The sequence below is a fragment of the Equus quagga genome, chromosome 13 (genome assembly GCF_021613505.1).
Source record: "Equus quagga isolate Etosha38 chromosome 13, UCLA_HA_Equagga_1.0, whole genome shotgun sequence".
NCBI lineage: Eukaryota > Metazoa > Chordata > Mammalia > Perissodactyla > Equidae > Equus > Equus quagga.
Genome location: NC_060279.1, coordinates 34,907,286 through 34,979,374, shown reverse-complemented (window position 1 = coordinate 34,979,374; position 72,089 = coordinate 34,907,286). Strand labels below are relative to the sequence as shown.

At 36.6% G+C, this 72,089-nt stretch overlaps 4 protein-coding genes and 1 pseudogene across 4 annotated transcripts; all 5 read right to left on the bottom strand.

Annotated features, from left to right (window-relative positions):
* Positions 1 to 2,508: 2,508 nt before the first annotated feature.
* Positions 2,509 to 9,821, bottom strand: LOC124250170 (olfactory receptor 6Y1). The gene is made up of 2 exons (XM_046682011.1): positions 9,771 to 9,821; positions 2,509 to 3,492 (listed from the first exon to the last, which is right to left on the bottom strand). The coding sequence occupies exons 1-2, from the start codon at positions 9,819 to 9,821 to the stop codon at positions 2,509 to 2,511; spliced, it is 1,035 nt and encodes a 344-aa protein (XP_046537967.1).
* Positions 9,822 to 17,818: 7,997 nt separating this feature from the next.
* LOC124251577 (olfactory receptor 6P1) lies at positions 17,819 to 18,772 on the bottom strand. The gene has a single exon (XM_046684468.1). It carries the CDS (start codon positions 18,770 to 18,772, stop codon positions 17,819 to 17,821), a length of 954 nt encoding a protein of 317 aa, XP_046540424.1.
* A 15,718-nt stretch (positions 18,773 to 34,490) lies between these two features.
* LOC124249576 (olfactory receptor 10X1-like) lies at positions 34,491 to 35,465 on the bottom strand. The gene has a single exon (XM_046680641.1). It carries the CDS (start codon positions 35,463 to 35,465, stop codon positions 34,491 to 34,493), a length of 975 nt encoding a protein of 324 aa, XP_046536597.1.
* A 17,134-nt stretch (positions 35,466 to 52,599) lies between these two features.
* Positions 52,600 to 53,151, bottom strand: LOC124250169 (olfactory receptor 6P1-like; annotated as a pseudogene).
* Positions 53,152 to 61,469: 8,318 nt separating this feature from the next.
* LOC124249582 (olfactory receptor 10X1-like) lies at positions 61,470 to 62,444 on the bottom strand. The gene has a single exon (XM_046680649.1). It carries the CDS (start codon positions 62,442 to 62,444, stop codon positions 61,470 to 61,472), a length of 975 nt encoding a protein of 324 aa, XP_046536605.1.
* Positions 62,445 to 72,089: the final 9,645 nt, after the last annotated feature.

Sequence of the window (72,089 nt, the reverse complement as noted above, 5' to 3'; positions counted from 1 at the left end):
TCTCCTTCAAAGAATGAAATAGTAAAGAGAAAATTAACATAAAACCAATAAAATCAAAAGCAATTTTATTGAAAAAATCAATAAAGTTGATAAATCTTTAGTGAAATTGAAGAATGTGAAAGAGAGAAGACAGATTATCAATATTAGGCAATAAAGAGGAACTATCTTTACATATAGTGTAGACATTTAAGGAAATATTATGAACAATTTTATGCTAATAAATTTGACAAATTAAAGGAGCATATTATTTGAATGGCATACTTTCAAAGCTCACTCAAGAATAAATCAATAACTTCAATATTCCTATATCTATTAAAAACATAGACTTTGTAGTTAAAAAATTTTTACAAATGAATCTCGTAGTCTAGATTAGTTCACTGGTGAATTTTACGAAACGTTTAAGGAGAAAATAATATTAAGTCTACATACTGTTTCTGATGAACTGAATATTTGTGTCCCCTCAAAATTCATATGTTGAAGCTTCAACCTCCAATGTGACTGTATTTGGAGATACGGCCTTTATTGCAAGTAATTGAGGTTAAATGTAGCTGTGCTCTCTCTCCTCACCATGAGAGAACACGGGGAGAAGTTGCCTATCTACAAGCCAGGAAGAGAGTGCTCACCAGGAACTAAATTGGTTGAGACCTTGATCTGGTACTTCTAGCCTCCAAAACTAGGAGAAAACAAATTGCTCTTCAAAAGATTCTTTTAAGAAAGTGAAATGCAAGCCACTAAGTGGGAGAACATATTAACAAAATTTATATCTGACAAATAATTGCATCTGAGTATAAGAAGAATTCTTAAAGCTCAATAAATAAGATTAAGGCAAAAAAACATAACTTAAAAATTGGGTAAAATGTTTGATTAGATACTTCCACAAAGAAATTTTACAAATTGCAAATAAATAAATGGAGAGATGCTTATCATTAGGGCAATGCAAATTAAAACCAATGAGATGCCTTTATATACTCTCTAAAATGACCACATCAAAATTCTAACATTTCCTAACCATTGACAAAGTTGTAAGTCAATTGGAATTCTCATACATTGCTTGTAAGGATGTAAAATGGTTCAGCTACTTTGGAAAATTTGGCAACTTTTTCACAAACTTAAGCAAAATTTTCTCATACTACCCAGTAAGGATGCCATAACAACCCTCATCTCCTGAAAAGAAATTTAAGTCTATATTAACAGCAAAACTTATCTTAAACATTCATAGAAGCTTTATTAATAATAGCTCCAAACTAGAAACATCCTAAATGTCCATCAACTGGTGAACAGAAAAACAAATTGCATTCTAGCCATACAATAGAATAGCACTCAGCAATCCCCTGTAACTGATACATGTAACAATATGGAAGAATCTTAAAGGCATTATGGTAAGTGAAAATAGCCTGGCACAAAAGACCACGTATTTTCTGATACCATTTACATCAATTTCTAGAAAAGGCAAGCTAAAGTGACAAAAAGTATATCAGTTGCCAGTGGCCAGGTCTAGGGGTTTGGGTAAGATTTAAGAAAAACGCATACAAGGAAACTTTTTGGAATGATGGGCATGTTCTTTATAGTGATTGCTGTCATTCTACAGCTATATACTTTTCCAAAATTCATCAAACAGTGCACTTAAAAAGGTGAAATTTATTGAATGGAATTATACTTTACAAAGCTGATTTTTAAAAAGATAACTGTAATATACGGAGTGAACAGTAGTGGGTAATAAAATCTATGGTAAAGGAATACAGAAAAGCTTTACTTTTACTGCTTAAAATTTTGAAAAATACAATAACATGCTTTCTAAATTTTTACTTGGGTTTTCACAAATCTTGGGCCACTCATTGGCTTTGAGCTTTTTTACCTACAAATGTGTCAATTAAGATGAAGTGGTGACTATATTTAAATGAACACACATCAATGTCTCTGGAAAAAGAGGGATGAGAGAAAGCGAGGAGGGAGGGAGAGAGAAAGAGAGAGAGAGAACAAAAAGACTGAGAGAAGGGAGGGAAAAAGATAGGTGACAATGACAAGGTAGAACAAAAACAGTCAGATGGGACAGAGGGAGGGGTGCACTGGGAGGGCCAAAAAGTAAAAAATTCACAATTTCCATCATCTTCTGTGTTCAAACACATTTATTCAATTATCCTTTGAACAAATATTTTTATTAAGCACCTAGTATGTGTCAGACACAGTTGAATGTACAGATGATACATTAGTAAACTACGCAGACAAAAATCTCTCCACTTGTGGAGTTTGTATTTTAGTGCGAGAAAAAGAATTTGTCTTCATTTCAAATAATTTTTGGAAAATGTTTAAAACTTGTCTGCTGATCTAGAGGTAGACGCTACTTCTTTGGGGTATGGTTCTCTAGCCATGTTTGTGTATGCGCACACACCACACACACACACACAGCATCATTAAAATACTGGAGATAGATAACCAAAAGCAAGAATATGGGTAGAACAATGTAGTTATCATCTCCTGATTCTGGCCTGATGGGACTCTATAAGTTTCTTAATTACTCAAAGCTGCATCTTCCCTGGGTCCACTTCCTGTGCAAAGTATGGTCTTCTTGAGAGCTGCCTTTACTTCACGATTCCTCAGACAGTAGATGATGGGGTTGAGGAGTGGGACCATGACAGTGTAGAGCACAGATACCACTTTGTTGGAATTGTAGGCATACATAAGCTTAGGGCGGACATAGGTGAAAAGAGTTGTGGAATAGAAGAGAATTACAACTGTCAGGTGAGAGGCACAGGTGGAAAACGCCTTTTGGCGGCCCTGAGCAGAAGGGATCCTGAGGATGGTCATGAGAATAGTGACATAAGATGCCACCACTACACAAAAGGGGACAGCAATGACAATGAGGGCCAGGAAGAAGTCCACTAGCTCAGCCTGTGAAGAATCTTCACAGGAGACATTGAGGAGTGGAGAAATATCACAAAAGTAGTGATTAATGTGAGGTGTGCCACAGTAGTGGAGTTGAGCTATGAAAATCATCTTAATCATGGCAGTCACGAGCCCACAGAACCAGCATCCCCCAGCCAGTGTACCGCAAAGCTGGTTGGTCATGATAACCGTGTAGCGTAGTGGATTACAAATGGCTACATAGCGGTCAAAGGCCATAACAGCAAGGAGGATGTATTCAGTGCAGACAAAGGTCACAAAGAAGTAAAGTTGAGTCATGCAGCTGTTGAAGGAAATGGTTTTGTCATGGCTGAGGAAGTCTATTAGCATCTTGGGGCTGATGACTGTGACATACCACATTTCCAGGAAAGAGAGGTTGCTCAGAAAGAAGTACATGGGCTTATGCAACTGTCCATCACTGCGAATTGCTAGGATGATAAGAAAGTTCTCTAGCAGTGTCAGCAGGTAGGTTACCAGAAAAACAAAGAAGAGGAGCAGCTGGAAGGCTGGTCGTGTTGGAAATCCCAGAAGAATGAAATGTTTTGTCGCTGTCTGGTTGTCTATCTTCAGAATCTTAGTGATCGGAGCTGGCTGTGGGCACAGACAAAATCAATTCCTTCCACATCCCAAGTACTAGCTTATGGTTATTGACACTGAAAACACCCCGCATCAGCAAACTCATCACAATAGACACTCTCCTGCCTTAATATCTTTGCTTCCTTCTAAGTTATGATTAGAATCAAAACTTTTGAGCAAAAATGTACTTTAAGGAGCTTGTATTTTAATTTTTTAAAATTAAACCAAGAGAGAGAACTTATCCAAGATCACGCAGAAGTGAAATTGGAACCTTCTGATTCCCAGTTCTATGCTTTTCCAATATATCACTGTTGGGCATAAAAGGATGACCTTTATACCACCCTTTCACTATAGGCAATACATTCCCATCTACTTCATGTGGAAAAGAAGCCGGATACTCAGTTGCCCTTCCCAAGTATAATTTGTGTGACTCTGGAGAAGTTGCACGATCACGCTTATCTGTAAAATGAAGAGATTTCTCCTATTTTTTGACCTATTTAACAAGGTTATAGAGCTTGAACGAAGCAATATTTGAGTAGACACACAAGATTCATAGCAAATTTAATATAACTATTCATTAGCTTCTCAGAGAACAAAATCAAATGGGTAATTTAAAGGATAAACATTTTCTTTTATCTAATCCATTGTATAGAGTGCTTGATTAGGAGTTTGCAAAAAGTACATTCAAATTCCACTTTTGTCCAACTCTAGCTAAGTGAACATACTGCATAAGCTTTCAGAATATTAGTTCTTTTATTTCTAAGGTGGATGTAGTATAATTACATCACATTTTGTCAGCAGCTAATGAACTTTAGAGTTTAAGTTCCTATGGATAATTGCTGATACCCTTCCAGGACACACTACTAATACCCCCAATGTCCTGTCAAAAAAAATCAACAAAGATCTAAATGGTGGAAAAAACAGCCATTGTTAATGAGAAAGGGGGAGGCGACCTTTCCAAGGGTATTAGATTAAAGAACCCATAACTTGTTTGTAAGTAATACTAGAAAAAATGGAGAACGAAGATGCCTTCTGCAGTTGGTGACCTTTCTACATTCCTGTCCAGTAATTCAGCAAAATGTATGGCCTCCTTCTAGGTTGGGCTGAGAATCATTGCAAAGCCTACTGGACACTAAACACTGTACCATTTTTAATCCTTCTCTGTGTCCTACTGCTTGATTTCTCTCTTCTGCTCTTCTCCAGAGCCAGTCACTCTTATTTTCTGTTTATCATCAACCTTGTTTTGTGGCATAAATATGTGAGACAATTGGAAAGGCTATTTTTTTTTTCCTGAGGAAATGGTCATGGGGTGAAAGAGCTGGAACACAGCTGCCTGTCCCACCCATTTCCCTCTTTCTACCTAGATGTTGGCTTTAGGATCCTAAAGAAAGGCAGAATAGTCAACTCTTAATTATCCACATTTAGAAAGGAAAACAGATACAGATAACCAAAAAAGGAAAACAATTTATCATAGTTTAAATTCAACAAACGATTGTATTCTTGTTGGACTTCAGCCCCTTAACAAACACACACACACACACTCAACACAAAATTTGGCCTTGCTCACCACAATCTAGGATTTACTAGGCAGTGGGACAGTGGAGCTTATAAACAAGGCAGGGTCTATGAATCCTCCCCAGGTTTCCTTCAACATGCTTTCTTTTAATCCCTTAGTCTGAGAGCCTAACCAACTTGAAACCTATTTATGAATAGTTTATGCCTATTCTCCATTCTTCCTTTTTCTCACCATATCTCCATCCTTTTAAATGGACAGGTGGAATTAACATATTTCTAGCTACTGAGGGGCAGTATGGGAGGCATGTTCTTGTTCACAGTAATAGGATACCAGTCTTCAGAGGTGTGTCTTTGGGCTTATTTCCTGGATGCATCATTTTATTCCAAAATGTATAGGCAGGACATTATACCTGAAAGTCTTTTTTCCTTGTAACCCTTTCCAGTGGCCCCTAGAAGAATTCTAGCCTAACTAAATTGTTCTAAGAATGACTCTAGTAAATAAGAGAATGCAATATATTTTCAGAACTTTAGCAATAGATATAGTTATTCTCAGAGTAGATGTCTTAGAATTAAAGCTGGAAATAAAAACAGCATATATAATTTTAAGACTAAGGATTAGTAAATAAAGTGGGGGACCTTGTCACAGAAGCTATGCATTCTCTTATTCTTCCTCTACTTTCAACAGAAATATAAAAGTCCAGATACAGTACCACAAGATGATTGAGTACAAGATAAAGATAAAAAGAAATAAAGGGAAGGGGCTGGCCCCGTGGCCGAGTGGTTAAGTTCGCGTGATCCGCTGCAGGCGGCCCAGTGTTTCGTTGGTTCGAATCCTGGGCGCAGACATGGCACTGCTCATCAAACCACGCTGAGGCAGCGTCCCACATGCCACAACTAGAAGGACCAGCAACGAAGAATGTACAACTATGTACCGGGGGGCTTTGGGGAGAAAAAGGAAAAAATAAAATCTTAAAAAAAAAAAAAAAAGAAAGGGAAAAGAAAGGAGTATATGGTTTTATATCAAGAACATCTGAGTGAGCAGTTTTATCATCTAAACATGGAACTTAGTTTTGAGATTTCTAGTAGTCAAATAAAAGAGGAAAACAATTGGAAGTACATTTTATCCTCAAAAGTCTCCATATTTATATACATGTATATACATATTATATATGTAATATATATATACATAATGTGTATATATTATAGACATAATTGTTATATTTTGATAAATGGGAAATTAATGCACAAGGAGGTTGTATGCTTTGCCAAAAGTGACATGCAATGTAAAAGTAATAAGGGATCTAGGTTCCAAATCTCCAGGGCTAGATTATCTTAATCACATCCAGCAGCTTCCAAATCTGTTTATACAGTCCATATGGCAGTCATATGAAGAAGAGAGCAAGGCTCTCATAGTTAACAACCTTTCCTCCAACAGATGTTCTACAGCAAATGGATCCCTGAGGAGGATGTGCTGAATATATGGCAACATTTTCACAGCCAGATGATGCCTCACATTTGCATATCACTTTATAATATCTGAAAGCACATTATTTCATTTAATCCTTATAATCATGGAGTTAGCTAGGACAAATGTCATAGTGCCTGCTTTACCCAGAGATATTAAATATCTAGCTCAAGGTCACACAATTAATTGTTTAATGACAGAATTGAAAAAAAAATACCCAAATTTCTTTTTCCTCCCCACTACTTTTTCTGTATGAGTTGGCAGAGGATGCTCTTTGAGTTGGGTAATTTTTTTTTCTTCTTCTGAGCATTAAATCGCACCTTTGAAAACAGTTTTAAAAGCACTCTGTCTGAGGAATGAAAGCTTAAGGAGTGAAGAATCAAATTGCCAGGATGAGAACCAAGAGCCAGATATGTATTTCAGTACTCTGGATATCAAAAACATTATTTTCAGCAGCTTTAAACCATCTCTCTGTTCCTTGTAGCCAACTTGCAGCTCTCCATTGTGGACTTACTTCATAGAATAATAGTATTTTAAACCAGTGAGATTTTAGTTCAATTTTTTATTTTCAGGTAAGGGAAGTGAACCCAAGAGTGCTTAAGAGATTTTCCCAATGTCAAACAACTATATAGTGGCAGGGTAGCAATTTATTGATAACGTTTCAGTCCTTGGCAAGCTTTAATACCTGGCTATGTTACAAACTCCATTAAATTTAATTTCTTCTATGGACTAATAATGTAAGTGCAAGAAGGAAAAATCGTCTTAAATTTTAGCTTGATTTGAACAGAATTCTAAAAGTTAGTATGAGACTTCCAAGCATGTTTTTTAAAAAGGCTATGTTACAAGCTTTCACAATTAATAGTCTATTGTATTATCTACACACACACACACACACACACACTACTAAAGAAGTAGAAGGGGTACATTCAGCTCTAGAACCACAGGATTTTAGCGCTGCAAGGAACCTGAAAGGCCATACAATTTAACTCCTTGCCAATTTTGTGAATATCCAATAGATATATCCAAGTATTCACCTAACTTCTGCTTGATCCTCTTCAGGAGCAGAAAATTATGTCTACAAATATAGCCATACTTAAAAATAAGAAATCTCTGACTGGGAGATGCAGGGCTTTCTCCTATGGAACGTAACCTCGCCGCATTCATGGGTTCTGGTTCTGTTTTCTGGAGATGCAAAGAATAAGTCTTACTACTTTCTCAAAGGATAGCCTTTCACTCTCTGAAAAGAGCTGTCAGGTCCATTCACTCTCCAATCTCCACCACCAATCTATCACCCCTGCCTCATATCCTCATGTCTTTCCTTCTTTAGACTGAACCATGCTATGTTTCTCTCTCATATATGTGTATGTGTATTCATGAGTGTGTGTGTGTAACCAAGTTGTTAGTTCTCCTGAAGTTTGTGGTCATCCTTATTGGATAATCTCAGTTTAATTGGAGCATTTAATGGTAAGCAATGTCAGAAGGCTGTGGAAAATAGACTTGGGATTTAAGCCTTAATTTTATTCTGAAAAACAGGAAACAGGAATAGCTTCATCCCTTTGTGCCTTCCAACAAAGAGGAGCAGGGAGCTCTGCTTGTGATTTCCCAGGGAGAGAGAGACAAAGGAGAAAACTTATGTGGTCAAAGCACTCCCAATAATGGAGGCATTTTAAAAATTGTCATGCCAGGTCTGTGAAGATTGGTCTGGCCAAACCGAATTCCCAGAAATCTCCAAAGTGAGACACAGAGACTAGAAATGCAACAGGATAATCATTTATGCTCAATCTACCAACTCCTGCAGGGAGATTAGAAAAAGATGTAAGTAGGTCAGAAGTGTACTTATCAGTCTTGGACCCTCAATGGCAAGACATTTTCTAAAAAGGATAAACACATTTTTTACTCCTTTAAATCAGTTTTAAAAAGATATAATTCGGGGCCGGCCCTGTGGCCAAGTGGTTAAGTTCGCGCGCTATGCTGCTGGTGGCCCAGTGTTTCGTTGGTTCGAATCCTGGGCGGGGACATGGCACTGCTCATCAAATCACGCTGAGGCAGCATCCCACATGCCACAACTAGAAGGACCCACAAAGAAAAGTATACAACTATGTACTGGGGGGCTTTGGGGAGAAAAAGGAAAAAAATGAAAAATAAAATCTTTAAAAAAAATAAAAAGATATAATTTAGTCCATCTCCCTCTTCCCAGTACCTCTTAGAAATAAATATGTTTCAGGGCTATATGCATTGCAGTTCCCAAGTTTACAGCAGTGCAGAATAATTAACTGTCATGTAGTGACCCTCTTTTCAGCTCTCAATTTCTTCTACAAGCTGGTTTTGAAGACGTTAGGGGAAAAAATCCATATTTCATATCACTGGTCCCCTATACCTTTTATAACTCTCTAAAATCATGGCTTATGTTTCAAAATAATTTTTTTTTCATCTAAGTAGTTTTAGGAAAGTGGTTTAATTTCTCTGAGTCTCATTTTGAACATGATTAATCTTTGCAGTTTATCTAAGGATTTCAAATTGAGGATAAATGTGACCACATGATGCATTTTTTGAATAAACAGCATAAAGGGAAAGGAATCTTACTTTCCTCCCCTTATAGTACTATGAAGAGAAGTGAAATTTTCTTTGGTCTTCTAGGGAGTTATAAGTCATCAAAACTGCAGCCATCATCACCTTGGCCACCCCCTGCCCTTACTTAACATAAAAACACAAATGCATACTCAGGTACCTACCTTCCACCACCACTCCTTACATACACATATTCATTTGTGTACTCTCACTCATTAATTCTAGTTTCTCTGCCACTTTCTGTTTTGCTGTCTGTTAAGTCATAGTACATCTGGACTCTGCACTGTACAAGGCTTAGAGCTGAGCTGATGCATTAAATTGAGGAATCTTCAGGAAAGTAGACCACTGGGCAATTTTGGAGACCCAAGCCTATTTCTTCTACAGTGAGTGCTTATAAGAAAGTCTTAAAATGACACAATAATCTATATTACACATATCTCTGAATCTCTAACATTTTTCATATGGCTTAATATGCATGGGTGCTAAAGAAATATTTGTTGAACTGAAATTAATCTCTATATGTATTAAATTCACTCCCCCACTATGCACTGCTGCTATACTACTCACCAAAGGCTCAAAGAAGACAAATTACTTTTAAAAATCAATAAAATGAAAACTCTGGAGAATCGATGATTTAAATAAAAATGATTTTCAATTACCCCCTCCTTAACTTCATAATAATAAATAATTAAAAGCTGGCCAAATTCTCCTTTTGAAAATATCTGAGAGTACTTTTTCAACTCACCATTTTCTCAGTGATACAAATTGTAACTGTTTTCCAAGTCTCGTCAGGCATGGCCAGCTTACGCTGAGAAAAGGAAAGAAATCGTATAGACTAGAAGGAGGAAGGGAATTCCCTAAGCCTAGAGAGTTCTTGGGAAAGTATGGTTGTGTCTCTGCTCACCTTGAAGAAGGCACAGAATGGAGCTATTTGTGCTTTTGCCTACCTTAAAGCTACTGGAGGAGCATAAGCCAACTCCTTCACACCCACAGGGGACCTCTCAACAGACACAGCCCTCAGGAAAGTATTTGGCCTTTTCAGGGCTCAAGGGGATGCTGGAGGAATTCTAAGAGAGGAGCTAGCAAGCTATGTGAAATCTCAAGGCACAAGAGAGATCTTAGAGTGATTTGAAACACAATGCTCTCCTTCCCACCAGACTCTGGAGAAGAGGAAGATGAGGGAAAAGTGTGTGTATTTGTGTGTGCGTGTGTATCCTCTTCTCTTTCTGGAGAATGGTCATTCTTATTTGGAGACCCAAGTATATGAGCACACACAGAGGTACAAACTTCAAACACACTCAGATATAGTGCACACAAAGTAACAACTCTATATACCAGCATGACTCTCATGCATAAGTAACTCAGTAGATATATAAAAAAAAAACACATTCAGACAACACTTGTATTTTCAAAAACGAATAAGAATATATGTATATTTACTTTTATTACCAGTAAAAGGTACACATTTAGAAGAATATAAAAGTATTTGGAGAAGGTAGGAAGTAGTCAGACTGTATAGAAAGTATACTGTCATGGAAAGTGGACAATTATCTCTTTGGATGTATAAGCCACACATGGGTTACAATACTTGCACACACAGGGATGGTTAGCCTGAGAACCACAGGGCATAAAATGAGCAGGATTTCTTGGGATATCATATGCCTTAAAAGGTAAGGATGTTGACCAGTGTAGGACCCTGTACTTTTCTGGAATTGGGAAAGATGAGGAATAGTCAAGATAAAATAGCCTTCCCAAGTATATAATTAAGTTCTGTGCCAAAATAACAGAATTCCCTTAAGGAAGAATAGGAAAATTCTCTGAATTACAAGGATCCTAGTTAATATTTCTAGGAATAATTGCAATTTAGTCTTCATTATTTTCCAATTCAATAAAAAAAATACAAAAGCAAATTTCTTCGACAAAAAACTGAGAAAATACTTCATTTTCAGGGAGTATTCTAGCTCATTTGTGGTTCTTTGGTGATATTCTGTGTTCCCAATCTCTAGGAGCTTGATTATTCATTTATTCAATAAATATTTACTGCTGAGTATCTTCTAAGAGTCAGGAACTATTTTGGTCATGGGTCAGTTTCAAATAGTTTTACTGTAACAGTTTTACGCAGTCCTTAGGCATTTGCTGGTATACTTCAAGAACCAGAAGCTCCTCTCTCATCAAAACTTCAGTCAATAAGAGAGGGTTAATAGCATTCCCCTGATTTAGACGAAGAAAACGTGATATAGAAAATTAAAAATTCCTGTGAAATGCAACAGAAAGAGGACATGGTTTTCAATTAAGAAAAACATGACTTTGATTTGCACCTCACTCTCACTAGAATGCCTGTCATCAAGAAGACAGGAGACAACAGGTTCTGGTGAGGATGTGATGAAAAAGGAAACCTTGCACACTGCTGGTGGGGATGTAAATTAGTCCAACCACTATGAAAAACACTATGGTGATGTCTCAAAAAATTAAAAATAGAACTGCCATATGATCCAGCTATTACACTTTTGGGTATTTATCCAAAGAGCACAAAAACATTAATTCAAAAAAATATTTGAACCTCTATGTTCATAGCAGCATTCACAATAGCCAAGACTTGGATGCAACCTATGTGCCCAACAGTGGAAGAATGGATAAAGAGGATGTGGTGTATATAAATAGATATACAATGGAATACTACTCAGCCATTAAAAAAGACAACATCTTGTCATTTGCTACAATATGAGTAGACCTTCAGGATATTAGGCCAGGCGAAATGTCAGACAGAGAAAGACAATAACAATATGACTTCACTCATATGTGGAGGAAAAGCAAACAAACAAACATAGGTACAGAGAACAGATTGGTTTATCAGAGGGGAAGAAAGTAGGGGGAGGGCAAATGGAGTAAAGGGACACGTATGTGCAGTGACAGATGGCAACTAGATTGTTGGTGATGAACACAATGCAGTTGATACAGAAGTCATAATATAATGATGTATACCTGAAGTTTATATAATGTTATAAACCAATGTGACCTCAAGAATAAAAAATAAAAGATTACAAAAAAGTGTGGTATAAATACACAGTGGAGTATTATTCAGTCATAAGAAAGAAGGACATCCTTCCATTTGTAACAACATGGGTGTAACTTGAGCACATTATGCTAAATGAGATAAGTCAGACAAAGACAAGTACTGTATGACATCATTTATATGTGGAATCTAAAAAAAAACTAAAAGCCACATTCGTAAAAAACAGTAAAATGGTGGTTACTAGGGAATGGGGGTGGTGAGCAAAGATAAGGGTGCAAACTTACAACAAGTAGTAAATAAGCCATGGTGAACTAATGCACAGTATAATGAGTATTATATTATAATTATATAATGTCATAAATATAGCTACAAAGACAATCATATTGCAATATATAAATTAATCAAAGTAACATGTGCCTTTTAAATTTAGCAATGTTACATGTCAAATATATCCAATAATAAAAAAAGAAAAACATAGGTTTTCATTGCTCTTTGTTAGCTCTGTGATGTAACCAAATTCTCAAGCCTCTCCAAATATCACGTTCTTCATCTTTAAAGATGAAACTAATGTTAAATCAAAAGTTAGTATTAAGTAGTTCAGAATATGGACTATGAAGCTAAAGTGCTTAGGTTTGAAACTTGGCTTTGCAATGTTCTAGTTATATGACCTTCGAAAAGTTAATCTATGTCTTAGTTTTTGTTTTATTTATTTATTTTTTTGGTAAAAGTGAGATAATGACAGTATGGATCTTACAATTATAGTGATCATTATATGGGTTAATATATGTAAGGTGCATAGAACAGTGCCTGCCACATGATAAATGGCAGATAAATTCGTCCTATTATTTGTATTTGTATCATGCCTTGCAAACTGAAAGCGTTCAAAAAATTACCCAATTTAATTTCCAATTTCCTTTGTAGTATGCTTGCATGTGAACATAAGAACTTTTGAAATTTCCTAAATATTTGAAAGAAATAATGAAGCAGTTTCTAATTAAAAGACTCCTGAGTTCATTAGCATCTCTAGAGATTGTCTCATATTTCCAGTCTTCAAACTAGAAATAGAATCCACTCTATGCTACTTCTTAAATAAAAATTCTGTTCATTAAATTGACAAAACTTGGTGGAGGATAGAAAGACAGTCTCTTTAAAAATCAGTTAAAAAATTCCTATACTGAGAGTTCTCAAGGTCAGAGACGCTGTCCATCTCAATGTTTTCTAGTATCGTGTCTGGTACTTAGTGGACACCTAAAACTCTGTTGGGTGAGGGAATGAATGAATTGAACAGAGTCTCATTTTATTTATATAACATCATAAATATATAACTTCAATGCCAAGAAAGACAAGATGCCGGAGAAGGACCCGGTTGATTACACACCATCATGGGGAGTTTTATGGTTTAAACTACAATTACCCTCTTTGAATTTTTTTAAAAAAATTATCTTGCTAGCTACCATTGTGAATTTAGAAGTGATAAAAACAACATATAGTATTTTCTTGTTATAACTGTTTATAATCATTTCTTGGTACAAAAAATTGTGGTTAGAACTCTGAGTGCTCAAAGCAAAAAGGGAATTCTAAGTTCACTCTTTATTATGTCCTGTCACAGAAGGAAAAAACAGTTAATTAGAGATAACATTGAAAATACAGATAGAGACTACAGCTTGTGAGAAAAAGCACAGAGTTTATATACTGTACTATGTCTGCCTTTGAAGAAATATTTAGGATGAATATGCAGTTAGCTTTGGAAGGGAGAAATAGAGTAATTTTTAAATGAATAAGTTAAAATTTACTGGAGAAACATAATGTTCCTCAAATTTTATAATTATTTCTGAAAGTTATGTATTTCCTATTTCCTCTTCTAAGTCACAAAAATTTTGAGGCACCTAACCACATTTTGTGCTTTCTATGCAGTGTTTCATGAGTAAAAATTACATAATTTGTTTTCTTTTTAAATGCAAGAGCATTCTTAGTCAATTGTGATGAACAGTGCCGCCATTTTGGGGATTAATTTCATTTAAAGAATAATAATTAAATTGATTACATGCCATTTCCTTGATCTCTTCCTGTTATCCATTCCTGGTGAAAAGTTGGCTGCAATGAATACACATTTATAACCTAAAAAATAAGTAAAATAAAAAAAAGTAAAATAGAGTATGGCAAAATAAAATAAAACTGACTTGGTAGTAGCTGTTGGAATAGCAGATATAGCATCTGGGAAATAAACAGCCTTTCTCTGGCTAACCTGTGAATTATAAGTTTAAAGAGATAAGTGAATATCACACTTGATGGAATGACATAATATAAGATTTGGGGCGAGGAGTCATGATCTTTCTCTGGAAACATAGAAAAATGTATTCCATTTAAAAATTTTTTTCAAAATCTAAAATGAAAAGTTATTTGAAAAATTCAAGGCAAAATTTAAATAAATACATAGCATCAGTTATATTAGGCTGAAAATGAAAGAAAGCACAAATTACAGTGACTTGAACAAATGGGAGTTAATTTTTCATCATTTAGTTAAAAAACATACATGTAGATATTTCCTGGTGTTGGTTTAGCTTCTCAACCATACTATCAAAGACTCGTGGTTTTCCTATATTTCTGCATCTCCAGCCTCAATATGCTGACCTTTCTTCCTTATGTTTGTTATCTCATAGATAGCTGGTGGAACTCAAGGCATCATATCCAAGTTCAACAAAAGGGAAGGAGAAGCACTAGTTACTAGCTACATTTTTCTCTTAAAATGAAAGCTTCTCCAGTAGAATTCCACTTACATTCTAATGGACAAAAAATGAGAAATATGACCACTCCTAGCTGCAAGAAAACCTGATAAATCAGACACATGGCAAAGAGATGCAGATTCATTGCCTGGGTTGGGCATGATTTCACCTTGAAAAAAATTTGGGTTATCATAGCAAAGAAGAATGAACTCTCTACAGCAATTACACACTGTGGGAATCTCTCACACTGGAGGAAAAACAAATCGGGAGGGCTGTCATATGCCCCTGGGAAAGAATGAGACATAAGAGTCACACAATTAGAATTTGTACCAACTGAAATTTTGTAGCTCTTCCTCTTTTAATATTTAAGCAAATATCTAGAAAATGAGGATCAAGCATGAAATCTAAGGCCAGAATGGCTAAGAAGAGAGTAATGTACTATGTTTAATATTCTACCAAAGAGTTATGATATGTTCTACCCATTTTTAACAAGGAGTGTGAACCTCACTGACTCAACTCAATGGCACATTGGAATAATTTAGGTCAGATAATTGGACATGCTAAATTTTCTAGCCAACTTATTACCTTCATATAGTTACACAAAGTTACTTGGAGCTTTGCTTTCCACAGATGTCCTAGAGAACACAGTCAATCTTCCAATCTCAGTTTGAGTAAGAATGAGTTTGATGCATGATTAATAGAAGATGTACATGTGTTAGAAAGTATATAATCATACACTTAATGACAATATAATAATAAAGACGGGGCTCAGCATTTATTGAATGCTTACTGTGAGGTAATTATTATACACCGGAAGATCTTTCCAGGCTTCACCAATCAAATTCACATACTACCCAAGGCCACACTTAGCATCAGTTTCATTAAGAGAAATATAAGATAGAAACACAAAAGGGCAGCATCAGGAGTTTCTCTTATGTAGAAGGAGTGCTCAAAGCAGACAAGGGGCTGGTCTCTGGGATTCAAAGTCAACGTGCAGGTGTGAGGACATGAGATTTGCACAAAGGGGTGCATTGTCCAACTTGACTTAGAATTGTCAAGCCCCCTAAGATCCAATATCTCTTATAACAGTTTGATGGGCATCTATAGCTTCTAGAGTTCACTGAAAAAGACATGCCAAGTTACAAAAGTAGCCCAAAGATATGACTTACCACCAAATATTTATAATACTTGCACAATTCTCCCAGTCCAGAGGACTTTTACTAACCAGGGGTTATTTGTACCATAAGCAATGTTGCTGTTGCTTAGTAACATTTATCAGGCTTCCAAGAGACCAGAGCTAGAAAGTTAACCCAAGGCGTATCCATTCACAATGTATATGTATATCAAATCATCACATTGTACACTTTGAATTTTTATAATTTAATTTCCAAGTATACAAAGTTAAGGAAAAAAATAAAGTTAATCCAAGGTAAAAATTTATCTACAAAAAGAAAAACAATTTTGTTAACCCTTTACTCACACAGACATATTTATTTAATATTCACAACAAACATATGAGGTAGGTGATATTATTTTCATTATAAGAGGGACTTAGTAGTGGTAAAACCCGAAGCAAACTGAAGTTTCTCAGTTCAAGAAGCAGAATTCTTAACCATAAGACTCCAAGTATTCCACAACTCCATGAAAGGAAAAGACAGTGTAATGAATGGAAGGTAAACTGAGCCAATCTCAGGGAGGTTTCTTTAAAAGACGAGAAATTTTATGAAAATAAAGTAACTTAAACCTCTTAAAGTATCTTATTTCTTTTTCTTCTTTGGTTATTTTATTTTAGATACTGGAAAATCTAAAATGATTATTGACCGGGTAGTTTTCTTTAATGGACAATCATCTCTTTTTTTCGCAAAGCCTAGTTCGGAATAGGCAAGTGTGCACTGACTGATGATCTGTGTTTATGAGTATTTGTTCAATAGCACTTTTTTCATTCTTTCACATAGCCCACGTCTAAAGAAACACTGAATTTGGTTTTGATGTGCAGAAATTAGATTGGAGTCAGGATGTGAAAATCTCTCTAAAAAATTCAAGCAAGTTTCCAAAAACCAGGAGAACTTGGAAGAGGGTTTATAATTCTGGCTTTGAACCAGAGGCTTTCCACTCACTCCAGAGGTATCTGCATCCCATCTCTCACTCCCTCATCTTGTCTCTTAGGAAGACATTTTCTGTTCCTGTGGTCAGTTGTCCCAGGGGCAAAATTTAAAATATCTGACAACTAGCATAACCCAGGCACCAACTGCTTGAAACAGAAGCTGGCCATAGTGCTGGAGAAGATTCTGAAGCCAACCTATATAAACGTTTTCTAATGCATTTTACCTGTTACATAATCAACACTCATTAGGTCAACCAGCTTCATATCCCACTGAGAGTCAAGGAAGGGAGATACAGATGAACATTTAACCATATTCATTGGTGTACACATGGCTGAATATCAGCACTACATTTTCCTCCTCCTTTGACTTGTAGTGAGTATAAGACTTATAGAGGTAAAGAGTATTGATTAGGTGACATGGGTTTTAATTCTTTAGTTTGTTTTGCGATTTCTCATAGAAGTGGTACTTGAGAATTCAGATCTTTGAAACTACTACAACAAAGCCTACATCATTTTGTTTCGAGACATCTGCCAGCAAGTCCCTTTTCTTATATTTTGTCACTTATAAAATAATAGGCTTGGTTCATGGTAGGGAATTTCAAACTTATAGAGGAACCAAGAGTTCCTAGGAAGTTGAACATTATGTGTGGTAGGATTGCAAAATAGACATAATCGACATAGTCATGGACATAGACTCTCCACAGATTTTTCTGGAAATTTGCATTTTAACAAACTCCCAGGAGACTCTTGTAGCGAGCTCAATCTTAGTTTAGAAACCCCTATACAAGATCAATGATTCATAAACTCTTGTTTGTATGAGGAGATTCTCAAACACTATTTAGAGAAACTGTGTACTAATTTATATTGATGTTCCCTTTAAGCCTGTTTTATGATTCCTGAAGGTGGCACTATTAAGACCCTGTTTCTTTCTTCCTGCCAGGCTCTGTTATATGTCAATCTTGGATATCACCTGAAGAATGGCATCTGTGCAGGACTGCCTTCCTGAGGGCATCCTTCACCTCTTTGTTTCTCAGGCAGTAGATAGCTGGGTTGAGGAACGGTACAATGATGGTGTAGAGCACAGAGATGATCTTGTTGTAGTTGAAGGTGTACATGGCCTGGGGCCGTGCATAGGTGAAGAGAGTAGAGGTATAGTAGATGACAACCACTGCCAGGTGAGAGGCACAAGTGGAAAAGGCTTTGTGGCGTCCCTGGGCAGTAGGAATCCTTAGAATGGCTGCAATTATGGAAGCATATGATGAAACCACAACCAACAGAGGGAGTAGAATCATTACAAGGGCCAAGAGGAAGTCTACTAATTCTGCTTGTTCCTTGTCAGAGCAGGTGAGGTTAAGTAGTGGAGAGATATCACAGAAAAAGTGGTTGATGATATTGGGTCCACAGTAAGACAATCGGGAAATGAAAAGAAGCTTCATCATGGAGCTGAAGAAGCCACTGCCCCAAGAGGAAGCAGCAAGTCGAGTGGCCACGCTGGAAGACATGAGACTAGAATAACGGAGAGGTTCACAAATGGCCAAGTAGCGGTCATAGGCCATGACTGCCAACAGGACACACTCAGTGCAGGCTAAGGCAATGAAGAAGTAGAGTTGGGTCATGCAACCTACGTAGGAGACTCTATGTTCCTGGGTAAGAAATTCTCCCAAGAACCGGGGAACCGTGACATTGATGTACCACAGCTCCAGGAAGGAGAGATGGCCAAGGAAAAAGTACATTGGGCGATGAAGGTTTGGAGTGAGCCAGATTGTGGAAATGATGAGTGCATTCTCCAACAATGTCAGCAGATAAATTGCAAGGAAGAGGGCAAAGAGGAGTAGCTGGAGTGGTGGAGAGGTAGGGAAGCCCACCAAAACAAACTCTGCTATGTGGCCTCCACTGAAATTTCTCATGATCTCTGCTTGACTTCCTGAAAAAGAACAAGATATTGAGAGACAGGTGGAGAAAATCGTAACATCTCCTCACAGATTACAAACTTCTGAAGATGCTCAATGGTATATTATTAATTATTATTTTGTTCCTTCACTTTGCTGTTTAATCTCCCACCTCAAGGATAAAGTTCTCAGACCTGAGGCTTGTACTCAATAACTTAGCAATCTCAACTACAGTGGGTATTTTATAAATGTTTGCTGAGTGATTTCAGGACAAGTTCTAATATATCAATTCGTGTTTTTTTAATCCATGACATACTCTTCCTTCACTTCCCATAAACTTCTAAGCCCCATAGAAGATTTATTCAGTATTTGTTGAATGAATGAATAAAAGAAGGACTGATAGCAAGCTGAAGCCTGAGGGTTTAACTCTCAAGGGAAACTGGACTCAGAGGAATTAGTAGGTCAAAGACATTACTTGAGCTATAGTGCAAGGCAGCATGGGAGGCGGGAGGTGTGTTTGGGAAGTATTCATTCACAGTTGGAAGAATAATTCAGCATAGAGGAGATAAAAGGGTTGTACTCCAGAAAGGAGTAATTTTCCCACTCATTTTACAAGTATTTTTCAGTATGTTTTATTGCTAGAATTAGACGGTCTTATTCTCAGAGCTAGTGTGGTAGGCTGAAAAGCAGACCCCAGAAAGGTGTCCATGTCTTAATCCCCAGAACCAGTAAATATTACATTGTATGACAGAGTCTTTGCACATGTGATTAAGTTAAGATATTGAGGTGAGATTCTCCTGGGTTATCCAAGTGGGCCTTAAATTCAATTTCAAGGGTCCTATTATGAGAAAGGCAGAGGGAAATTTAAAATAGAAACAGAAAAGAGAAGGCAATGTGATGAGAGAACAGAGAAAGATTTGAAAATGCTGGATGATTGGAGTGATGTGGGCACAAGCCAAAGAATGCCAGCAGCCAGCACAAGCTAAAAGAAGCAAGGAATGGATTCTCCCCTAAAGCCTCTGGAGGGAGCGAGGCCTTGCCAACACCTTGAATTGGGCCAAAGGATATTGATTTCAGACTTCTGGCCTCCAGAACTGTCAGAATAAACCTCTATTGTTTTAAGCCATCAAATTGGTGGTGATTTGTTACAAGAGTCACAGAAAACTGATACAGTTGGTGAGGCATCAGAGTGGAAGAGGCAGTCATATGCCTCCCAACCATCCCTCTGTGCCTTCCTAGTCTCCTATCAACATTGCTCATGGCCTGGCATCTCCAGAAGGCATCTAGAAAAATTATGAACCTCACTTGAGACTGCGTCACAAGTTAGATTATCATCAAGCACTTTCATTTGGGGTGGGACTTAAACACTTGTCTTCACATTTTTTCCTTTCAGCAACCTCAAAAGCAATATATCAGCTTGCATATTTTAAAGTTGACATCCATTTTATTATCATACATTTAAATAGTTGCAGGGAATCTAATTGCTACTGAATGTGACTATTGGCATTTTAAATGAAACTATTACATCACTCCTTTATATGTTCAGTGAATTCTAAATGTTGGTGCTATCATACCCCCCAACACTTATCTTAAATATTACGTGAGTGCAGGTATCTTTAAAAAATAAAAATTTTGCATTATTTTTCTCACTGAACTCACAGTTCAAGGTATTATATTTTTATAACTGAGAGCCTTTTATTGATTTTTACATATTTATCGTCTATTATCTATTTATCTATCGCTCTCTCTGTCTTCTCTGTGTCTCTCTGTGTCTCTCTCTCTCCCTAACTACCTATCTACCTGCTTTTTGGTTTCCTGTCCTCTTGGCTGTAAGAGTTTTGAAAACAATTTTCTTCTAGATATTATTATATGACTAGCATACATTTCACCAGGGTAATAGAAATAGATGACAAATTTTTAAAAATACATTAGACAACATTTTAAAAACTTATTGGAACACCATTTTATAATAATGTGGATTGCACTTTTTTTAATTCTTGTGTGCATCCATGAAGACTACGTATTATCACAATGACAAATGTTTCAGCATTATTCCATTCTAAATCATCATTTTGGAGATATAAACTCTGAGGAACCTTGTTCACATAAATAAATGGCATTGATAAACCATTGCTCAGAGAATGGAAGTTGTTTTGTTATAGTAATAATCCTAAATTATTTGAATTTTCTGTTAGTTATGTGTTAAAAATTACACAGCGATCTATCATCAAAATAATTTCTATCGATCTATTAGTTGACATTTCTATTAGCTTCAATTTCAATTATGTTGAAAGAAACGGACCGGAAACCACTGACTTTCAAAAGGAGACATTACTCAGTTATTAGTCATTCTCGTTCTCAGCACTGACATTATCACTGGCACTACCTTAGCCTCTGGGACACTTTCACAGAGTAAGATTATGCTATGCCTTCCCTTGTACAGAGGGAGAAAAGTTGTGAAAAGGAAAGTGAGAAAGGAGAAGAAATAGTTTCTCGAGCAGATCAATTTTAAGAAGAATTGATAAGGGAGTTGAAGGCCATGGAATGATTCTTTTGGAAGAATTCATATCTGTATCTTGGAAAGTTCTTTTGTACCCTCCAGGGCACATAAACCGAGGTCTGGAAAGCTGACTTCATGTGTCAGATACTTTTCTGAGAGAGAGTTTGAAGGGAGGTATGGGTGGAAAGGATGAGGACAGAACAGGAAGGAAGCACAGCACACTTCAGGGCTAGGTAATAATAGAGCATGGGAGAAACTCAAAAATGGTGGCTGGAAACTCCAAAGAGCTGACGTAAGGAAATTTGAATGCTGAAGTAGACTAAGCAATGACAGAGAGCCTGAAAGGGATCTGTCTTCATCCCTCTATTCTCAGTATTCAGAGCAGTGCCTAGAACATAGTAGTCATTAAAAAAAATAATAATAGGATGAGTTTCAGTCTTGATTTGTATAATCTTGAATACTTTACTTATTTTCAAATACGTATTTTGTAAATAACACAAACAATACAAACTAGAGTTCTTTCCAGTTGTAGTACTGCATGAAATGTGATTGAAATTCCAACTTGGCCCAGGATCAGTCCTGGGGGATGGGGGAAAGAAGTTGTTAAAAATAGAGTGGAGAGTGGGAAGCAGCTGAGGAAATTCATTGTCTGGTTCACAAGCATTTTTGAAGCCAATCCTGCTCTGCAGACCACTCTGGCTTAAATCGTCTACTGATTCAAATGCAAGCCTGCGCATAGGGTCCCTTGTACCCAGAGGTCCCTGTGACCCTAACTCCTCCCCACTGCTCAGTATTACTTTATGTCATCATCTTCATAGGTTTTCTGCTCAATTGTTGAAAAAAGAATGCTGTCTGCTCTTTAGACTGGCCTGCTATTTAATCCCTGCCAGATACTGTCTCTCCCCTTTATCTATGCCCTGTTCCAAATATACCCTCCCTTTTAGAGAAGGCCCTCCTGCATAGATTGCTTCTGAATCACAGTACTCAGATCCTTCCAGTAGCTCTGAGCATATTCGTGCACCATGTGGACTGAACTTTTGTGTTATTTGTTTCTTTTTTTCTGTTCCCTCTTACTTCTGGGCTACATCTTTCCTTCCTTGTCAGTCCTGGAACATATTCCTGCCCTATTGACACTTGAAGTTTTATGATATCAGGGCAGCATCTGACCACAATAGCAGAGGAGCTTGAAATTTTAACCTTCACTGAGTGATAAGCTCTTTACATACATCCTTCTCGTTTGACACCTTAGGCTCCAAATAATAATTAATGAGGAAGTTTTTGAGTATTTCTCCTGCCGATGAAAATAATCCATAACGAATCTATAGATGAAAATTTGGATGAGTTTATTCTGAGCTAAAATGTGAGGACCATGGCCTGAGGACTTTCTTCCCAAAGGAAGAAAGAGCACCAAAGAAATGGGGTGTACAGAGTGGTTATATGCCCCCAAAGAAAATGTTTTACATATGATTGAAATGTCCCTTTTACAATAGTCATGAGACTGCTCTGTTGGCACAGCAATTGATGGATGCAGCAGGTAGGTCTGCAGTCTCGGTGGGTACAGCAGGGTGGCAGGTCTGTTGTCTTGAGCTGGGTGGTCACAGGTGAGCACAACAATCAGTTCCTAGCCTAAGGAAAGATGCTTATCCTTAAGGAAACACCAATGTGGGGGGAAGTTGCACCATTATCTTAAGGGCATTTATTCTTGCCATAGTAGATGTTTAAAGCAGATATACAATGCATGCTCCATGGCCATGTCAGGCCCTTTTGGAAAAACAAAGTCAGGTCAAATTGGATTTACACCAAATGGCTTCCTTATATGCTCCAATATATCCTATTGCTTGCCATTTCTATTTGTCACTCCCATTGCATTTCCTCTTTCCTGGAAAATGCATAGATTATCTCAGGAGTAAATGATGTTAATGGTATTGTACAATCCATCTTCTACTCACTCTTGAAAGTTCCCTTTCATGGTCACCTTCCCTTCCACATCTATCAACCATCACTTTTATTTAAACTGCCAATCATGTCAGAGTTCTTTAAGACATCACTCTGATTTCTACTTCTGCCCATGACTTTTGCATGTGAATAAACATCATAAACGTCAGTTCTTCCTGTGTAGACTTTGTCCAGGAGATCTCTCACATCTGCTATTGTGACTATGACTCTACTAACAGATCTGTAGAGTAACTACATATTTACCTGGATTTCTCATCCTCAGGAGCAGAAATTCACTCATTACTCTATCCTCATTGAGTTCAGAGCTTTACACATAATAGGTACCCAATAAATCTTTATTGAGTAAGCTAAGAAATAAATAATAGAATAATTTAGGAGCTTGGAAAATTAATGTTCCTTCTCTCTTTCAGAGGTAGAAGGCTGAACCTGTTTTTTAATCTATCAAATAGGGATGCTGTTGCTGCTGTCATTCCACTTCATTAGGCTATGTGACCATCAAAAAGACAATTTAGGTGAGGATGATTTGTCGACAATGTGAAACACACTTATTAAAACCTATTGGTGAGTCTATAGATCTGTGGACCTAAAACCATGGAGACATAACTTGGATTTCCCCACTTGGCTTTTTATAGCAGCATAACTGACTTAATTCCTTTCTAACCTCCACCTCCTAGATGTTCCATAAATGAAGTCTAAACAGTACATTGCCTGACCCCAAGTGGCCCTCCTTAGGAAGCAACACAAACCTTTGTCCAGAGATGCGTTGAGCAGGGCCCTGTACACAGGAATATCCCATTTTCAGAGAAAATTGTTTGTTTTCTTTGAATTCTTCACTTCATCATCACAAATGGCATAATTGTAACTTACTTAGCAAAGTACCTGTGAATCAACCACTAAGGATGGTCTGGAGCCACTATAGTTACTGTCTTAGGCTGTGTCCACATGGCATGTGTAGAAAACATAATAAGAAAATTGATTACTGTCTACAAGGCACTGAGTACTTTTCCTATACTAGCTTAATTCTCATAAAAGTTCAAAGAGTTTAAGGACCTTCATCTCCATTTATAAATGACACAGAGAGGCGAATGATTTTTTTGTTTAAGTTTTGTAGTATTTTTTGGCTCATCTGTGTATGGCAGTCAAATTCAATCAATAGTTTTTTTTTAATCTCATTTGAATTTGGGCTCTGTAGATATGTACTGAATCTGGCAGGTATGGCTTTGGTCATGGCCTTAGGGTAAGGTTGGCGGCTGCTCTCTAAACAAACCAAGATTGGCCCCTGCCTCTCCTACCATGCAACTCTGCTCTCTGGATTCCTCTTTTCCATACACAATGTCCTGTCCTTTCTGTCACATTCACCCATCTCCAGCACTTCATTTCAATGGAACTTAGAAACATCTCTTACAATTGTGAACATTTCAAGTGTATTTCTCAGGCGTCAACTCTATAATCATAAACATTTGGATATCAGTAAAATAACAAGCACGCAGTATGAAATATTTCAGATTTTAAGCCAATTAAACATCTGGAGAAATTCAAGAGAGATTTTCAGGATTATGAGGCATCTGGAAACCACAGGGAATAGATGAAGGATCTAACCTGAGTAAGGACAAAATTTATCACAGAGATGTACCTAGTTCTTTCATTGCCTTTTTTCTGCACTCACACACACCCCCTGTCTTTCAATGTTTGTCAATATGCTGGTTACCTGTTGCTTCTGGGCATGTGCAGTCAGCACCAGCTACTCTTCAATAAAGCTGATACTTCATGCTGGTCTTTGAGTCATTTGTGGCAAAACAGGACAGAGGTTTGGCAGATGAGGCCCTGAAGTAAACAGAGGCAGCAGTAGCCAGTCCTTATCACCTCATCATCAGGAATACAGCCCCTTAGGACACCTTGCCATCATGACCTACTTTTCCCCAACAGGAATGTGTTCAAGTCACCCCAGGGATCACACATGATACAATGAAAAAGCAAGGTCTGGAGGGACATAGCCATAGGGGGAAGTAGAATACATTCCTTGAGTTCATTGTCTGAGTACCATCCATAGTGCTTCTGCAAACCCTGTTTGCAGAGGGGCTGAAGAGACTATCTCTCTGCATCAGTAGGTAGCTATAATGATAATTCAAGTCTAAAGTTCTATTGAGGAGATAAAACAATAAAGTAAGGGAATCATGGATAAATTAATTCTGACTGGCTCTTTAGACTGTTGAATTTTTGAGAAAATATTATTTGTCAAACTCTATCCAGCTTTGCATCTCTGTCACTTGTCTGTATTTATGTGTGAGAGAGAGACGCTTTATCTCCCGTCCACTAGTCTACAGCTTCCAATGGAGGAAGCATCATTTCCTGTTCGCTCCTTTTTATATCCCTTTGTGAACAGAACTGGGCTAGAAGGATGCACAGAGAAGATCTGAGGATAACTGGAGTGAGGATGTGCAGAGAAGTAATTTCACATTCCTGATTCTTGGCTCAAACCTGAATCTGTTTTTGAAAAGGATAGGGTTTTCCTTCTCTCACAACTCTGTGTTTCCTGACTGCCATTCATGCTAAGTTATTCCTCTGCTTCTTGGTTTACTGGAGCTGTCACAAATGGAGTTTTGGAAATAAAAGAAATTTTAACTAAATTGGAGTCAGGAAGGCCTGTAGGGATGCTCTCATGTCCTATCACACATGGTCAATTACACCAAATAGGAAGAGAGGGATGGCTTGTACCTTGGACAGGATGTAAAACTACTTTAGTACTGAAGGGCGTACTTCTCTCCTCACCTGGCAACAGTCCAGCCAATGAGAAATGCTGTGTTTAAGTCAATAAGAAGCCATTGCTGCCCTGAACTGTTACTCTCCCCCACTGGACTTTCGTTTAGAACTCCCCTCCCTGCTGTTCGTTTTTCTCTATACAAGCAGTTCCCCATCCTTGTTTACTGCATTTGTCTATGATTTGCCATGGCACACACATACCAAATTGCAACTCTTTGGACTATTCGCAAAAACTCATTTTGAGTCTTTTCAAGTCAACAGAGTACATTATTCCTGAGGTGTAAGCTAATCTCCCTATCATTGGAAAGGTTCAAGTAGAAGTGCAGTGACCTCTTGTTTAGGATGCAATACTGGGGAGTGAGCACACTGCACTAGAACTAATTTCCCACTCCTCCCTGTGATAATGAAAGTTTGTGGTTACTGCAAAATAATACGATTACAAACAGTAGGACTTCACAAAACTTTAGATGATGTTATAAATAATGGGAGAATTATGGTTATCTCTGAGTTTTTAGCCAGAAATGGTGAGGAGATGTTAAGCTCTCAGAAAACACAAAAGAAGAACATGAGAAAATCAATGATTAATTCAGTCTTGACATACTAAGCTCAAAGAAAGAAGCAGATAGATGCAGCAATAACTTAAAAATGTTGGCCTGTATCTTAGATCTGTCTTCAGATTATAAACTGAGTGGTAATAAACATTAATAAATATGATAGAAGCAGATTTTATAGATTTAACTAGAGGAACAGAATCTAGGAAAAGAGAGAAAGATATACAAGAAATCTTGAGATAGAGACTTTAGCTGACCAAAGCAAGAAAAAGATCAAAAGTTGACCTAGAAAGGAATCACAGGAGTACAGTGTTCTGGAGGATAAGAGACTAGAAAGTTTCAGAAAGTATAGGGTGTTGGGAAACAAGAGAAAGTACTTTTAGTAGTGAAATGAAGCAGAAGGAGCTCCCTTTATATTTTATCCTATGGATGCAGGAAAAAAAATACACAGTGGTCATTTACTGAGCACGTACTTTATACTGGACACTTGCTACGAATTTTATACACATCTTGTTTAATTATCTTAATTATACAATGCAGCTACAATCTGAACTAACAAGACCCAAAAATTAAAGTGGTTTAAATAAAATAGAATTCTGTTTCTCTCTCATATGATAGTGCAGTGACAAGGAGTCCACAACTGGCAGGGTTGGCAGGACAGCTTGGCTTCGCAAGTGGTACAAGACACAGGATGGTGGACTGGTTCTGCCATCCAGGCAGAATATTACTTCTATTGCTGGGTTCAAGGTACCTGATTTTCCATTCCTAGCCATCAGGAAAACAGAAAGAAAGACATTATTCTTAAGGGTAAAACATAGAATTTGCACCCATCATTTCCACTTACATCTCATTGATAAGAACTTAGTCCCTTAACCAAACCTGGCTGCAAAGGAGTCTAAGGAACATGGTAACTAATTGGTCATCTGTGTCTCCTGCTAAAATTCCAGAGAGCTCTATCACTAAAAATGTTGAGAGAATAGATATTCTCAATCACTTTACTTGTTAGAATTCTACTCAGATGGACTATTTCTTCTTGAATTTGTTTGGTAGCTTTTGTCTTTCTAAAAATCAGTCCATATCATCAAAGCTATCTAATTCATTAGTGTTTATTAGTTTGCTCGTAGTATACATTTATAATCCTTTGTATTTCTGTAAGGTCAGTAGTAATGTCATCTCTTTTATTTCTGAGTCTAATATTTTTAGTTTTCTTTCATTTTGTCTTGGTCAGTTGAGCTAAATGTTTGTCAATTTTGTCAATTTTTTTCAAGGACCAGCTTTTGGTTTCATTGATTTTCTCTATTGTTTTTCTATAATCTCTTTTTTATTAATTTTCACTCTAATCTTTACTATTTCCTGCCTTCTGTTTACTTTGGGTTTAGTTTGCCATTCTTCTTGAAGTATCTTATGGTGGGAGATGAGATTACTTATTTGAAATCTTTCTTCTTTTTAAATATAGTTATTATTAGCTATAAATTTCCCTCTAAGCATTGCTTTAACTGACTCCCATAAATTTGATTATGTTGTGTCCCTATGTTCATTCATCTCAAAGCATTTTATAATTTCTGTTGTGATTTCTTTTTCTTGTTTTTTTTTGTTTTGTGATGTAGAAGTATGCTGTTTAATTTCCACAAACTTGTGAATTTCCCTATTTCCTAGTTTTATTCATTTCTCATTTCATTTTATTGTTGTGAAAGAACATACTTTGTATGAGCTGTGTCCTTTTAATTATTCAGACTTTTTTTATGCCTTACCATGTGGTCTATCGTGAAGAATATTCCACGCGCACCTGAAGAGAATGTAAATCTGCTGTTGTTTGATGTGTTGTTTTTGGACCTCTTTATTTTTACTTTCCTGGATTTCGTTGACCTTCCTAGATGTGCAGATTTGTTTTTCAATCAATTTGCCCAGTTTTCAGCCATTATTTCTTCAAATATTTTTTCTTCCCCTTTCTCCCTTTTCTCTTCTTCTGTTACGGCCATTACTCTTATTTTGGTATGATTAATGATGTCCAACATTTCTCTGAGGATCTCTTCATTTTTCCTCATTTTTTTTCTCACTGTTATTTGTGTTGCATGATCTCTTTTGGTCTAATTTCAGGCTCACTAATTCTTCTGCCTGTTCAAATCTACTGTTGAGCTCCTTTTGATGAGTTTTCATTCATTTACTGTACTTTTCAACTGTCACTTTTCAACTTTTTAACCCCTTTATAACTTATAATTATAGTTGAAGATTCTTTTAAACATGGCCATCTAGTCACTGTCACAGTTTCTGTTGTCTGACATTTTGTGTTAATAGGTAATATCTTCATGTTTCTTTGTAAGTCTTATGTTCTTTTATTGTTGGAAATTGCATATTTTAGATGTTAGATCCTGGTACTTCCCCACACACCCTGGGTCTTTTCTTTGTTATTTGCTTCTTTATTTACTGACTGGCTCAATTATTTTAGTGAACTCTATCCTCCTCACCATCCAACAATATTAAGTCTCTCTTGTTGCTCCTCAGGGCACAGTCTTGGTTAAGCTCACATTTGCCCTGAGGTGACAGTTGTTTTGATAGGACTTACTTTTACTGTCCTTTTCCTGACTGTGTCCAGCTTTTAGCCTGTTGATGGCTTTATTGTTTTCACCTCTGCCTGGGAACATAAATTGCTCCAGAGAATAATAAAAACAAATTCAGGCTCCTTTGAAGGGATAGTTCTGAGGTCAGTGGTTGAGATTTGCTCTACCCAGGAGGACTCCTCCTAGCTGTCTTTTCCCCCTGTTTAGAAGGCTTCTTAAATGATGCTGAGATATTGAGGCAGAGTAGTCTTGGCTGGGGACACTGGCCCACAATATAACTGGAATTTCTAGTAGTCTTACATGGCTACTGTGCCTCCTGAGTGCTCCCATAGATCTCTGTTCAAACCTTAATCCAAGTTAAACCATAATTATCTGATCTCTACACAAGTAGAATATGAGTTTCTTGAGAGTAAAAACTGTTTTTTGTTTTGTTTTCCCCATAGCTAGTGCGGTGTCTTGAACAGATTAAATTCTTAATATATAAAGAAGAAACAAATAGACACTTTTCACATTTAGGTTGAGAACAGAAGCCAGTGATCTCCTATTTTATTTCTACACTGATGTCTTAATGTATTCGTTATTTACAAGAAAGAATATCTTAATGCTTTCCTTTAAGGGACTTTCACAGTACAAATTTTAGAGAAATATAATAAAAAATTAGTCCTAAAAGAAAGTCCTTGAGTTGTAATCTACCTCTTAGATGATGAAAGAAAGATATGATCTAAAGGGGAAAAAAAGTTTCACATGTACACTGAAGAACACAATTGTAGTTATTCACTTTTATTGCTGCATGCTAATACACTGTATGAATATACTGCAATTTTCTATCTATTCTACTGTTCGTGAATATTTGAGTAATTCCCAGCTTTAGTCTATTGCAAGTCTTGCCTCTTAGAACATTCTTATATATATTTCATGGTACACATGTGCACACAATTCTCTAGGGTGTGTACTTAAGAGTAGAAAAGCTAGACCATGGATATCTCCAAAATAAGTCTATAATACCAAACCAGGTTCTGAAGTGACTGAACCAGTATATACTCTCACCAAGAGCATAAAGGAGTTCTTGTTGCTCCACAGCTTCACCAATACTCTTTATCCAACCTTTTAATTCTAACCATTTTAGAGTATGTGTTGTGGTATCTCATTGGGGTTTTAATGTTTACTATCGTGTTTACTAATGAGATTAAGCACCTTTTCACATATTTATTGGACATTTGGAATGTTTTATTTTATGAAGGACATATTAATATTTCTTGAATATTTTTGCTGTTGATTAAATTGTCTACCTTTTTATTTTTTGGCAGGAATTTTACATATACTATGTAAGACCCTTTTGCCAATTACACATGTTCCCTGTGTTTTTTTCTCATTCTATGGAATTTCTTTTTTAAACTTTATATTATAAAATGAAACATAGATTCAGAAAATCATCCAAACAAACACATAACTTAGTGAATATTTTTGTAAGGCAAAAATCTTTGTAATCAATACCCAGATTTAGAAAAGGAACTTTGCTGGCCAACAGTCCCTCTATGAGTCCCTCGCTATCACAGCCTCGTCCCTCCTAATGTAACCACTATCTTAAATTTTACTTTAATCAGCTCCTTAAATTTTTTCTAGTTTTATGTGGCTTTCTGATCTATTTGCTGAATAGTGCTTTTTTAATGGACAAAATTAGTCAATTTCAATTGATCTTTTCATATTTAGTTAAGATTTTTATGTTCAGTTTAAACAATCTTTTCATATCCTAAAGATATTGTGAAGATATTCTGTTATATCAGCATCTAAAAAATTTTATTGTTTTGCCTTTTGAATTTAGGTTTCGATACCCAGAAACTGACTTTTTTTGTTTATAGAGGCAAGTTTTGTTTTTCCTATATGGATATGCAATTTTCTGAGCCCACATTTTTGAAAAGTCTGTTATGTTTTCACTGCTCTGCAAAGCTGTATTTGTCATAGAGTTAGTGCACATCTGAGCATGAGTCTTTGGGGCTCTCTCTTCTACTCTGATGTTTGTCACTTGTGCCAATAACACAATGTAGCTGCATAATGAGTCTTGATTTTTGGTGAAACAAATCATCTTAAGTTGTTCTTCAGGAATGTCTCAGCTATTTGTAAATACACATACATTTTAAGTCACCTTATAGTTTCATGCACAAAAAAGAAAACTATTGGGATTTTCATTGGAATTTCTTTGAACCATAGATTAGCATGGGAAGAATAGACATCTGTACAACATTGAGTCTTCTAATCCATGAACCGACATATCTCATCATTTACATAGTTCTTTTAAAATTATTTTAATAACACTTTACTGTTTTCTCTTCAGAGGCTTTGTGTGTCTTTTATAAAATTTATTCCTAGGGCTTTCATATTTTTGAAGCTTTAATATATGATGTATTTTTAAAAATCATATTTTAATTGTTGCTAATTTATGGTAATATAATTGATTTCTTTACCATGTACTCAGAAATATATCAATTATTAATTATAATAATTTATCTGCAGATTGTTTTGAATTTTCTCACGTATAAAGTCATATAATTCATGAGAAATTACCATTTCTGTCCCTTTTTAATCCTTGTGTCTCTTTTTCCTTTTCTTTTCTTAATGCATTGACTGTCTAGAATAATAGGGAAGAGAATTGATGGCAGAAGGCTTTCGTGTCTTGTTCCTGATTTAAACTCTATTACTATTAAGTAAGAAGTTTGATAGAGATTTTTTCTTCAGAAAACCTTCACTATTTTAAGGAACTTCTTTTTAATTCCTATTATGCTAGCAGGTTTTATTTATTCTCTCAGTGGATATTACATTTTATCAAAAGATTTTCTGCATCAGTTAAGATGTGATTAATATCCCTTATTCTGATAATGTGGCAAATTACAATGATTGATTGTCAAATGTGCCATCCATGCATTTCTGGACTAAATCCTACCTAAGTATACATATTTTGTTTAATAATATTTTACTTAAGAGTTTTGCATCCATGTTCCTGAGCGAGAGTTCAAGATTTAGTTTCTAGATTATACTGGTCAAAAAAATGAGTTGGAGAGTATTTACTTTTTTCTATTTCATGGAAGATTTTGTGCAAGTTTGATGTAGTTTGCACTTTAAAAGTTTGCCAGAATCTACTAGAGAAGCTAAAAGACCCAGAGGTCTTTTTTATTTATTTATTTTTTTTTTTATTTTTTTTTTTAAAGATTTTATTTTTTCCTTTTTCTCCCCAAAGCCCCCCAGTACATAGTTGTGTATTCTTCGTTGTGGGTCCTTCTAGTTGTGGCATGTGGGATGCTGCCTCAGCGTGGTTTGATGAGCAGTGCCATGTCCGTGCCCAGGATTCGAACCAAGGAAACACTGGGCCGCCTGCGGCGGAGCGCACGGACTTAACCACTCGGCCACGGGGCCAGCCCCCCAGAGGTCTTTTTTAAATGTGAAATATATTAATTAAAATTCAATTTCTTGAGAATTAAATAACCATTTCTCTTTATGTTATTTTTAATATAAATTTTATAGAATTTTTGCACTTTATGCATGTTCTCAAGTTTATGTGTATGAAGTCATTCATGAGATTCTCTCATCTTCTATGTCTGTATGATCTAAGAAATGTCCAGATTTTTATTTGTATCATTGTTTATTTTATTTTCTGTCTTCATTTCTTCATCCATCTCACCAGTGAATACTATGATTTATTAACTTTTTCAATATTCCAACTTTTAACTTTTTTGAGCTGCTGCATTGCATACTATTACATAATTAATTTCTGCTGTTATCTTTTTATTTTTTCTTTACAATCTTTCTCTGTTTATTTAGTTATTTCTTTCCTAAATTCTTCAGATGAATGCTTAGCTTATTAATTTCCAGGCAATGAGTTTTTCTAATATGCAATTTGAAGGTTATGTATTTCCATCTAAACACTTAAAAGCTGCATCCTGCAAGATGTGACCTGTAGTGTTTTCCTTTCCTCCAGTTCAAATCATTGAGTCTAGACTCAGGTTCTTTACTTAACATCATACTTTCTACACCCACTATGTGTGGATAAATTGTTAGTATTTACTTCCAAGATTTTATAGCATCCCTTTATTGGATAATCAGTTCTCAGGGGTGGAACAAAAATAGAAAAAATAGTCTTGTACTGAGGCAGTCACCACAGTTTGAAGAAGGTAAATATTCTGCATGCACATGTGCCACAAAAATTTTCCCAAGGAAGAAAATAGAGTTGTAGCAAGAGGTAACCTTAATCATTGTATGTACATATAATTTCCATCCATTATCTCATTTATCTTTATAACATCCATGTAAATAATGGAATTCAGAAATTATTCCAACACTTTTCATATATTTTATGTACACTGAACTGTAGTACAAAAATTATGTCCTTAATGAGAGGTCGCAGATTTGGTTATAGCAGAACCAAGAAAAGGATTCAGAAAATTCCCTAGGCTTATGCATCTGAATTTTCAGAAGACCACTTACTATTCTTCTGTGATATGACCTCCAAAGAGCTTCTAATTTTCTTCCTGGTGATATAAAGATTGTTTCTGTGTTGATCTGATTTTTTTATTGCATACTTTACATCTGTGAAAATTATTCCAAAATAGCTTTCTTTGTCAAACCCTCAATATCATGGCATAGTTTTTAAAAAAATTGCTTTTTAATGTCTTCATCTTAAAGGAAATGGAGGTTATTTCAAGCCCTCACCCATGGATTCCCCAGTCATAGAACATGTAGACTCTACTATCCTGTTTATCTATTTGAATCAATGTTCCAAGATATCCTGTATACACAGAAGTTATCATCTGATGATCATCGGAAGGATGCAGTCATGAACAGTATCAGTAATCAGTACAGCATGGGCGCTTAACAAATAGAGATATCATGGCAGATATACACAAGTAGACAGTTCATAATTTCAACATAGTATATCTCCTATTAGAAATGGTTTATTTCCTGGGAGGTATAACCCAGTACCTCACAACATTGCCTAGAAAAATTCCCCAACCTTTACATATTTAGACATTTGAAACCATCTCTTAGTGTACTGGTCACGGGTGTCATTTTTTTCCTTCTACAATTTTTTTCCCCATTCCATCAGTGGTGCAGGACACCCAAAGGTTGGCTGATAGTAGCCTATATCTGCAGAGACAGTAGACACAGAAGTGACTGGACAACTGATAACAGTAGCAAATGTAGATAGAGTTGGACAGTAGAGGAAGTAAAGTAGAAGAACTAGACAACTTCCTTAACAAAATGAGTAAATGGTTGTGATGGCTTAGGTCCCAGACTTAGTCACTTGATCTCCATATGTCAAACTCTGGGAAAAGAAAAACGGTATATTTTCTTCCAGATGTCACAGGATAGATGCTTTGCTGACTTCTGGAGACATTCAATCAGGCAGCAATAATCCAAAACTATTTATACAAGGATTTTGTCTTTCCAAGCACCTTTCTAAAAGCAGTCTTCATGTCCTTATTCCTGAGGCTGAAAATGAGGGGGCTGAGGAAAGGGGTAATGACAGTGTAAGGAACTGCTATCAGTGTGTCATCTCCCCCTGAGGCTTCTGGCTTCAGATAAACAATAGATGCAAAGCCAAAGTGGATGATGACCACTGTGATGTGGGAGGCACAGGTGGAAAATGCCTTCTGCTTGCCCTCAGCTGAAGGGATCCTGAGGACAGTGGAGAGGATGAAAATATAGGTGAGGATGATGAGCAGGAATGTGCCCAGCAAGCCTGATACTGAGATCATGGTTACAATAAATTCTGTGAGGTCACTGTCTAGACAATTCAGCCTCACAACTGCCCGCATATGGCAGAAAAAGTGTTTGACAAGGTTGGGGCTGCAGAAAGAGCCCTTGAATATCAGCACGGTCTCTATCAGAGAGATAAAGAAGCCTCCAGCCCAAGCAGAGGCCACAAGTTGCCCACACGCCATGTTGGTCATAAGCACTGGATATCTGAGAGGGTTGCAGATAGCCAGGAAGCGATCATAGCCCATCAGTGTAAGGATGAAACAATTAGTGCCACCAAGTCCCAAGAAGAAACACATCTGCAAGCGACAACCTATGACTGAAATGCTTCTACTTTTGGCCAGAAGATCTGCCAGCATCTTGGGGATGATGGTCAGTGTGTAACAGGTCTCAGAGAAGGAGAGTGCACTGAGGAAGAGGTACATAGGAGTGTGGAGAGCTCTGTCGACCCAAGTAAGACCCATGATGGCCAGGTTGCCTGTGAGAGTGAGAAGATAGAGGCAAAAGAAGACCACAAAGAGGAATGTTTGTACATGTGGGTAAACAGAAAAGCCAACAAGAATGAATTCCTGCAGGATTGTCTGGTTGATCTTCATTGTTTGAATGTTTGGTATCTGAAAGAAACCACAAGTAAACATTTAACTCTCCATTATTCTTTGAAAATTGTGGTGTGAATAAGAAAAATGATCAGAGTTACAATTACCAAATGATTTTTCATTTAGTGATGTGTTTTCCTAATTTTTCATTCATTCATTTCTTTTTTATTCAGCAACCGATTACTGATTACTTATGTGACAAGAAGACTTTTTCTGGCCTATTCTTTTTTTAAACAATTTTATTGACTTGTAATACAATAGGGAAAAATATCCTAATTGATGAAGATTCTTAATACTGAAAAAACTACAGAGTATCTAATAGACAAACACAGTAAAGGTCCAATACAGCAACTTCCACGTAATATATGGTCTGTAAACATCTACTGAGTAAATGTTGTTAGTTGTTTTATAGTAATTAGAGGACCAAACTTTGACAATGGCTTGCAATTGTTGCAGAAACCTAAAGCCATTATTTCTTCTTGAAGAAGACACATAGGTCCTGAAACATTAAAGGAAAGTAAAGAATATGCTCCCTTTCCTCCAATCTGAGAAGACAGAAAGAAGATAGGATATCGCAATTCCCTTAGGATTAATAGTGATTAATTAGAGTGTGCGGTTAGTAGTGATTAACAGACCCTTCATGCAAGCATAGTATAGGTGGCAATTGAGATTTTGCCCATTTCTTCAATGCCAAGCTCAGCATCTGAAAACACTAAATGCTAGTCATTCTTTAAACTCTCTGATAATTCTATATCTGATTTAATCACCTCTTCCTCTGACTTCTATATCATGTTGTTTTTCCTTATATTTAACACATTCCTTTACCTTTGTATTATATCATGTTATTGTTTTGCCTGTCCCACATGCCATCATATTTAATAACTAGCATTTATATAGTCAACATTTTGCCAGATTCTTTCAAGTTTACTAATTTTACACTACACAGCATAAATGTGAAGTGCATAGGACCATTGTGAAACGTATAGGGAAGCTGTGATTATTTTAAAAATAAGATAATTATATCTATGAAATGACATATTTACAACTAGAGTCTAGCTTCCCTGACTTTAATTGTATACTCTTTCACTTATCAATGCTTTCTTCTTCAGGAAAGAGACTCTGAGTCATAAATTTCTGTATTACTCAGGGTGATAACATAGAGCTTTTTAAGAGGTAATAATTCCCAATAAATTTGGGATGGACAAGTTAATCAACAATAAAGGAGTGAATCTATGAACAATTTCTGTTTCACTTAGTTATTTAGCACTGCTTAGGATTTGATTTTGAGGCTGGAGATGACCAGATTTTCCACTCAATTAAATTTAATTCAGGCTAAATTTAACTATTCTCATGGCAGAATATAGCTGGTCACTGAGATCCAGAAGAAGCAGGAGGAAAATGGTCTAAATTACAAATGGTTGCAGAACTAATTCACAACACTATAGACTGTACCTTATAGATCGTTTTTATTCTTATCTTGTTGGAACTGACAAGACCCTTATTCTTTCATAGCCATACATGAATCACATGAGAAACTTTATCTCCTATCAACCCTTTCTCTTTTCCTGTTTCCCTCCTTCTCCCACTGTATCCACACCTTCTTATCTGTGAGTAATTATCTCCCAAAGACAAGAGGAGAGTATTTTTCTGTTTTCTTGCGTAAAGATATAAGGGCCAGTGTCTAAATGATCATTGCACTCCCTCAAGAGGTCTTTTAGTGTAAGTCTCCTTAGTATCCAAATTTTGTGTGTTTCCATGGTATCCAAATCCACACTTGCAGATTATTGTTTCACTTTCCCTTATAAACAGCTTTCTGAATCATTCTGGACTGTTTCAGAAAACTTCTCCCTTTCAGAAATACTGGGTCCCAATAGATTCTTCTGTTTATCTCTAAGCCATTGAAAACAATTCCTTCCATCAGTAGAGAACTTTACACACTAATGTTCTCAAGTTCTGTTGAATCTTCACAGTAACTCTATAAGAAAAGCAATTATATGGATTTTGGAACTAAAAGATTAACTAAGTAAACCAAAGAGAAACAAAAAAAGAATAGATTGGCAAAATAAGAATTTGTTTTAGGACCTGGTGTGCTTGGTGCAAAACCCAAGCTCTTTCTAACATAACTACCTCAGTACAGCCTGATTTCATAGCATATGCCATGTCCCCTCCAAGACAGCACAGAGGGAAGGTCTTCAAAGCCATCTTTAAATTCAGAGGCATTTTGAAAATTCAAGAAATCAGTAATACAAATTCTAAGACAGAGTCCTTTCTTACCAATTCTTTCCTTTAATTGTGTAAAAAATACTTACTTGGTGGATCATCAGCAGTAGTATATGAATGTCAGAATCTCCATTTACTTCTGGCATATTCTGAATGTGTGTGTGTATGAAATGAGAGTGCAATACCCCATCCTATTCTCACCTATCTCTGAAGTTGTTGCCAAATCCACTTGCTTCAAATTTAATTGGGAAGGAAAATCCACTAACAAAAGAAATAAGCTCGTTCCAAAGTCAAAGAAATGGTAATTGGGAGAAAATGTAGTGACAATTATGATGAATAGAGAGCCAAACCATTTAGAATAGTTTCCTACCTTGTGTATTTTATCAGAGCTCCAAAGCCTATTCAGTGTTACAGTTAATGTTCTCCCAGGATAGTCTTCACATTGTTGGAAGCATGCTTTGTTCTCCACTCAAAAGAGACAGCGTTTGACTTAGTATGAAAATCACTGTTCTAAGAGTCTGGATTCTTAACTTTACCACTGCTAGTTCAGTGACATTGGGAAAGTCCCTGTACCTTCTGGGTCTAAGTTTCCCCAGCTAGGAAGTGAGGAAAAGGTCCTGATTTGGTACAAGCTTCAGCTTTCTATGACTTTAGAGATTTTTGACATGAGTTGTGAGGCTAAGCCATACGTACTGTGATCAGTTCTCACCACTGACTAAACCACGATGGTTCCAAGTCATTCCTTCCACGAGTTTAGAGATATTGTGTGATTAGCAACAGAGGTTGAGGTTCCTCTGCTCTAGAGGTTTGGTTCTGGTTAGGGGACCCAAGGGAATTCCTCCCTCTTTTTCATCAGAAGGAGCAAGAGAATTTTTCCACTCAACTTTGTAATTTGTTCTCATTAGTTACAGGGCTTTGTGTAACATGTAACTTGTAAAACTCTCTGGGAATCTCTGGGGATTTAAAACTTGCAGAGTTCATACCCTGCCCATTAACAAGGCTTCCTGCTACTTCCTAAGTTTTATTTTGGCAGGGAGGAGAGTGCATGAGAAATTGCATCCCGGGCTGGCCTGGTCGTGCAGTGGTTAAGGGTGCATGTTCCTCTTTGGTGGCCCAGGGTTCCCCGGTTTGGATCTGTGGTGGGGACATGGCACCACTTGGCAAGCCATGCTGTGGTAGGCATCCCACATATAAAGCAGAGGACGATGGGCATGGATGTTAGCTCAGGGCTACTCTTCCTCAGCAACAAGAGGAGGATTGGCAGCAATTAGCTCAGGGCTAATCTTCCTCAAAAAAAAAAGAAAGAAAGAAAAAATAAAGAAGTTGCATCCCTAATGCTCATTCAATTTGCTCTCTCACTTCCCACAACACACTCTTTCCCTCTCAACAGTGACTCTCTTCCTGGGTGTTAAGAAGGGCTTACAGTGGTTAAAGACTGTACTACGGGAGAACTCCGAAGAGAATCTTCTTACAAGGGATTTATACTTCAGTGGGGGAAAGAAAGTAGTGCCCATGAAAAGTGAATTACAGTACTCTGCTGTAAGGGCAGGAAGATAAATCCTCTACCCTCTAGGTCCTTCTGGCTGGCCTAAGAATTCAATTGACATGAGATAGAATAACAGGAGAAAATCAAACAAAACTTGATAACATGTGTATGTGGCAGAAACCCAGGTAAACTGAACAACTTACCAGAATGGCCAAGGCTGTCACCTTAAATACGATTTTCAGCTAAAGACAAAGGAACATGTTGGAGATAGTGGATGGGGCTTCAAAGGAGAGAAAGACAATTCACATGGAAAAGGAAAAACAAATGTTTGGTATATAAGAAATGGCTTAGCAAGGACCCTCACAGTCTTCTTATACTCAGGGTTATCTATGATGATGGCCTGTCCTAGGGACAGGCCTTTTATCTTAAACTCTTTTAGTCAGTTAGAGGGAAGGTCAAAGTTTCTTTCAGAATAGTGTTTTGTTCTTAAATATATTCAAGCCAAAGAGATATATTTTTGGGTGGCCAATTCTGATCTCCCACACTGCCTTTATCCATGGGGGATACATTCCAAGATCTCCAGGGGATGCCTGAAATTACAGTTAGTAACAAACCTTATATATACTACACTTTTCTTATACATACATAACTATGATAAAGCCTAATTTATAAATTAGACAAAGTAAGAGATTAACAACAATAACTAATAATAAAATAAAAGAATTACAACAATATACTGTAATAAAAGTGATGTGAATGTGGTCTATTTCTCTCAAAATATATCATACTGTACTCATCCTTTTCATGATTCTGTGAGATAATACAATGTCCATGTGATGAGCTAAAGTGAAATGAATGGCATAGGCATTGTGATGTAGCATTAGATTACTATGAACCTTTTGACAATACATTGGAAACATCATTGAGCCATGACGATGTCAATAGTTGGATGTCAGGAGAAGATGATGTCAATGGTTACTTGAACAGAAGCATTGTGATACTTCAAAAGTCAATCTGATAACAGAGGGCTACTAAATGACTAATGGTAGGTAGCACAGGCAAAAAATATAACATAGATATGCTAGACAAAGGATTGATTCATGTCTTGGGTAGGATAGAACAGGCTGGCTTGAGATGCGTCATGCTACTCAGAATGATCACAATTTAAAATTTATGAATTGTTTATATCTGGAATTTTCCATTTGATATTTTCAGACTATGGTTGACAGCAGGTAACTGAAATCATAGAAAGTGAAAGCATGGGTAAAAGTGGAGTACTGTATGCTGTAGTGTGCTGAAGATTATGATAGTGAACAGACACGATAAGACAAACTGAACCTGTGTGGTCAGAGAAGGTGCCATGGAGGAGGAATGTTGGGAAAGACTTCTAAAGATAAGAAGGGTTGGAATTCCAGTTCCTGCTAGGGTATAATACCTTGTTGTAGTCCAGCACTTCCAATTATGTAATCACTACATTAAATTGGTTAAATAAACATATTTCAAAAGTATATAATATAGTGACAGTGAGATTTTAAAAACACTTAAAGAATATATATATATATATATGGATGGGCTATAAGCACTTGAAGAAATTCTCAACATTGTCAGTCATTAGGCAATACAAATTAGAAACACAATGTGATTCTACAAATGATTGACTATTCTAATGTTGGTTAGGATTTGAAAGAAATGTAACTTGTATGCTGCTTTTGGCCATGTAAATATTATAAAATAGTTTGGAATTTTGGAAAATAGTTTGGCAATTATTTAAAAAGTTTAATCTATTCAGATTCCAGAAAAACATGGTATATATTCACTTTGCTCTCTCCTCTAAATACAATTAAATAACTTGGAAGTAATTCAACGGACAGTCATAAAATGACTCTTAAATGTGAATAAGAAATTATTAATTATAGTTAATAATGTTGTATTGCATATTTGAAAGTTGCTAAGAGAGTAGATCTTAAAAGTTCTTATCACTAGAATAAAAAAAATTGTAAATATGTATGGTGACTGATGTTGGCTAGACATTGTGATTATTTCACAATATAGAAAAATATTGAATCATGAATTTGCACACTTGAAGCTAATATAATGTTATATGTGAATTATACTTAAAAAAATAATTTTTTTTTAAAAAAAAGAGAAGATGAGTTGGCTAAGGACCTCAGGACTTGAAGAAGGATATCACAGTGAATTTCCAAGGGTTTTTAAATTTTCCCCCATATATCCCAGACTGGGATGCAGAGGACTATGCCACTTGTAACTTGAAGCTCTCAATAGGACTAGTAAAAAAAAAAAAAAAAAAACGGAAAATAAATGTAAACTAAAAAGCAAATGTAAAGTCTATTTTCTCTGGCAAAGGATCAGGAAAGGGGAAGACCAATAGGGACTTAATATGGAGATTGATAACCAGTGGCAGTGAGGAGCCTAGTCTGCCTACACTGGAAGTGTCAGCAGAGCTAGGATCCTAACTCAGTCCCCACCTCACAAAAGCCAGCCAGGTCTTATCTGCCCATAGTCGCATTGGCAGCAGAGCCAAGGGAATAGCCCATCCTCCACCTCAGACCAAGATAAACAATACCCTAGACCACAAGACAAACTTCAAAGAATTTAAAAGGATGGAAATCATACCAAGGATATAATGGTTTTCTTACCATAATAGAATCAAGTCACAAATAAATAACAAAAAGGGGCTGGCACCATGGCCAAGTGGTTGGGTTCACGCACTCCGCTGCAGGCAGCCTAGTGTTTCATTGGTTCAAATCCTGGGTGCGGACATGGCACTGCTCATCGGGCCACGCTGAGGCGGCATCCCACATGTCACAGCTGGGAAGACCCACAGTGGAGAATATACAGCTAGGTACTGGGGGTCTTTGGGGAGAAAAAGCAAAAAAATAAAATCTTAAAAAAAATTAAATAAATAAATAAATAAATAACAGAAAGACAATAGGAAAATCTACAAAAACATGGAATTTAAATGATCCATGGATCACTGAGGAGGTCACAAAGGAAATACAAATAATATACACAACTGAATCAAAATGAAATTACAATATTTCAAAATTTGTGGAATGCAGCTAAAGCAGTACCAAAAGGCAAATTAATAGCAGTAAATGTTTACATTGGAAAAGAAGAGAAGTTTTTAATAAATCTTCTGCATCTTATCTCAGAAACTAGAAAAAAATTTTAAAAATTAGCCCCCAATTTGATGTATAATTTAATGCAATTTCTTTCAAAATCCTAGCAAGGATTTCGTAGAAAAGTTGAACTTATTGTATAATTTATATGGAAAGTCACAAGCCTTTCAATAACTACAACATCTTGAAAAAGAAGAATAAAATGGAAGTAATTACTCCTTCAAATATTAAAACCTACTGTACAGCTACATTCATCAACACTGGCAGAATTTAATAGAGACTGACTCTATTTTCTGTTTTCTGACCTCATTTAAACCTTTAAACTCCGTCCTCTTCTCCTTCTGCCACACATCTGGGCAAGCTTATAGGAAACCCTAGTGCCCCTTCCTTTATCACCTGTGAGAGGTTCAAACCATGCAAACTTCTGCACAGGAAATCTCATCCTGCCTCCACTGCCTAGTCACCACAAAACCCCCAAGCCAATCTCCTTTTCCTACCATCTCAAGTCATTTCAGATCAAGTTTTATCATAAATAAAACACTAATTTTTACTCGTCATTATTAAAATATCTAAACATACTCTAATGTTTAAGGTATAATATTGCTTGTGGAGTCTGAGGGTTGTTTATTGCAGAAAAACTGGGCGTTGATTTTCTTTCCTATTTTATTATTTATATTTAAGGTGTACAACCTGATGTTTTGAGATATATATATATACACATTGTAAAATAATCATTATGATCAAGTTAATTAACATATCAGTCACCTCACATAGTTACCGTTTTTTATGTGTGTGATGAGAAAAGTTATGATATGCTCTGTGAGCAAATTTCAAGTATGAAGTTCAGGATTGTTATCTATAGTCACCATTCTATACATTTTATCTCCAGAATTTATTTATCTCGTATAACTGAAAATTGTATTCTTGACAAATGTCTCCCTGTTTCTCCCTCCCCACAACCTCTGGTAACCACCATTGTACACTCTGTTTCTATGAGTTTGACTATTTTAGATTCCACACATAAGTGAGATCATACACTATTTGTCTTTCTGTATTTGGCTTATTTCAGCTTATTTCACTTAGTTTAGTGTCCTCTAGGTCCATTCATGTTGTCAAAAATGGCAACATCTCCTGCTTTTCTAAGGATGAAAAATATTCCATTCTATGCATATGCTACATTTTCTTTATCCATTCTTCCACTGATAGACATTTAACATATTTCCATTATCTTGGTTATTGTGAATAATGCTACAGTGTATGCATAATTCTAAGTGCTTTATGTTTTGATGTTACTGATATTGACATTTAAAAATATCATTAGTTTTGGTTTTTGTACCTTATATAAAGTAAAACAGTTGATTTGAGACCTTGCTAAATATACTTATTAATTTTATAACTTCTTTTGTAGATTTAGTACGATTTTCTAGGTATTCAGTCTTGTTATTTGCAAATGAGTTCTATTATTCCTTTCAAATCATTATAAATTTTATATCTTTTTTTTTTACATTATTACACTGATTTGGACCTCCAGCATAATACTGTTTAGAGATGGTAAGAGTGGCCATCTTAGGGAAAAAGAGTTCAATATTTCTCAATGAGGTATGATGTTAGCTTTAGTTTTTCATAGAAGCAGAATTTTTATCAGCAATGGGTATTGATTTTTACAAATTTTTTAATAAATATTGAGATGATTAGATCATTTTTTACCATTTGTTTTGCTAATTTAGTCAATTATGTTAACAGATATTCAAATAATAAATCAGTCTTTCATTTTGGAATAAATTCCTTTTGTCATGAAATTTTGTTTTATAAATAGCTGGATTATATTGTCTAATATTTTGTTAGGAATATTTTTGAAAAGACGTTTATGTGTTAGTCTGAAATTTTGTTTTCTTATACCATTCTTGTTAGGTTTCAGTTTCAGTGCTATTCTGATCTCATAGTATAAAATATGAATTGTTCTCAACATTTTATTTTTTGAAAGAATTTGTGTAATATTGTTTTCATTTTTCCTGAACTGTTTGATACAATGATACGATTAACCAACGAAACCATCCAAATCTGGAGTTTTCTTTGGGGGATATTTTGTAGTTAGAAATCCATATCTTTAACAAATTTTGGGCTAGTCAGGTTTTCTATTTATTTTTGTCACTTTTGATAGGTTACTTTATTTCTTCTTCTTTGTCTTCTCCCCAAAGCCCCCCAGTACTTAGTTGCACATTCTAGTAGTAGGTCCTTCTGATTGTGCTATGTGGAACACCACCTTAGCATGACTTGAGTGGTGCTAGGTCCATGCCCAGGATCTGAACTGGTGAAATTCTGGGCTGCTGAAGCAGAGCGCACAAACTTAACCACTCAGCCACAGGGCCGGCTCTGAGAGGTTGTGTTTTTAAGGGAAATTTTTCTTGTTATCTAAGTTTGCTTACTGACATTAACTTCTTCACAGCTTGTCTTTATACTCTAATTGTTTGTAGGATCTGAATTAGTACTCCCTTGTTCATTTCTGCTTTTTCTTACTATTTTCTCCTTATTCCTAATGAATCTTGTTAGGGATTTATCCATTTCATGAAGAAGTTAAAGGACTCAAATTCCACTATTGCAGACTTTTTTTCTATTATATTGTTTACTATTCATATCTTTACTATTTTCTTTCTTCTCCTCACTTTTAGATTAATTTGACTTTTTTCCCAAAAATACTAGATTCTTAATTTTTAATCATAGGTCATGTTCTTAATACTTTCCTCTTTTCTTAATATAAAAACTTTATAAATTTGCCTTTAAGCCATTTTAGCTTCATGTTACAAATTTAAACATGCTTTGTTTTTATTATCATTAAGCTAGAAATATTTTCTTATTGTACTTTTTTACTTCTTTGACCATTAGTTATGTTAAAAAAAAAAAAAAGAACCATTTGTTAGTTTTGCTTTATTTATCTGCCCAGCACTTGTACCAATTACTCCAGCCAGAGATTGATATACTTTGGTTGGTCTAGCTAATATCAAATGGCCCTCCTGGATTGAAGCATGAGTTGAATGTGTAGGATGTTTAACCAGAAATAGAATGAATGGGGATTTTGAACATGAACTAGAAAAGAAGTTAATAACGGTGTGAAGAGATTCAGTGGTACTTTTCTTAGATAAAAATTATTAAACATGGACAAATGCCTTAAGAACAATTATGCAAAGTCACTGGAAACTGACCAAAATGAATCATAAATTTGGGAAACACAAGTGATGACAGCATCACAGTGGAGTGAGCTCTTCCCCTAGGGTCTCACCATTAAGATAGAATGAAAAGGATACTTATTAACCAAAGGAGGGCATCCACACAACACAATAGAAGTCTGAGAGATCCATGCACCTTATGTCTGAAAGTAGGGGTGCAGGACTCCCTGGTATGCAGTGGAAGGAGATAAGCAGATACCCTCCTTCTCCCAGGTGGCAGTAATCTAGAGCATAGGACCTCATGTGGTGGATGGTGCACAACTCTGAGAGGAGGAGGTGGAAAAGACAGCCCTCTACAGGAATGCTTTCACTCTCAAAGTTGCTTCCAAGTCCACGGGAACACTCCACACTGAGGTGGCTAAGCCACAATGGGAGGTACACCCACGAAGCTGAGCAGACCATGTGGGCAGCCAGTGAGTCTAGAGCTGGAGCATGAGTGGGAAAGAAGGTGCCTCTTCCCTCCCCATACCCTTGGTGCATCAGCTTGGACAGTTAGCCAGGGTGGGGTACCCCTGGCAGAGTGTCTGTGCCTGTGTGTGTCAAGCAGTGGCAGCCCAGCTCAGAAAGCCTTATCAGCACAGCTTCCAATGGACAGGCACAACTGCCAGGGGTCATGGCAGACTCAGAAAACACAGCTTCTGCCCCACCCCCAGTGGTAGCAGGTAAAATCTGTGACCAGATACTACCACTATATGACAGCAAATGTCTACCCCAGCAAACAACATGAAGAAATATGTTAATACTCCAGACCAGAAGGAAAATAACAAGTATCCAGAAACAAATCCTGCAGTCAGAGAAATTTACAATCTAAATGACTGATAATTCAAAATAGTTATCATAAAGAAACTCAACAAGTTCCAAGAAAACACAGAAAGACAGTTCAATGAACTTAGGAATAAAATTAAAGAGCAGGGGAGATTCTTCACAAAAGAAATCGAAACTATAAAAAAGACAACCAAGCAGAAATGTTGGAGATGTAGAATACAGTGAACGAGATTAAAAAAGAAATTGGAATCCTTAAAAACAGACTGATATTATAGAGGACAGAATTAGTAATTTAAAGAAAAGAAAAAAAGAAATGTTTCAGGTGGAAGAAGAGAGAGAGCTAAAATAAAAAGAAATGAAGAAATTCTTTGAGAAATATTAAACCCAATTAGGAAATGAAACATACAGATTATAGATATTCCATGAGGAGAAGATGGGGAGAAAGAAGCGGAGAGCTTTTTCAAAGAAATAATAGCTGAGAATTTCTAAACCTGGGGAAGGAGCTGGAATTACATGTAAATGAAACTAATAAAACTCCTATTTAGATCAATGTAAACAGACATTCTTCAAGGCATATATTAGTAAAAATGGCAAAAGTCAATGACAAGGAAAAAATATTAAAGGAAGCAAGGCAGAAGAAAATAATTTACAAAGGGACCCCTATCAGGCTTTCAGTAGATTTCTCAGCAAAAACCATACAGGCTAGGAGAGAGTCAAATGATATATTCAGAATACAGAAAGACAAAAACTTTCCACCAAGAATACTCTATCCAACTGAGCTATCCTTCAGATATGATGGAGAAAGAAAAGTTTTCCCAGATAAACAAAAGCTGAGGGAGTTCATTGCCACAAAACTTTCCCCTATAAGAAATGGTCAAGAATGTCCTGATACCTGAAAAAAAAAAAAAAGAGAGAGAGAGAAAGGGTTAACAAAGCCTTGAGCAAGGAGACAGGCAAAATCAGAAAGTTGCAGAACACGTTAGCAAACACTTGACTATAACATTAAAGATAAAGGGAAGGAAAGCATCAAAAATAATTATAATCACTTTGTTTTAATCACAAACTCACAAAACAACACAGAATAAGTTGTGACAACAACTACGATGGAAAAAAGGAGGGAATGGAGCCTGCTTAGGCTAATGGAGATAAGACATTATCAGAAAATAGACTATCTCATCTATGAGATATTTTATACAAACCACACAGTAATCAGTAAAGAAAAAATCAGAACAGAGACACAAATGATAAATAAAGAGAAAACTGAGACAACCATCATAGAGAATAATCAAACTAATTGGCGGTTGGAAATACAGGAATGAGAAACAAGGGAAATACAGAACTACCAGAAACCAAGAGATAAAATGGCAGTATTAAGCCCTCATATATCATTAATCACTCTAAATATGAATGGATTAAATTCTCTAATCAAAAGACAAAGAGTGGATGGATGGATTAAAAAACAAGACCCAACAATATGCTGCCTCCATGAAACACATCTCAGCACTAAAGACAAACACAGGCTCAGAGTAAAGGGATGGAAGACGATACTCCAAGCTAATGGCAAACCAAAGAAAGCAGATGTTACCATACTTATATCAGACAAAGTTGACTTCAAGACAAAAATGGCAATGAGAGGAGGGCCATCCCAGTGGCACAGTGGTTCCACTTCTTGGCGATGGCCTGGGGTTCGATGGTTCAGATCCAGGGTGCGGACATGGCACCGCTTGGCAAAAACCATGCTGTGTCAGGCAGCCCACATATAAAGTAGAGGAAGATGGGCATGGGTGTTAGCTCAGTGTCAGTCTTCCTCAGCAAAAGGAGGAGGATTGGCAGTAGTCAGCTCAGGGCTAATCTTCCTCAAAAAAAAGAAATGCCAATGAGAGAAAAAGAGAGGCAGTATATAATAATAAAAGGGACACTCCACCAAGAGGATATAACACTTACAAATATACATGCACCTAACACAGGAGCATAAAGTACATTAAGTGACTATTAACAGACCTAAAAGGAGATATTAACAGCAACACAATAATAGTAGGGGACCTCACTGCCCCACTTACATCAATGGATAGATCATCCAGACAGAAAGTCAATTAGCAAATAGAGGAATTAAATAAAAAGCTAGAGCAGATGGACTTAATAGATGTATACACAGAACACTCCAACCAAAAAACAGCAGAATACCTATTCTTCTCAAGGGCATATAGAATATTCTCAAAGATAGACAATATGTTGGGAAACAAGGCAAGCTTCAATAAACGTAAGAAGGTTGAAATGATATCAAGCAGATTTTCCGACCATAATGGTATGAAACTAGACATCATCTATAAGAAAAAAGCTTGGAAAGTGACAAATATATGGAGACTAAGCAACATGCTACTGAACAACCATTGGATCAATGAATAAGTTGAATGAAAAATCAAAAAATGTTTGGAGACAAACAAAAATGAAAATATATCATACCAACTCATATTGGATGCAGCAAAATCTGTCCAAAGAAGAAAATTTACAGTAATACAAGCCCACCTAAGCAAACAAGAAAAAATCTCAAGTAAGTCATCTTAAACTACACCTAACAGAACTAGAAAAAGAAGAACAAAAAGCCCAAAGTCAGCAGAAGGAGAGAAATAATAAAAATTAGAGCAGAAATAAATGAAATAAAAGAAAAAAGAAAAAAAACTGTAGAAAGGATAAATGAAACTAAGAGCTAGTTCTATGAGAAGATAAACTGACAAATCCTAAGCTAGGCTCACTAAAATAAAAAAGAGAGAATGCTTAAATAAATAAAATTAGTAATGAGGGAGGAGAAATTATAATGGATACCACAGAAATCCAAAATATTATAAGAATATTCTGAAAAACTATACGCCGACAAATTGGACCATCTGGAAGAAATGGATGAATTCTTAGATTCATACAACCTTCCAAAACTGAATCAAGAAGATATTGAGAATCTTAATAGACTAACAACAAGTAAAGAGGTTGAAACAATAGTCAAAAACCTCCCCAAAAATAAAAATTCAGGACCAGATAACTTCTCTGGAAAATTTTACTAAACGTTCAAAGAAGATTTAATACCTATCCTTCTCAAACTATTCCAAGAATTTGAAGACGATGGAACACTTTCTAATTCACTCTATGAGGCTAACGTCACCTTGATCCTGAAGCCAAATAAGGACAACAAAAAGAAGGAAAATTACAGGTTAACATTGCTGACAAAAATAGATTCAAAAATTCTCAACAAAATATTGGCAAACCGAATATAGCAATAAATTAAGAGGATTATACACCATGATCAAGTGAGCTTTATAAAAGGGACACAGGGATGGTTCAACATCTGCAAATCAATCTATGTGATACACCACATTAACAAAATGAAGAATAAAAATCACATGATCATCTCAACAGATACAGAGAAATGACAAGATCTAATCTCCACTTATGATAGAAACTCTCAATAAAATGGGTATAGAAGGAAAGTACCTCAATATAATAATGCCATATGTGACAAATCCACAGCCAATACCATACTCAATGGTGAAACACTGAAAGCCATCTCTGTGAGTACAAGAACAAGATGAGGGTGCCCACTCTCACCACTTCTATTCAACATAATACTAGAGGTTTGGGGGACAGCAGCTAGGAAAGGAAAAGAAAAAAAATGTGTCCAAGTTGGCAAGGAAGAAGTGAAACTCGCACTGTTTGCAGAGGACATGATTTTATATATATAAACGCCAAAGTACCCATCAGAAAACTATTAGAAATAATCAACCACTACAGCACAGTTGCAGAGTTCAAAATCAACTTACAAAATTCAGTTGCATTTCTATACTCTAATAATGAACTAATAGAAAGAGTACTCAAGAATACAATCCCATTTACAATCACAAGAAAAAGAATAAAATATCTAAGAATAAATTTAACCAAGGAGGTAAAAGACCTATGCACTGAAAACTATAAGACATTTTTGAAAAAAATTGATGGTGACATAAAGACATGGAAAGATATTCCACGCACATGGATTGGAAGAATAAATATAGTTAAAATGTCCATCTTATTTAAAGCAATCTACAGATTCAATGATATCCAATTCAGAATCCTAATAATGTATTTCACAGAAGTAGAACAATGAATCCTAAAACTCACATGGAGCAACAAAAGACTCTGAATAGCTAAAGCAATCCTGAGGAAAACAAGCAAAGTTGCAGGCATCACAACCCTTGCCTTCAAAATATACTACAAAGCTATAGTAATCAAAACAGCATGGTACAGGCACAAAAAAGAGACATGCAGATAAATGGAACAGAATTGCAAGCCCAGAAATAAAACTATGCATCTGTGGACAGTTAATCTTCAACAAAGAAGACAAGAACATACAAGGGAGAAAGGAAAGTCCCTTCAACAAATGATGTTGGGAAAACTGGACAGTGACAAGTAAAAGAGTGAAAATCTCATGCCATACACAAAAATTAATTCAAAATGTATTAAAGACTTGAACATAAGACGTGAAACCATAAAACTCCTAGCAGAAATTAAAGGCATCACACTCTTTGACATTCATCTTAGCAGCATCTTTTCAAACACCAGGCAAGGGAAACAAAAGAAAAAATGAACAAATGGGATTGCACCAGACTAAAGAACTTCTGCAAGGCAAAGGAAATCAGGAAAAAAAGTGAAAAGACGACCCACCAACTGGGAGAAAATATTTGCAAATCATATATCTGACAAGGGATTAATCTCCAAAATATATAAAGAACTCATACAACTCAACAAAAACAAAAAACAACCCAATCCAAAAATGAGCAAAGGATATGAACAGATATTTTTCCAAAGAAGATATACAGATGGCCAAAAGACATCTGAAAAGATATTCAATATCACTAATCATTAGGGAAATTCGAATGAAAACTACAATGAGATATCATCTTACACCTGTTAGAAAGGCTATAATTACCAAGGTAAAAAATAACAAATCTGGGGCCAGCCCAGTGGCCGAGGGGTTAAATTTCTGCATGCTCTGCTTCAGTGGCGTGAGTTCATGGGTTTGAATCCAGGGCATAGAACTTCACCACTCACCAGGCATGCTGTAGTGTAATCCCACATACAAAAAAGAGGAAGATGTTAGTACGGGGCTAATGTTCCTCAAGAAGAAAAAGAAAGAGAATTAGCAACAGACGTTAGCACAAGGCAAACCTTCCTCAAAATAAATAACACACGTTGGAGAGGATGAAGAGAAAAGGGAACCATCATACACTGCTGGTGGGAATTCAAACTGATGCAGCCACTATGGAAAATAGTATGGAGATTTCTCAAAAAACTGAAAATAGAAATACCATATGTCCCAGCTATCTCACTACTGGCTATGTATCCAAAGAACTTGAAGTCAACAATGCAAAGAGACTTATGCACCCTTGTCTTCATTGCAGCATTATTCACAACAGCCAAGAAAATGTGGAAACAACCTAAGTGACCATCAACTGATGAATAGATAAAGAAGATGTGGTATACGTACACAATGGAATACTACTCAGTCAGAAAAAGACAAAATAATTCCATTAGCAGCTACATGGCTGGATCTTGAGGGTATTATGTTAAGTGAAATAAGCCAGAGAAAGACAAACACATCACATGATTTCACTTGTATGTGGAAGATAAACAAACATGTGGACAAAGAGAACAGACTAGTGATTACCAGAGGGGAAGGACGATGGGGGTGGGCATAAGGGATAAAGGGACACATATATATGGTGACTGGCAAACAATAATGCACACCTGAAATTTCACAATGTTATCAACTATTGTGACCTCAATGAAATAATTTTTAAAAAGTAAGGGAAAAATATTTGAGAAACAGTTAATCTTAAAACAAGTATTGTTTATCACGTTAGTAAGAACTATGAATTTTAAGCTTCTTTCCTAGGAGCAGTTTGCAATTCTCCCCACCTCCCAATCCCCTAAGAGGGCAGATAATGGGATTTAGAGTAGAACAAAAACTGGAAGTGTAAGAGAGGATTTTTGTAAAGGAGAGACCTACAGAAGAGCTGAAATACCAGATCTGAGTATTTTCTCTGACCAAAATCCTGACCGATCACAAGGAGCACAGTAAGAGAAGAGACCTACACAAAGGAAAGTGGAACATACTCTTGAAAGACTGAATGGATCCTGGTAAGATTTGTGAGTCTGATGTGCCTTTAAGTGAATGTATTCTCTTACTAACCCAAAGTTTGAGAGATTAAATTGAACTTTTTATTGGCTTGAGTTGTCAGATAGCAGAAATCAGGAGTCACAGATTAACCAGAAATTTAGAGATCTATGGGGAGGAAGAATCTCAAGATGTGTGACTATAGTCTGCACAAATACTTGCTGACAGCACAGAAAAAGTGGTTGATGTTATTGAGTCCACAGTAGGACAGTCAGGAAATGAAAAGAATCTTTAACATGGAACTGAAGAAGCCACTGCCCCAAGAGAAAGCAGCAAGCCAAGTGGCCAAGCATGAAGACATGAGGCTAGGATAACAGAGGGTAGCGGTCATAGGCCATGACTGCCAACAGGATATATTCAGCACAAGCTAAGACAATGAAGTAGATTTTGCTCATGAAACCTACATGGGATACTCTACTCTATGTTCCTGGGTAAAAAATGCTCCCAAGAGGAAGGGAATCATGATATTGATGTACCACAGCTCCAGGAAGGAGAGATGGCCAAGGAAAAAGTACATTAGGTGATGAAGGCTTGGAATGAGCCAGATTGTGGAAATGATGAGTGCATTCTCCAACAATATCAACAGATAGATTGCAAGGGAGAGGGCAAAGAGGAGTAGCTGGAATGGTGGAGAGGCAGGGAAGCCCACCAAAACAAACTCTGCTACGTGGCCTCCACTCAAATTTCTCATGATCTCTGTCTGCTTGACTGCCTGAAAAACAAGATTTTGAGAGACAGGTGGACTAAGCCACTTAACATGGCCTCACAGATTACAATCTTCTAAAGATGCTCAATGATATATTATTAATTATTATTACATCATTCTGTTCCTTCACTTTTATGATCCAATCCCCAACTCAAGGGAAAGGTTCTCAGACTAGAGGCTTATACTCTGTAATTTAGCAATCTTAACTACAGTGGGTATTTGATAATCGCTTGCTGAGTGATTTCAGAAAAAAATCTTAACAATTCTTTTTTTTTCTTTTTTTTTTTTGTAAATTTGGGACATGCCCTTCATTCATTTTCCATAAACTTCTAAGCCCCACAGAACATTTATTCATTATTTGTTGAAATGAGTGAATAAAGGGACAGATAGCAAGTTGAAGCCTGAGGGTTTATCTCTCAAGGGAAATTGGACTAAAAGGAAGTAGCAGGTAAAAGACATTACTTGAGCTATAGTGCAAGGCAGCATGGGAGGAGGGAGGTGGGTTTGGGAAGTATTCATTCACAGTCAGAGAAATAATTCAGCATAGAGGAGATAAATAAGTTCTACTCCAGAAAGGAGTCATTTTCTGATTCATTTTACAAGTATTTTTGAGTACATTTTCTGTGCTAGAATTAGATTGCCTCGTTCTCAGCGCTGGTGTGGTAGGTTAAAAAAATAACCCCAAAAAGATGTCCATGTCTTAATCCCTAGAACCAGTAAATATTACATCGTCTGACAATGTCTTTGCACATGTGATTAGGTTAAGGTACTGAGATGGGAGATTATCCTGGATTATCCAAGTGGACCTTAAATTCCATTTCAAGGGTCCTATTAAGAGAGAGGTAGAGGGAAATTTGAAATAGACACACAGAAGAGAAGGCAATGTAAAGATGGAACAGAGAGAGATTTGAAGATGCTGGAATATTGGAGTGATGTGGCCACAAGCCAAAGAATGCCAGCAGCCAGCACAAGCTAAAAGAGGCAAGGAATGGATTCTCCCCTAAAGCCTCTGGAGGGAGCGTGGCCTTGCCAACACCTTGAATTAGGCAAAAGGATATTGGTTTCAGACTTCTGGCCTCCAGAACTGTGAGAACAAATCTCTATTGTGTTAAGCCACCAAATTGGTGGTAACTTGTTACAACAGTCACAGAAAAATAACACAGCTGGTGAGGCATCAGAGTGGAAGAGGCAGTCATTTGCCTCCCAACCATCCCTCTGTGACTTTCCAGTCTCCTATCAATACTGCCAGTGGCCTGGCATCTCCGGAGGGTATCTGGGAAAATTATGAATCTGACTTGAGATTTCATCACGTTAGATATCATCAAGCATTTTCACCTGGGGTGGGCTTAAACACTTGTCTTCACATTTTTTTTCCTTTAAGCAACTTAAAAAACAATCTATTAGCTTGCATATTTTAAAATTGACATCCATTTTTTATCATAAATTTAAATAGTTACAGGCAATCTAATTTCCACTGAATGTTGAGTATTGACATTTTAAATGAAACTATTACATCACTACTTTATATGTTCAGTGAATTGTAAATGTTTGTTCTATGATACCCACTAACACTTGTCTTAAAAATTATGAATGGGAGCCAGTCCGATGGTCGAGAGGTTAAAGTTCCTCGCAGTCTGCTTCAGCGGCCCCGGTTAGTGGGTTCAGATCTCAGTGCGGACCTACTCCGCTCATCAGCCATGCTGTGGAGTCATACAGCATACAAAGGGTGAAGGAAGATTGGGATGGATGTTAGCTCAGGTCTCATCTTCCTCAAGCAAAAAAAGGGGAAGATTGGCAATGAATGTTAGCTGAGGGGGGATCTTCATCACCAAAGAAAAAAAAATTTACATGAGTGCAAGTATCTTTAAAAAATAGATTTTATTTTGTCCTTGAAGTAATATTTCATGGTATTATAATATATTTTAATTGTGATACTTTATTGAATTGTCTATGTCTATCTGTCTATCTATCTATCTACTTACCTATATATTCCCCATCTGCCTATACATTTACTTGATATTTTGTTTCCTGTCCTCTTGGCTATAAGTGTTTTAAAAACAATTTTTGACTAGATATTATTATATAATTAGCACAGATTTCACCAGGGCTAAGGAAATAGATGATAAATTTTTAAAAATACATTAGACAACATTTTAAAAACTTATTGGAACATCATTTTATAATAATGTGGATTGCACTTTTTCAATTTTTGTGTACATCCATGGAGAATACTCATTACCATAATGAGAAAGGTTTCAGCAACAATTCCATTCTCACTTTTCATTTTGGAGATATACATGCTGAGGAAACTAGTTTGCCTAAATAAACGGCATTAACATAGAATAGCTCAGAGAATGGAAGTTTTTTTTTAATAGTAGTAACACTAAACTATTTTAATTTTCTATTAGTTAGGTGTCAGAAATTATAGTCATTTATCATCAAAATGATTTTTATTGCTTAGATGACAATTCAATCAGTTTCCATTTCAATTGTGTTGAAAGAAATGGATTGGAAACCACCGGCTTGCAGGTGGATGTGTTATCCAGTTATTAGTCATTCATGTTCTCATCACTGACATTGGCAACTGGTACTAACATACCCTCTTGGACACTTCAACACAGTAAGATAATGTTATGCCTTCCTTTGTACAGAGAAAGAAAAAGTTGTGAAAAGGAAAGTGAGAAAGGAGAAAAAATAGTTTCTCAAACAGATCAATTTTAAGAAGAGCTGATAAGGGAGTTGAAGATCAGAGAAAGATTCCTTAGGGATGATTCATACCTGGGTCTCCGAAAGTCCTTTTGTACCCTCTCTGGCACATAAACCCAGGTTCGGAAAACTGACTTAATGTGTCAGATACTTTTCTGAGAGAGAATTTAAAGGGAAGTATGGGTGGAAAGGGTGAGAACAGAATAGGAAGGAGGCACAGCTCGCCTTAGGGCTAGGTAATAATAGAGGATGGGAAAAACTCAGAAATAGTGCCTGAAAACTCCCAAGAGCCTAGGTAAAGGAATTCAAATGCTGAAGTAGACTTAGCAATGCCAGAAAATCTGAAAAGGGACCTGTCTTCCTCCCTCTATTCTCAGTATTCAGAGCAGTGCCTAGAGCATAGCAGACATTCAAAAAATAATAGTGGGATGATTTTCAGTCTTGATTTGTATAATCTTGAATAGTTTACTTACTTTCAGATACATGTTTTGTAAATAACACAAACAATACAAACTAGAGTTCTTTCGAGTTGTAGCACTGCCTGAAATGTGGTTGAAATTCCAACTTGGCCCAGGATCAGTCCTGGGGGATGGGGGAAAGAAGTTGTTAAAAAATGGAGTGGAGAGTGGGAAGCAGCCTAGGAAACTCACTGTCTGGTTCACAAGCTTTTTTGAAGCCAGTCGTGTTCTTCCAACTGCTCTGGCTTAAACCATCTGCTGATTCAAATGCAAGCCTGAAAGTAGGGTCTCGTGCCCAGAGGTGCCCATGACCCTAACTTCTCCCCACTACTCAATATTACTTTATATCACTATCTTCATAGGTTTCCTTCTCAGTGGTTGAAAATAGAATGCTGTTTGCTATTCAGTCTGGCCTGCTATCTAATCCCTGCTGGATACTGTCTCACCCCTCTATCTATACCCTGCCCCATATCTGGTTGTTTAGACTATTAATTGTTTTGGGAAAATATTATTTGTGAAACTCTATTCTGCTTTGTGTCTGTTTTCCTTGCCTGTGTTTATGCGCAACAGAGATTCTTTATCTCCCGTCTGTAACTCTACAGGTTCCAATGGAGGAAGCATCTTTTCCTCCTTGCTCCTTTTCATATCCTTTTAGAATAGAACTGGGCTAGAAGGATGCCCAAGGAAGACCTCAGGATAATTGGTGTGAGGGCAGGCAGAGAATTTCACATTCCTTATCCCTGGCTCAAGTCTGAATCTTTTTCTGAAAAGGATGGGGTTTTCTTTCTCTCACAAATCTGAGTTTTGTGACTGCCATTCATGAATAAGTTACTCCTCTTCTTCTTGGTCCTCTGGAGCTGCCATGAATGGAGCTGTGGAAATTAATAAAGGAACCTTAACTAAATTGGAGTCAGGAAGGCCTGTAGGGGGCGTTCTCATACCCTATCACACATTATCAATTACACCAAATAGGAAGGGAAATATGGCTTGCATCTTGGACAGGAAGTAAAACTACTTTAGTACCGAAGGGAGACGTCTCTCCTCACTTGGCAAAAGTCCAGCCATTGAGAAATGCTGTATTTCAGCCAATAAGAAGCCATTGATCCCCTGAACTGTTACTTTTCCCCAATGGACTTTCATTTAGAACTCCCGTCCCTACTGCTCCTTTTTCTCTATAAAAGCAGGGCTCCTTCCTTGTTTATTGGATTTGTCTATGATTTACCATAACACACTATATATAGATTGTTTATTTCTATTTCATTTAGTTCTTTTTCTGGGGTTTTTCCTGTTCCCTTACTTGGATCATATTCCTTTACCTCCTCATTTGCCTCTTTCCCTGTGCTTATATGTATGTATTAACTAGTCAGCTATGTCTCTGAATCTTGGAGAGGTGGTCCTATGTAAGAGATGCCTTATGAGGCCCAGCAGTGTACTTCTCTCTCATCACCATTTCTAAATGTCCCAGGAGGGACCCCTGTGTGGGCTACATGTATCTTTCTGTTATGGCAGGGTTGCTCTTGCTGCAGCTGTCCAGAAAGGCTAGAATGCCCCCCTTGCCAGCTACTTGTAATGCACTGCTGTTTATGACTGCTATGGACCCTTCGGTCACTTTATCAGGTTTGGGGGAACTCCAGTACAGTTGCCTGCATGGTCTAATAGCACATTCCTGTTGCAATTTTTCTGCTAAGTGATTAGGCCCCTAGTGTGGTTGGTTGCTAGGCTCAGGGGCTTACAAATGCTGTAGGCCTGCAGCCTGCAAGACAGTTGTTAGCTCTCTCAGCATTGCAGCTGAGTAGTGCTGGCCTCAGGCATGTTCCCAACAACTGGGTATTCCTAGCTGATTATTTCAGGCTTTGGAAGGTGGGACCAATCTCCTATGTGGCTGTTAGAGAAGCACAAGTATTCTGCAACTGACAAGTCCCACTGCCCACAAGGCCACACAAACCATGAACACAGTCCTGCCCCATGTATGTTCCCCTAACTCCTGAGGTGGCTCCAGTTGCCCCACAGCTGAGGCCCCACACACTCTGCCCACTCCTTGTGCATGCGCTTCCCCACAGTGGTGGGCCCACTCACACAGCTTCAGAGAATCCAGGCTCCCAACCTATGCAGGCCTACAAGTTTCCCAAGGGCTTGTTGTTGGGTAGGGCCAGTCCCCAGGGAAGGCTGCCTTCCCTTGCTGACCTGGATTAAATCAATGCTCTAGAGAGTGAGGCAGATCCTGGGCTAACAGTACTGGGGAAAAAGTCCAATGGCATCTGCCAGTGTCTATGTCAGCATGCCTGTACTAGGTCACAATAATTGGTGCTGCCAATGTCTCAACACCTGAGGAGATCTCACTCTCAGCAAGATGCACCCAGAGCCTATCAGGTGATCTCATCACCAAAGAACTGTGTACTTTTCTTTCTGGTGGTTTAAGGTTGCTTTCCAAAATGGGTGAATGTGTGTGTGGGCCCTTTAAGAGCATACCTTTTTTAAAAAACTTATTCCCATTAGCATTTCTGGGGATAGTCCTTATTGTTGCTAGTAGCCAGCAAGGACAGATATTGTGACAGTCATCTCCGTTGTGCTGAGTCCAAAAGCTGCTTATAGCAGTAACACTCCCCTGCTCAGACCACCCACTCCTCCAGGGAAGGCTGCTTACCTTAAGAGTTCTCCCAGCCAGCCATGAAGCACAGCCGCTTATGAAGGTGGCTTTTTTTCTCTCCAGGAAAGAATTCTTGCCTCTTCCACTTCAGTCAGGATTGTCCCTTGTTGTGGGGTTTCTTTTTATTCAGTTTTCAGTTCTCTCTCAGGGATAATTGTTCCAAGAGTAGTAAGTTTTTTGTGTCTATGGGAGGAAGTGAGTTCAGAGACTGCCTACACCACCATCTTAACACTAACCTCAGGTTTTGTGTTTTTCCTACATGGATAAACAATTTTCCCAGCACAAATTTTTTAGAAGTCTGTTGGCAGAATCTAGTAATGAAGCTAAGTGAGTCGGAGTTTGTTTTTAATGTGAAATATATTAGTTAAAATTAAATTTCTTGAGAATCAAATACTTCTCCCTATGTCAGTTTTAATGTGTATTTTATGGTAATTTTCACAGTTTACATTAAGTTCTCAAATTTATGTTCATGAAGCCATTTGTGGCATTCTCTCATCTTTTATGTCTGCATGGTCTGAGAAATGTTCAGATTTTAATTCCCTTCATGTTTACTTTATTTTTTTCTATTTCTTCATCAATCTCACAAGGGAATAATATTTATTAATATTTTTGATATTCCACCCTTTTACTTTTTTGAGCTTCTCTATTGCCTACTATTATTTAATTAATTTCTGCTGTTATCTTTTTATTTTTCATTTATAATCTTGCTCTGTTCATTTATTTATTTCCTGAATTATTGAGATGAATGCTTAACTTACTAATTTTCAGCCAATGGGTTTTTAAAAAATGCATCTTGAAGCTATGTATTTCCATCTAAACACTAAAAAGCTCTGTCCTGCAATATTTGATCTGCAGTATTTTCCTTTTCTCCAGCTCATACCATTTTTTCTAATATCAATGGGATTTATTATTTAATTCATGGCTTATTTAGAAGTGGGTATCTTAACATCTAAACATATAGATATTTTCCAATGCCCATTTAGTTACTTGTTTCTAGCCGAACATTAGATATTAAGTAGTCAAGTAGCAATTCCTGCTACAGTCAACGTATCAGGTATATGAAGGTTAATTTGTCCAAATTTACTTCAGAAACTTGAGTCTAGATGCAATATCATATCTTCTACACCTCCCATGAGTGAATAAATTGTTACTATTTATTTCCAAGATTTTATAGCCTCCCTCTATTGGATAATGAGTTCTCAGGTGTGGAACAAAAGTAGGAAAAATATTCTTGCACTGAGGCCATGACCATAGTTTGAAGAGGGTAAATATTGTGCTTGCACAAGTGCTTAAAAAAATGGTCTCAGGGAAGAAAATAGAGTTGTAACAAGAGCTAATCTTAATCACTGTAGGTACATATAATTTTCATCCAATATCTTATTTATCTATGTAATTTTCCTGTAAATATTGGACTTCAGAAATTATTCCAACACTTTTCATACTAAATGAATACACTAAAATCATGTACAACAATTAGGTCCTCCATGAGAGTTCACAGATTTGATTACACCACAACTGGAAAAAGATTCCAAAAACTCCCCTAGGCTTATACATCTGAATTTTCAGTAAGACTGCTTACCTCTTCTGTTCTTCTAATTTTCTTCCTGATGGTATAAAGGTGAATGCTGTGTTGATCTGATTTCCTTTATTACACGTTGTATGTTTGTCAAAATGATTCCAAAATGCCTTTGTTTGCCAAACTCTCAATATCATGACATAGCTTGATTTTTAAAAAACATTTGCTTTTGAATATCTTTAAAGAAAATGGAGATTATTTCCAGCCCTCGCCCATAGATCCCCCCATAGAATATGTAGGCTTTACTATTCTCTTTAGTTGTTTGAGTCAATATTCCAAGATATCCTGTATATACAGAACTTATCATCTGATAGTCACTGGAAGGACACTGTCATGAACAGTATTAGTATCAGTACAGCATGGGCACATAACAAATATAGATATCAATCCAGATATATGCAAGTAGACAGTGGGTGGTTTCTACATAGTTTATCTCCTCCTAGAAATGATTTATTTCCTGGGAGATGCAACCCGGTCCCTCACAATGTTGCCTAGAAAAGTTTCTGAACCTTTACATCTTTAAATGTTTGAAAACATCTTTTACTGTAGAGGTGACAGGTGATGTTTTTTGCTTCCACAATATTTCATTTCCTACTCCATCAATAGTGTAGGACACCTAGAAGTTGACTGGCAGAAGCCTAGCACCTGCAGAGCCAGATAGCAGAAATAGAAGTGATTGGATGATTGATAGCAGTAATAAAAGTAGATAGCGTTGGACAGTAGAAGTAGAAGAATTGGACAACTTCCCTAACAAGCTGATTAAATGATTGTGATGTCTTAGGACCCAGACTCAGTCACTTGATATCCATCTCCCAAACTATGGAAAAAGACAAATGTTACAGGCTTCTCTAGGTGTTACGGGGTAGATGCCTTACTGACTTCTGGGGACGTTCAATCATGAAGCAATAATCCAAAACTATTTATACAAGTATCTTGCCTTTCCAAGCACCTTTCCAAAAGCAGTCTTCATGTCCTTATTCCTGAGGCTGAAAATGAGGGGGCTGAGGAAAGGGGTAATGACAGTGTAAGGAACTGCTATCAGTGTGTCATCTCCCCCTGAGGCTTCAGGCTTCAGATAAACAATAGATGCAAAGCCAAAGTGGATGATGACCACTGTGATATGGGAGGCACAGGTGGAAAATGCCTTCTGCTTGCCCTCAGCTGAAGGGATCCTGAGGACAGTGGAAAGGATGAAAACATAAGTTAGGATGATGAGCAGGAATGTGCCCAGCAAGCCTGACACTGAGATCACAGTTACAATAAATTCTGTGAGGTCACTGTCTAGACAATTCAGCCTCACAACTGCCCGCATATGACAGAAAAAGTGTTTGACAAGGTTGGGGCTGCAGAAAGAGCCCTTGAATATCAGCACAGTCTCTATCAGAGAGATAAAGAAGCCTCCAGCCCAAGCAGAGGCCACAAGTTGCCCACACGCCATGTTGGTCATAAGCACTGGATATCTGAGAGGGTTGCAGATGGCCAAGAAGCGATCATAGCCCATCAATGTAAGGATGATACAATTAGTGCCACCAAGTCCCAAGAAGAAACACATCTGCAAGCCACAACCTATGACTGAAATGCTTCTACTTTTGGCCAGTAGATCTGCCAGCATCTTGGGGATGATGGTCAGTGTGTAGCAGGTCTCAGAGAAGGAGAGTGCACTGAGGAAGAGGTACATGGGGTTGTGGAGAGCTCTGTCCAACCAAGTAAGACCTATGATGGCCAGGTTGCCTGTGAGAGTGAGAAGATAGAGGCAAAAGAAGACCACAAAGAGGAATGTCTGTACATGTGGGTAAACAGAAAAGCCAACAAGAATGAATTCCTGTAGGATTGTCTGGTTGATCTTCATTGTTTGAATGTTTGGTATCTGAAAGAAACCACAAGTAAACATTTAACTCTCCATTATTCTTTGAAAATTGTGATGTAAATAAGACAAATGTTCAGAGTTGCAATTACTAACTGATTTTTCATTCAGTTTAGGAAATCACCATGTATATGTAAGTGATGTGTCTTCCTAATTTTTCATTCATTCACTTCTTTTTTATTCAGCAACCAGTTACTCATTACTTATGTCACAAGAAGACTTTTTCTGGCCTATTTCTTTTAAAGAATGTTAATGGCTGTTAATGCAATAGGGAAACAATATTCTAATTGATATCCAGATAAAGGAGATTCACATGTATTAGGAGAGTCTGCTTTGAATCATATTCTGAATACTGAAAAATCTACCACGTAGCTAATAGACGAAGAGTCAACTTCCACACAACATATGGTTTGTAAATATCTACTGAATGAAGGTTGATAGTTGATTTATAGTAATTTTGAGACTAAACCTGGACAATGGCTTACTATTTTTAGAGAAGTCTAAAGTCATTAATCCTTCTTGGAGAAGACATTTATGTCCTGAAATGCTAAAGGGAAGTAAAGAATATTGTCCCTTTCCTCCACTCTGAGGAGAGGAGAAAATGATCAGATATCTGAGGGCCCTCAGGATTAATAGTGATTAATTAGAGTATGTGATTAGTATGGATAAACAGACCCTTTATGCAAGCATAGTGCAGGTGGTAATTGAGATTTTTCCCATTTCTTCATTGCCAAGCTCAGCATCTGAAATTTAAATGCTAGCCATTCTACAAATTATTTGATAATTCTACATCTGATTTAATCTCATCCTCCTCTGATTTCTGTCATGTATTTTTTCCTTACATTTAACACATTCCTTTAGCTTTGTATTATATCTTACTATTGTTTGTTTTTCTTGTCTCACATGCCAGTATATTTAATAACTAGAATTTATAGAGTCTACATGCTGCCACATTCTTTCAAGTTTATTGATTTTACTCTTCACAGCATAAACGTGAAGTGCATAGGACAGCTGTGAAATGTGTAGGGAAGTTGTGATTATTTTAGGAATAGATAATCGCATCTATGAAATGGCATAGTTGTTACTTGACTTTAATTGTTTATTCTTTTCATTTACCAATGCTTTCTTATTGAGGAAAGAGAATCTGAGTCATATATTTCTGTATTTCTCAGGGTGATAATACAGAGCATTTTAAGAAGGTAATAATTTCCCAATACAAGTTGGATGGATAGGCTAATCATCAAAAAAGTGCTGGATCTATAAATGATGACTATTTTAGTTATTTATTGCCGCTCAGAATGTGATTTTGAGTATGGAGATGAAGAGACTTTCCACTCCTAGTTAAATTAAGTTCAGGCTAAGATTAGGCCTTCTCAAGGCAGAATCTAGCTGGTCACTGAGAGAGACCTCAAAAGAGGTAGTAGGAAAATGGTCTGAATTTTAAATGATTCCAGAAATAATTCCAAAACCCTATGGACTCTGCTTTATAGGCCCCTCTGATTCTTGTCTTCTTAGAGCTAACGAGATCCTTATTCTTTCATACTCATACATGAATCACACGACAATCTTTCCTTAGCTCATATCAATCCTTTCTCTTTTCCTGTTTCCCTCTTTCTTTCAGAGTACCCATACTTTTTTATCTGTGAGTAATTATCTCCCAAATAGAAGACTAAAAGTATTTTTTGTCTTCTTCCCAAGGATATATTATGAAGGACAGTGTCTAAAGGATTTTTGAGCTCCCTCATCAGGACTTTTAGTGTAAGCCTTCTTGGTATCAAAATTTAATGAGTCTCCTTAGTATCCAAATCCAGACTTGCAGATTATTGTTTCACTTTCCCCTGTAAACAGCTTTCTGGATCATTCTGGACTGTTTCAGAAAACCTTCTCTCCCTCTCAGAAGTACCAAGTTCCAATATGCCTTTCTGCTTATCTGCTAAACCATCATGAAAAATTTCTTTCATCAGTAGAGAACTTTCCACACTAATGTTCTTAAGTTCTACTGAATCTTCACAGTAGCTCTATAAGAGAGGCAATGGTATGGATTATGGAACTAAAATATTAATTAAGTAAACCAAAGAGAGAGGAAAAAAAGAATATGTTGGCAAAACAAGAAGTCGTTCTACTACCTGGTGTGCTTGATGCAAAACCCGAGCTCTTTCTAACATAACAGTCCACAGAATAGCCTGAATTCACACAATATGCCATATCCCTCCAAGACAGCCAAGAGGATTGTTTTCAAAGCCATCCTTTAATGCAGAAGCGTTTTGGTGATGCAAAGAATCAGCAATACAAATTCCAAGACAGGTCCTTTCTTATCTAATCCTTACTTTTAATTATGTGATAAATACCTACTTGGTGGGTCTTCAGCAGTAGAGTACAAATGTCGGAATGTACACCCACTTATGGCATATTCTGAATATATGTGTGTAGGGAGTGAGAGTACTATACCCCACCCTACCCTCACCTATCTCTAAAGTTGTCCCCAAATCCACTTGGATCAAATTTAATGTGGAGATATGGATCCACTGACAAAAGAAACACACAGCCTATCCAAAGTCAAAGAGAAGTGGTAATTTGGAGGAAGTGCAGTGACAATACATTATGATGAATAGAGTCAAACCATTTAGAATAGTTTCCTACCTTGTGTATTTTATCAGGGCTCCAAAGCCTATTCAGTGTTATAGTTATGGTCTCCCAGGATAGTCTTCACATTGCTGGAAGCATGCTTTGTTCTCCAACAAAAGAGATGGAGTTTGACTTTGTATTAAAATCACTGCTCTAAGAGTCTGGATTCTTAACTTTATCACTGCTAGTTTAGTGAAATTGGGAAAGTCCCTGCACCGTTTGGATCTAAGTTTCCTCAACTGGGAAGTGAGGAAAATGTCCTAATTTGGTATAAGCTTCAGCTTTCTATGACTCTAGAGGTTTTTTGACATAAATTGTGTGGCTAAGCCATATGTGCTGTGATCAGTTCTCACCCTCACTAAATCACAATGGTTTAGAGTCATTCCTTCTACCAATTTATATAGATTGTCTGATTTTCATCAGGGCCTGAGGTTCCTCAGCTCTTGAGGTTTGATTCTGGTTAGGAGACCTGAGGGAATTCCTCTCTTCTTTCATCAGAGGGAGCAAGAGAAGTTTTCCACTCAACTTTGTAATTTGTTCTCATTAGTTACAGGGCTTTGTGTAACTTGTGATTTAAACTCTCTGGGGATCTCTGGGGATTTAAAACTTGCAGAGTTCATACCCTGCCCATTAACAAGGCTTCCTGATACATCACAAGTTTTGTTTTGGCAGGGAAGAAAGTGCATCAGAATTTGCATTCCTAATGATTATTCAGTTTACTCTTCCACTTGCCACAAACATGCTCTTTCCCTCTCATTACTGATTCCCTTCCTGGTTATTAAGAATTGCTTACAGTGTTTATAGATTGTACCATGGGAGAAATCAGAAAAGTATAAGGAATAGTATCTTCTTAAAAGGGATTTATACTTCTGTGGCAGGATGAAGATAGTGCCCATGAATTGTGAATTACATTATCCTTCTTTTATAGAAGGGGGCTACATTCCAGAAACCTGAATAGTACCAGACCTGAAACTGTGGATAGTACCAAACTCTATATGTACTATGTTTCTTCCTACACATACAGATATATGATAAAGCTTAATTTATAAATTAGGTACAGTAAAAGATTAACAACAATAGCCAATAATAAAGCAGATTTCCAACAGTATTCTGTAATAAATGTTAAATGACTGTAGTCTCTTTCTTTCAAAATACATTCTACTGTACTCACCCTACGTTTTGTGATTCTGTGAAATGATATAGTGCCTACGTGATGAACTGAAGTGAGCTGAATGACATAGGCATTGTGATGTAACATAAGGTTACTATGGGCCTTCTGACAATTTGTCAGAAGAAGGATCATTGAGCCATGATTATGTCAATGGTTGGATGTCAAGAGCAGATTATGTCAATGGTTACTTGAATAGAAGCATTTTGATACCTCAACAGTCGATCTGATAACTCAAATGGTTACTAAGTGACCAATGAGTGGGTAGTATGGGTAGCCTATATAGCATAGATACACTAGACAAAGGGATGATTTATGTCTTGGGCATGATGGAGCAGTACAGCATGAGATTTGTCGTACTACTCAGAAAGAGTAAAATTGCAAACTCTGAATTGTGTATTTGTGGGATTTTCCATTTAATATTTTTGGACCATGGTTGACAGCAGGTGACTGAAATTGTATAAAGTAAAACCATGGATAAGGGTGGACTACTGTGTGCTGTAGTGTGCTGAAGACTAAAATAGTGGACAGACAAGATGAGACAAACTGGACCAGGGTGGTCGGAGAACGTGCCATGGAGGAGGAGTGTCATATAGACTTCTAAAAATAAGAAGAGCTGGAATTCCAGTTCCTAGCAGGATATAATAACTTGTTGTAGTCCAGCACTTCCAATTATTCAATGACTACATAACATTGGTTAAATAAACATGTATCGAAAGTATGCAATATAATGACAATGAGATTTTTAAAACACTTAAAGAATATATTTGGATGTAATATAAGCCCTTGAAGAGATGCTCAACATTATCAGTCATTAGGCAATACAAATCAAACCCCAGTGTGATTCTACTACACACTATTAGAATATCTAAAAGTAAAAAAGATTGACTATAATAGTGTTGGTTAGGATTTGGAAGAAGTGTAGTTTATACACCACTGTTGGGCATGTTAAAATTATAAAATATCATGGAATTCTGGAAAATAGATTTCCCATTTCCTACAAAGTTTAATCTATTCGGATTCCAGAAAAACATGGTATATATTCACTTTTCTCTGCTCTCTCCAGTAAATACAAGTAAATAACTTGGAAATAATTCAACAGACAATCAAAATTATTGTGGAAGGTGAATAAGAAAGGATTATTAATTATAGTTAATAATACTGTATTGCATATTTGAAAGTTACTAAGAGAGTAGATCTTAAATGTTCTCATCACAAGAATAAAAAACAATTATAACTTTTGTATGGTAACCGATGTTAACTAGACTTATTCTGGTGATAATTTCACAATATACACAAATATTGAATCAATACATTGTACACTTGAAACTAATATAATATCATATGTGAATTATGTTTCAATAAAAAATATTCACTTTTTAAAAAAAAACGGACAAGGTGGTTTGGCTAGGGACCTCAGGACTTGAAGAATGAAACCACAGTGAATGCCCAAGGAATTATTTTATCTCCTGTATATCTCAGGCTGGGATGTGGAGGACCCTGCCACTTGAACCTGAAACTGTCAATAGGCCTAGGCAAAAACCAACAAAAGGAAAATAAGAGCAAAATAAAAAGTAAAAAGAAAGTTTATTCTCCATGACAAAGAATCAAGAAAGAGGAAGCCCAACAGGGACTTAATATGGAGATTGACAGCCTGTGCCAGTGGGGTGCCTAATCTGCCTACACCTGAAGTGTCAGTGGAGCTAGGATCCTAACTCAGTCCCCAACACACAAAAGCCACCAGTCCTTGTCTGTCCATAGTAGCATTTCCAGCAGAGCCAAGGGTGTAACCCATCCTCCACCTCACACCAAGATAAACCATATCCTTGACCACAAGATAAACTTCAAAGAATTTAAAAGGATGGAAATCATACTGAGGATATTATGGTTTTCCAACCATAATAGAATCAAGTTAGAAATAAATAACAGAAAGACAATAGGGAAATCTACACATACATGGAATTTAAATGATCCTTGGGTCAAAGAGGTGGTCTCAAAGGAAATAAAAATAGTACAAACCTTTGAATCAAAATGAACTTGCAATGTATCAAAATTTGTGGGATGTAGCTAAAGCAATTCTAAACAGAAAATTCATAGCAGTAAATATTTACATTAGAGAGCAAGTCTGTAATAAATAATCTATGTCTTATCTCAAGATGCTAGAAAAGTAAGAACAAAATTAGTTCCTAATTTGATCCATAGGTTAGTGCAACTCCTTTTAAAATCCCAGTCAGATTGTTGTGGAAAAGGCAAACTTATTCTATAATTTACATGGAAAATCACAAGTCTTTAAATAACTACAACAATCTGAAGAAGAAGAAGAAAATGAAAATAAGTACTCCTTCCAATATTAAAACTTACTATACAGATACGTTAATCAACACTGTGTGATACTGACAGAGTTGTTTTAAGACAGGTTTTAAGCCTTTAAACTCTTTCCTCTTCTCCTTCTGCCACACATCCAGGAAAGCTGATAAAAAAGCCTAATGTCCCTTACTTTGTCACCGGCAAAGTGTTCAAACCATGTGAGCCTCTGCACAGGAAATCTCACCCTGCCTGCACTCCCTAGTCACTGCCAAGTCCCCACCTCAGTCTCCTTTTCCCACCATGTCAATGCATTTTGGATGGAGCATTTTCATAAATAAAACACGAATTTTCATTTGTCATTGTTAAAATATCTAAACACATTCTAATGTTTAAGGCATAATATCGCTTGTGGAGTCTGAAGGTTGCTTGTTGCAGAAAAACTGGATGCCGATTTTCTTTTTTCTTTTTTTGAGGAAGATTAGCCCTGAGCTAACATCTGCCATCAATCCTCCTCTTTTGTGCTGAGGAAGACTGGTCCTGAGCTAACATCTGTGCCCATCTTACTCTACTTTACATGTGGGATGCCTACCACACTATGGCTTGACAAGTAATGTGTAGGTCCACACACAGGATCCAAACCAGTGAACCCTGGGCCACCGAAGCAGAATGTGTGGACATAACCACTGTGCCACCAGGACAGCCTTCTTTTCTATTTTATTGTGTATTTTTAAGGTGTACAATCTGGTGATTTGATATACATATACATTGTGAATTAGTCACTACAATCAAGCTAATTATCCTATCTATTACCTCACATAGTTACCATTTTTTTGTGTATGTGCTAAGAAAAATTAAGATATGACCAGTGAGCAAATTTCAAGTATGCAGTTCAGGATAGTTACTTATAGTCACTATTCCTTAAATTTGGTCTCAAGAATTCATTCATCTTGTATAACTGAAAATTGTATGCTTGGCAGATGTCTGTCAATTTCTCCCTCCCCACAGCCTCTGGTATCCACCATTCTACTCTCCGCTTTTATGAGTTTGACTATTTTAGATTCCACATATAAGTGAGATCATATAGTATTTGTCTTTCTATGTCTGGTTTATTTTAGCTTATTTCACTTAATTTAGTGTCCTCTAGGTCCATCCATGTTGTCACAAATGGCAAGATCTCCTTCTTTTCTAAGGATGAAAAATATTCCATTCTATGCATATACCACATTTTCTTTATGCATTCTCCCGTTGATGGACATTTAACTTATTTCCACTATCTTGGTTATTCTGAATAGTGCTACAATATGAGTATAATACAATATAAGTGTTTCATGTTTTGATGTTACTGATATTGATATTTAAAAATATCATTTTTGTGCTTTTTGTAATTAATATGAAGAAAAAATTGATTTGAGAGCTTGCTATATATACTTATTATTTTTATAGCTGCTAATGTAGATTTACTAAGATTTTCTACGTATTCAGTCACATCACTTGGAAATGAAGAGTTTTATTATTCCTTTCAAATAATTATATAATTTGCATCCTTTGTTTTACATTATTCCATTGTTTTAAAGCTCCATTATAGTATTGTAGACAGATGGTAAGAGCGTCCATTTTAGAAAAATAGGTTCAATATTTCACAATGAGGTATGGTGTTAGCTTTAGATTTTCATAGAAACAGAATTTTTATCAACAATGGATATTGATTTTTACAAATAGTTTTTCTATAAACATCGAGATGAGAAGATTATTTTTTAGCCTTTGTTTTGCTGATGTAATGAATTCTGTTAACAGATTTTCAAATAATAAATCAGTTTTTCATTCTTGGAATAAATTCCTTTTGTCATGAAATATTCTTTTTATATATTGCTGGAATATATTTTCTAATATTTTTGGGGAACATTTTTGAAACTATGTTGATATGTTATTGTGGTCTGCAATTTTGTTTCCTTATACCATGCTTGTCAGGTTTCAGTTTCGTAGTTATTCTAGTCTCATAAAATATAAATTGGTCTCAACATTGTATTTCCTGAAAGAACTTGTGTATTCTTGCTTTTCTTTTTTCCTAATTGTCTGAAAGAATTAGCCACTTAAAGCTTCTGAATCTGGAATTTTCTTTGGGGAGGTTTTATAGTTACAAATCAATATCTTTAAAAAGTTTTGAGCTATTCATATTTTCTATTTATTTTAGTCACTTTTGACAGGTTGTGTTTTTAATGAATTTTTTTTTACCTAGGTTTGTTTATTGACTTTAATTTCTTCACATTTATGTCTTCCTGCTCTAATTGTCTGTAGGATCAGAACTAATATTCTCTTGTTCATTTTTGCTTTTTCTATTTTCTCTTTATTCCTTACCAATTTTGTTAAGAGTTTGTGTTTCACTAAGAATTTAAAAGATTCAAATTCTAATACTGTTGACTAAAATTTTTTCTATTATATTGTTTACTATTCATATCTTTATTATGTTCTTTATTCTCCTTACTATTTTATTAATTTTACTTTTTTCTTAAAAAAACCTATATTCTTAATTTTTAAGTATAGATCATGTTCTTGATAATTTTCCTTTTTAATAAGAACTTAAATCTATAAATTTTCCCTTAAGCAATTTTTAGCTGTATTTTGCAAATGTAAACATGCTTTGTTTTTATTATCATTAAGCTAGAAATATTTTATTATTGCACTTCTTTTCTTCTTTGACCATGAGTTATGTAAAAGAAAAAAAAACATTTGTTACCCTGGATTTATTTACCTGCCCACCACTTGTACTAATTACTCCAGCCAGAAATTAATATAATTTAATTTGTCCAGCTAGTATCAGGCAGACCACCTGGCCTGAGGCATGGGTGGAATGAGTCGGATATTTAACCAGAAATAGAGTGAAAGGAAATTTAGTAAATGAAGTAGAAAAGGAGGAGTTAATAATGGCTTGAAGAGATTCAGTGATTCCTTTCATATATACAAATTATTAAACATGGACAAAAACATTAAGACTAATTATTCCAAGTGACTGGAAAGTGACCAAAGTTAATCAGAAGTTTGAGAAACAGTAGTGATGTCATCATCATGGTGGAGTCAGCTGTTCCCCTTGGCTATTCCCCTTAAGATAGAATGAAAAGGTCATTCATTAACCGACAGAGGACATCCACACAGCACAGTAGGCATCTGAGACATCCATGCAGACATATAACTGAAGATGGTGGAGTGGACCCCCTGGGAGGCAGTGGAGGGAGATGAGCAGATGTCATCCCCCTCTCCAGTGGCTGTGATCTAGAATGTGGGTCCTTCTGTGAAACTCTGAGAGGAGAATGGGGAAAAATGCAGCACTCTACAGGAACACTTTTGCTGTCAGAGTTTCTTCCCAACCCATGGGGACACTCCATACTTAGGTGGCTAAGCCATCATGGGGTGGTGCCCCCACCAAGCCAAGCAGCCCAGGCAAGCAGCCAGTGAGTAGACAGCAGGAACACAGGCAAGAAAGAAGTCCCTCCCTTCTTTCATCCCATATGGGTCATCAACTTGGCTGTTCAGCCAGAGCAAGGGATTCTCACCAGACTGTCTGCACCTACACATGT

Bases quoted from the DNA above. Each gene is read 5' to 3' on its own strand.
- LOC124249582 (XM_046680649.1), bottom strand. From the start codon at position 62,444: ATGTTTACTTGTGGTTTCTTTCAGATACCAAACATTCAAACAATGAAG.
- LOC124250170 (XM_046682011.1), bottom strand. From the start codon at position 9,821: ATGCCTGACGAGACTTGGAAAACAGTTACAATTTGTATCACTGAGAAA. The intron at 3,493-9,770 runs GTGAGTTGAAAA...CTGTGCCCACAG, and splicing joins TTTGTATCACTGAGAAAATG to CCAGCTCCGATCACTAAGAT.
- LOC124249576 (XM_046680641.1), bottom strand. From the start codon at position 35,465: ATGTTTACTTGTGGTTTCTTTCAGATACCAAACATTCAAACAATGAAG.
- LOC124251577 (XM_046684468.1), bottom strand. From the start codon at position 18,772: ATGAGAAATTTCAGTGGAGGCCACATAGCAGAGTTTGTTTTGGTGGGC.